Source organism: Sorghum bicolor, chromosome 1 (assembly GCF_000003195.3).
Source record: "Sorghum bicolor cultivar BTx623 chromosome 1, Sorghum_bicolor_NCBIv3, whole genome shotgun sequence".
In the NCBI taxonomy this organism is placed as follows: domain Eukaryota; kingdom Viridiplantae; phylum Streptophyta; class Magnoliopsida; order Poales; family Poaceae; genus Sorghum; species Sorghum bicolor.
The window spans coordinates 29,317,706-29,389,630 of record NC_012870.2 but is presented as its reverse complement, the minus strand read 5'-3'; the positions used below and the strand labels follow the sequence as shown (position 1 = coordinate 29,389,630).

General features: G+C 44.3%; 4 protein-coding genes, 1 long non-coding RNA gene and 1 other non-coding gene across 8 annotated transcripts; 4 read left to right on the top strand and 2 right to left on the bottom strand.

The window, feature by feature from the left end:
* Nucleotides 34,605–34,676, bottom strand: TRNAW-CCA. Its single transcript has one exon. It is a non-coding gene; the product is annotated as a tRNA-Trp (tRNA).
* Nucleotides 38,373–41,426, bottom strand: LOC110431786. Its single transcript, XM_021451367.1, has 2 exons — nt 38,967–41,426; nt 38,373–38,867 (listed from the first exon to the last, which is right to left on the bottom strand). The coding sequence occupies exons 1-2, from the start codon at nt 41,424–41,426 to the stop codon at nt 38,373–38,375; spliced, it is 2,955 nt and encodes a 984-aa protein (XP_021307042.1).
* LOC110432037 (proline-rich protein 36-like) lies at nt 52,141–53,297 on the top strand. Its single transcript, XM_021451986.1, has 2 exons — nt 52,141–52,954; nt 53,054–53,297. The coding sequence occupies exons 1-2, from the start codon at nt 52,412–52,414 to the stop codon at nt 53,072–53,074; spliced, it is 564 nt and encodes a 187-aa protein (XP_021307661.1). The 5' UTR covers nt 52,141–52,411; the 3' UTR covers nt 53,075–53,297.
* LOC8076608 lies at nt 55,379–56,703 on the top strand. The gene is made up of 4 exons (XM_021451363.1): nt 55,379–55,707; nt 55,798–55,876; nt 55,952–56,177; nt 56,261–56,703. The coding sequence occupies exons 1-4, from the start codon at nt 55,379–55,381 to the stop codon at nt 56,701–56,703; spliced, it is 1,077 nt and encodes a 358-aa protein (XP_021307038.1).
* On the top strand, nt 64,993–66,805 carry LOC8067546 (tyrosine decarboxylase 1). The gene has a single exon (XM_002467238.2). It carries the CDS (start codon nt 65,158–65,160, stop codon nt 66,652–66,654), a length of 1,497 nt encoding a protein of 498 aa, XP_002467283.1. The 5' UTR covers nt 64,993–65,157; the 3' UTR covers nt 66,655–66,805.
* LOC110435031 lies at nt 67,846–69,961 on the top strand. 3 transcript variants are annotated; one of them, XR_002452692.1, is made up of 5 exons: nt 67,846–68,120; nt 68,224–68,345; nt 68,436–68,635; nt 68,901–68,966; nt 69,668–69,961. It is a non-coding gene; the product is annotated as an uncharacterized LOC110435031 (long non-coding RNA). The 3 variants fall into 3 exon arrangements; XR_002452689.1 differs by having other exon boundaries at nt 68,217–68,345; XR_002452687.1 differs by lacking the exon at nt 67,846–68,120 and having other exon boundaries at nt 68,128–68,345.

Here is a 71,925-nt window from a genome sequence, read left to right as displayed (position 1 = left end):
TAGTACACTCACGTTCTCTGTGGAAAATCGATACTCTGGAATACTCCCGGGTGAAAGCTACATCGGTATCCGTGCGCTTGCGGATTTTTCTGTTTGCGTTTAAAATACCCAACAAGCTTTCTGGCGCCGTTGCCGAGGAACGGTAGCTTTGCTAGTTTCGAACCAAGTCGTCCGTGTATCCTTTTTCTTTTCCTTTTTTACCACACTCACCTTATCATTTTCACCATACCACATGGATTTCTTTCTAAGCATTAATGAGCATGGAATTTATTTTATAGCCACTTCATTTACTCCATGCTCATATGCAACATCTTCACAATCCATTGGTCTCTCCAACATCACCACATTCGAGATCTCCAACCCCCTCTTCCTTTCTATTTATAAAAACTTTAAAAGGGCGGTTGTCGATGCATATGTCTATAATAAATTTTGCAGATCTCGTTGAGTTGATCTTGATATAGGTCAGCGTTGGAGGGGAAACCACTTCACTGACATAAATTGATGGTTTCCCAAGGACAAGCTTAGTGTCCTAAAACAAGCACTGATCATATCGTAACATGAGCTTTTAATTATTTGCAACATTACCTTGTGTGTTGAGCATATAAGGATAATTGTAAAAATATTCCTTCGGGTATTCTTGTCACTAACCTTTCTAGGATTGGAGCAAGAAGATCGGATGAATGACAAGCACAAGGTATGCCCAACCAATCATCATGCAACATTGAATTAAATTCATCCAATCTTGAATTTTGCAAAATTCAAGCTTGGGGGAGTACTTCGCATAAAAACATCCTTTGCCATGTTGCTATGTTGGTTGTCCCTACCTTTGAGACATGCTCAATTTGTTAAACACTAATCATTCTACTTCATCTCCACTTGAGTAGATCTCTATAAATGCTCTCATACTACCTTTATTTGCTTTAGTATATGTCTAGGCTTGGAGTAGTTTCATTTATCTCTTAATTAAGCATGGTGCTTAGTTTAGGAATGATGATCTTACTTCCAAGGGATTTTAAATTAAGCATGGTGCTTAGGTTAAAATTCCCTCCTAAATCAAATTAGACATGGTGTCTAGGTTGATCTTTGAGCCGATAGTATGCTATAGTAGATATTGGATATTTTGTTGGACTAACCCCTGTAGGAAAACTTTCACTATCGACCTGGGAAGTCCCGAGATAAACTCACATTGGAGACAAAGAGAGAGACACATTTAGATTAACAATTTACACAAGGAAGGCATAGCTCACAAGAGATGATCCATGGAGGGTGCCACAAACACGATGCACAACCACTAAGAAAGGAAAGCTTCCACAAGGTGATACTGTACCATCACTCTTCAAGTAAGGTAACATCTTAAGGTACTTCACTATCACTTTTATAAAGCTTCTCCTTGGTTCTGGTGTTCACATGAATAAAAGAGACAAACATGTATGATTTACAACTCTAGATTAACCAACCCATTCGATTCAATATGTTTTGTCCTTCCACCTTTGTGATCCCACAATCCTAATCATATGAGCTAAAATGTTGCACACGCAATCTTTGGAAGATATATAAAAAAACATAAATATAGATAGATTATCTTTCCATTAGGTTCAGCGATCTGATCTGACAAATGTTTTAAATGCTACACTCATGATCTTATTATCCATCAACTTTGTCTTGCTCACTATGCTTAAGGTTAGAGAGAACAAATATACTTTTGGTTCTGTTGGTGTTTTCCACCAACAGGGCCCATGCACTTGATCTCTGCCTTGTCTCTATGAGCAGGTACACTTTGAGCAAAATATGGAGTTTTACAACTCCTAGACTCTACTAAGTGAAGAACCTAGATCTACGAGCACAAACACACTGGAGATACTGGACACTCAGGCAATCACTGCCCTGAGATGCTTAAGGACATAACTACTAGAGTAACCCTGTTGTAGAAGTAATTACTGACCTTCTGTCGGTCAAGAGAGGCGATCCAGGACGCCCTATCATCCCGATCTCCATCGGCATGGTGGACTTCCCAGAAGCACTCTACGACTTGGCTCCAGCGTCAACATTATGCCCAGGGTACTCTATGAAAAATTCTTTACACATCCTTTACTAGAAACAACCATGTGTTTGCAGCTTGCAGATCGGACACTAAGTTTCCCAAAGGGAATATTAAAGAACCTCTACGTCCGAGTTGGTACCTTGTACGCCCCAGCAGACTTCGTGGTGATAGAGACTGGTACTGATGAGAGGGCACCCATCATCCTAGGGAGGCCATTCCTGAACACCTCAAGAGCTATCATCTACGCTAGTGCTGCCAAGATCAGATTCTACATCAAGGGGAGGAAGGAGACGTTTTCCTTCAAGAACAAGACTACACAAATCAAAGAGCAATCCCAACATGAACCAAGGAAGAGGACCAACAGGAGGAACAAGAACAAGCAAATGTGCACCGAGTCAGCTAAGATGGTCACTGCAGCTCAAAGAGGTCAAGATCGTCAACTCAAGTCACCTTTCTTGATCAAGAAGGACGACCCTGGTGTTCCAAGCATCGAGTGCACAATCAATGGATACAACTTCCAGAAGACGCTTTGCGACATCGGATCAGGCGTCAACATAATGGCCGCAGTCACCTATCAACTCCTGTTCAGAACCATGCCCCTAAAACCGACATACATTCAGCTCCAGATGATTTTAAGGTTATTGACATGGGAGAAGACGAGTACAATACACCCATCACCATTGGGAGACTGTTCCTGAGCACTGTTAAAGCAATGATCTACATTAGAACCAGCGGAGTCCACATGCACTTCCCCTCTGAGAAGGTACATTGCTATTTTACTGACCCTAACTATATAGTGGAAGACTCTAAGTAGGTCAGGACAAGAAGAAGATGACGCAACCGCAACCAGAGGAGGAAAATCATCAAGGACGGATGGGCAGAGTACGAAGGAGAAGTGCACCGAGGCAGGTGTGGATAAAGAAGATAGTTATACATGAAGAGTACGCGCCGCCGGAACCACCGACTATGCCATCCCGCGAATTCCAGGATGATTGAGAAAATGGAGAGTCCCGTTCGGAGGACTTAAAAACACCGAACGCCTTGCCAAGAGGTAAACTTGGTAGTTATCTTTTTCCTTTCAATTATTTAAAATAGTTTGCTTAGTTAATCAGGTTCATATCATCTTGAAAAGAAAATAAAAATGTTAAAAATAGTAAGCCCCATGTGAGTATGCTCATGGCATAAAACCCATAAGTACATTCACTGTGGTGGCATAAAAAATATATATATATTCCTGTCCTATAAAAATGAAAATATAAATAAGATTGTAATCCTACTAAAGAGAGTAACATTTATTGAGGAGGCTCAACATGATAAAGGCTAGATATTTATGCTAACACTTAACCAGTTCCACAAAGCTTTGTTGTCTATTTGAGCTCCACAGAATTCAAGGATCAAAGAAGACTAGCAGACGGAGGACATCCTAATCGCTGACAGAGTGCTACTGACATTCAAATACACCTCCGCCAGCTGCTAGCTACATTAGAAGAAATTGTGTCAAAATCCAGCTTGGGGGAGAGCACCCCCATTTATCCAGCTAAGTGCTCTACTCATGTTTATACTTTACTTAAATAATAAAAAAGATGCACAATCATAAAAACCCAAATAAAGATTTTGTGCTTATATATATATATATCTTTGCTTAGCTTGCTAAATAAATAAATAAATAAAGTTTGCTATGAACCCTCATGATAAGCTCTCACATGGAAATGATGAATAGTTGCTCTGCCATGATTAGTTCTAAAAATTGAAATCTCCCTTAAGTTTAGGCATGACTGTTATTAATTAAGATTTTCTCTAAACCAGAACTTGTGGGAGATATGATATGGAAAGGTTGAGCTGCTGTTTATCTGTTCCTAGAGATGCTAGAATTCTAGAGAATTTTATCTTTGAAAATCTTTAAAATAACACATGCTGAGTTCCTGTATAATGAGAGTTTAAATTCCTACCACAGCCATATATATACATGCTTGCTAGACTTTGAGCCACTCATTTACTTTTTACTGCTTATGAGCATTGAGTGTGGTCAAGCTGTGTAGACCCTTAGGAGCTTGTCATGTGGTTAAATCAAGATTCACTTGCACGTTCACTCACACATGCTACTTCTACTCCGGAAGTACCATCCACATATATCCATTTCCATCTCCAGAACCACCCAAAAATATTCTACTCCTAATCCGGGAGAGAATAGCTAAAAACATTTCTGTTTTCCCCTGTGAAATAAATGCTCAAGTTATCTTGTTACTACCACTTGCTATATTATTTCATGAGATGAGTGCTCTCTAAAAAAAGAAGAAAAAAAAAGAGATACGAGGAAATAAAAAGGGGCAAGTGCCCGGAACCTCGAAAGAAAAGAAAAAGTGAGACGAGAGGTAAAAATGGACAAGTGTCCGATAGTAGAATTAGGGGTACAAGTTACCCACCTGAGAGAAAAGAAAAAGAAAATATAGAGCATCTCATTCTCCTCAAAAAGTTTCAAAAGAGCAAGAAAGGTATGTACCCCCTCAAAAGAGCACAAGTAGAATTAGACTTTCACCATTGTTATCACCATCATCACCATACACCATTCATTCGCCACACATGCACATCTTGATTTGACTTTTTGACTTGTTCTTCTGGATCCATGGTTTGACTATGCAATAAATGTCTTGTAAGTATGTATTAGCTGTCTCCCACCTATGAGCTCCAGATATCAAAACCTTATTAGAGTAGGGTGAGAGAGAAGGCAATGTCACTATGCCTCATACCAAAAATACCACATACTTTGAGAGAAGGCATACACCATTACTGCCTTGGTAAGGATCCAGAAATACCACAAAAGAGAGACTAGAGAGAGTCATACAAGGAATCTCTGAGTTTTATTTGAAAATCTGCAAAAACTCCAGAGCTATAGTTAATCGAAGAACAAGAGACATGGCGCTTGACTAGACTGTTCTATCTTTTAACTACTCAAGACAGAAGTGACGGTTACAAGTCCCATGGTGAAAGGTAAATGAGTAAGTTTTAAGTCTTAACAGTTTACTCTAACCAGAGATGAGATCTTGTTTAAACGCATGTGTATCTTTAAGTTATGAAACCACTGCAGAAACTCTTGAGTTCATCTTTGCTCAGGGACGAGCAAAGGTTAAGTTTGGGGGAGCTTGTTGACGGTCTTTAATTCTCACATTTAACCATCAACTAATCATAGAAAAGGATCCAAATGCAACCAACACCTAGACTTAGGGTTTTATCTGACAGAATTCCACGAGTTTTGGTGTTTGTCTATTTCTGCAGGGGGTTATCAGGAAATATAAAAGAAAGGCCCACACGTCGGGTTTACATAGAGATATTAACGTGCCGCGCAATTTTCTATCATCTAGAAGACTCCAGAAGCCACGGGACCGAAGCGGAGGCCGAGAGGACACAGGGACAGGGCGCCCGCCCTCCTTTCCTGGGCGCCCGCCCTCAGCCAAAGTCCAATCAGGACTCTCTTTCGGGATATTGCTCCACCGACCTAAAGGATCAACAATAACCGTTCAATCAATGTCGGTTTGATCCGACGGCCCAGATTCACTTGAAGGGACTATAAAACCAGACCCCTGGCCCCTGGAGATCATACCTCTTCTACAGAATCAAAGTTAGGGTTTCAATTCTTCATCCAAGTAGAGAGGATCCCTCTAGTTCTTCTAGTTCTACCTCTAGTTCATCTAGATCTAGTTCTAGTTCTAGTTCTTCTAGTTCTAGTTCTAGTTAGTTCTAGTTGTAATCTAGAAAATAGGGAGAGAGAAGAGGAGAGCGGAAGAGGACCCGGATCTGTCGGATCTTCCTCAACATTATACTTTTGCAGCATCTGGTTCGTTCTTCATCGTTCTCCAGGTTCTTCAATTCATAACTCATGAGTTCTCTAATTACTTTTATTTACATTCAAGTTATTTATTGGATTCCCGCTTGCATCAAGTGCTCTAGTCTTTATAACGCTAGAGTAGTAATTAATAGATTAGACGTGGTGTTTAGTCTTGCGATTACCTGGAATTGCACCCAATCCTGCGGATTGTTGTGGTAGCCTTAGGGTAGTGACAGCCCTAACGGTCGACGTATTCCACCTCATTCGGATCGGTGTTTGTAGGACCGTAGTCAGACCTTCCTAGCCCCCTTCTCATCTCTTTCTGTGGTTAGTGCTCTGATGTCCCGATATAGATAATCTTGAAGTAATCCTTGATTCTTAGATCAACTAGAGAACTCTCAGGAAACTTCCTCTCTTCCCACCAAAAATAATTATATAGTTATCCTTGGGCGATCTTGGATCTTAATTAGTACACTCACATTCTCTGTGGAAAATCGATACTCTGGAATACTCCCGGGTGAAAGCTACATCGGTATCCGTGCGCTTGCGGATTTTTCTGTTTGCGTTTAAAATACCCAACAGGTGTCAAAATCTTTTAAGGCTTCTGTTAAATCTAAAAGTGCATTTGAAGGAAAGCCTAAAAGGTCGCTAAGAACTCTCCATGTTAAATAGAACTCTTGGGTAAACAACCTAAAATAAACTCCTGTCTGGGTGAGTTGAAGGGTGTATAGAAATTCTATGGTTAAAAGCTTTGACCCTAACTCAGTGATAGATGCAAAAGAACTCCAACCAACAAACTGGAAAATAGTGTCAAGTTCAGTTGCCATACCTATTTCACAGAGAAACACATCATCCAAGACTGATGTGTGGACGAAGTTCCTGCTCTTTAATTTATTGTAGGTGTTCTTTTCTCTTGCATCCTTCAAGGCAAGGTGAGTTGCCATGAGGAGAATCCTTTGTGCAGTAGAGGAAGATGGTGGCTGAGAGTCGGCGGGAGGATCGGTGCTCATGTTGGAGCCAGCCCTTGACGATGCATAGCAGGATGAGCTCCTCATGGTCCTTCTCAAGACCTTGTTGGCGATTCCCTTTGCCCAGCTCTTCATCGTGCAACAAATTCTCACAGACAAAAACAACACTAGTGCAAGGGGGTTAGTCAAAGGTTAGCGGTTAGCCATCTAGAGGTCAGTCGTTCTTTCAAGATTAAGTCTAGTTGCTAATTTGAATTTTGACAGAACCTCCCCTTGATTTTAGATTTCTTAATCCCTAGTTGGACATCACTTCCACTAAGTTCTCTCTATGAATTCTCGCAGCACTACCCCTCTTTCACTAGCTCTTGAGCTCTTGCTCACTCTCCCAAATTTCTCTCCTCTTCTCTACTCTTTCTAAGCTCTCCTTCTCTCCCAAACTCTCTCTAGACTGCTGGAGGTTGAGAGCTCGAAGTTTTTCTACTAAATGGCTTGTGTGTGGTGTGAACAAGTGAAGGGAGAAAGCCCTTTTATAGAGGAGGAGGTGGCCGGGCGGGCGCCCATAGGAGGTGGGGCGGTCGCCCATGTGGGTGCTCCTCCTCCACTCAAATTTTGTGGTTGGAAACTTTGCTTCAATCCTAAGCAAAGTGAGTGGAAATTTAGTGGACTTGGCCGGTGGAAAAGAGGAGGGTGAGTGAAAGAGAATAGGTAGTGATGTGATGTATGTTAGGTGAGGTCTATGACATGTGGGACCCATGGTGGTGGACCCCCATGTAAGAAAGATAAAAAATATATAAATATAATGCAAGAATTAAAAATGAGAATAAGCTAAGAATAAATATATAAACTAAATCAATCTTTTTATGCCACCACAATAAAATTTTTTAACGGGTTGTTACATACTAGAAAAATTATTTATATGGGTCATAGAATTTTATAATGTAGTGTCGTAAAGTAAATATATATAAAAACTGAAAAGGTAAGTAGGGGTAAATACCGAGTTACCTTCCGGCGAGGGTTCGAAGTTTAGCGTCCTCCGAACTGGACCTTCCAAATTATTTATTCTGCTAATGATCCCAGAGTGGGTGACTCTGGTGATTCTTCTAGCTTGTCTTGATCTATTATCTTCGCAGAAGAGTTGAGCTCTTGTTTTGGCTTGACTGTGAATTGCTCTTCTTGATCGTTGATGGTGAATTTGATAGATCCTTTCCCGACATCAATATGTGCATTGGCAGTGCTCAAGAATGGTCTCCCGAGAATGAGTGACATTCTTGAGTCTAGATGCATATCTAGTACCACAAAGTCTACTGACATGAAGAAGTCTCTTATCTTGACTGGAATATTTCCAGCGATGCCCAATGGATATTGGACTGATTGATCGACCAGCTGAAGACACATTGATGTTGGCTCAAGTGTAGTGTGATTAAGCTTGTAGTAGATAGAAGCAAGCATCACACTAACACTTGCTCCAAGGTCGCAAAGTGCATGGTTGAAATGTTGATCGCCAATTATACATTCAATGGTCAGACATCCTGGATCCTTCTTCTTTTCTGGTAACTTGTTGAGGATGGCCGCACTATACTCTTCTGTGAGCTTGATTACTTCAGTGGATGGTAGTGGTCTCTTCCAAACTGCTCATCTACTTGTTGTGGTCTTCTATTTTGATGAGGAAACGGTAGGTAATTGGTGTCTTGAAAATCTTGTCTCATCTAGTGGTCTTGGACCGGTTCTGGTAGTATGTCTTCAGGAATGTTGTTCTCGTTCTCCACCATTGTTGGTAATGTTGATGGTATTGCCACTGGCCTTTTGGTACCTTTTGGGTAGGGAGGATCTTTGGTGGAACTCCCTCTCCTTGTAGTGATATTCTTTACCTGCTCAGGGTTGGTGGCAACAGGCAATGCAACAGCCAATTGTGCTATTTTTGCTTCTATCTTTTCATTATACTCAAGTTGGTCATTAATGGCAGATGAGAAACTATCCATTTTAACATTTATATCTTCCAAGGTTTTATCATTATTAGCAAGCCTAGCTTTAATTCTAGGTTGATTTTAGATTGTTGCATAATTATCTCTCTTAAAGAAGGTTGCTTTGTAAAATTTCTTGAATTCATACCTTGGCTATCGTGATGCTGTCTCCAATTTGGTGGAACTTTCCTAACGGTGGGATTTGAATTTGATTTCGGTATTGCTTCAATCACCCTCTGGTCCTCCTTGTACTTGGCCCTCTGGTCTAGCCAGTGGAGCAAGTTATCCATCTTGATGGATAGTGCATTTACTTCTTCAATTGCTTCTTCACCTTTGTCTTGGGACCAACTTTGATTATCTAATATCTTCTCCATAAGCTCCTTAGCTTTCCCAAGAGTGAGTGATAAGAATGATCCTTTAGTAGTGGCATCTAGGTGCTCACACGTCTTTTGGTTTAATCCATGATAAAAGCCTTGCATGAGTAACCATTCTTCCATCCCATGATGGGGTCAATCTTGAATGTATCCTTGCAAACGCTCTCATGCTTCTGAAATGGTTTCTGTCTTCTGTTGTTGGAAATTGGTAATATTTCCTCTTAAGGCATTTGTCTTGCCTATTGGGAAGAATTTTGCTAGAAAGGCCTTGGAACACTTTGCCCATGTGTTGATGTCTTCTTTGTTAGCATAGAACCATTGCTTCGCTCTTCCGACTAATGAGAATGGAAAGAGGCGAAGTAGTATGATATCTTGATTAACTCTTTCTATGGCGACAGTGTTTCCAATCTCCATGAAGTCCTGTAGATGTGTACTTGTGTCTTCATTCGCCTTTCCACTATATTGGATAGCTTGCACCATGCTAATGAGGCTTGGCTTGAGCTCAAACTCAAGATTTTCTGTTCTCAGTACTGGACCAGTGCGGATGTTCTCCACTGTTGGAGCAGAGAACTCCCACAAGGTCTTTTCAGCCATCGCTTCAAATACTGGTGACGAGCTTCCTTCTTGATTGATCCGATTCAGATAAAGAATTGAGTGAATCAGATTCAATCCTGCTATTACCCTATATAAAACTATAAACATAGAAAAACAAACAGGGGTAAACCTACCAAGTAGAGGTGACTAGCAAGCTACCTACTCATTTATTAAGTATCTGCTTAGGAAATTTTTCTCTAAAAGTTTATTTCTTCCCCGGCAACTACGCCAGAAATGCTTGTTGACACTTCTAACACCACTTAAGCTAAGTTGCCATCCCTAGTATGGCGCTAGAAGTGTGGTATAAAAAATGTCCACTAATAAATATAAGATCCACAAGCGTACATATTAAATACCATTGTAGCACTTCATCGGAAAGTATTCCTGGTATCGTTATTTATATTTAGCTCAAGGGAAAGAACTAAGGAATTAAACAATGAGATCAACTTGCAAAACATAACTACTTATGAGTGATTGGGTTGCATAGTCACATACTTGGCAGGAGGGTAAACCATAGATATATGATATATAAAATATAGAAGCCTAGGAAATATAGAGACTACTCAGCTTAATATTAGGCAGCCGTTCAATTAGTTCAAGAGATAGAAAATCCTATGTAGTTCTAATTTATCAAGTCATTCATCTACTCTAATGCTACACTATCATATATAGCACAAAAGACTCTTTATTTATGTATAAGGAACATTGCTATAAAAAGCCAAGACAGAGCTGGACTTCCTACGCAATTGTGGTTCTACCTGTCTTACCAACGGGGGATGGAATACAAAGGACTCAACAGAACTGTCACTTCCGCGATCTACCACGCAACCCGGCCAATTTTGTGTAATTGCAGATAAACGACATCTAAGCACCATGCTTACATGACATCTATCACCTAAGTCTCCTGCGAATTGGGTTAAGCGCTTTGCAAACATATACATAAACTCATTATCAATCATAACCATATCAAATGTAGAACTAGAATAAACTAGGAACATAATAAATAGAAACATAATGATATTTAGAATAAAGTCAAAAGAGAGATAAAAGATAATACCAATCTCTGATGACGAAGATCTAGAAATTCCTAGCACAGGCGCCTCACTCTTCCTCTATCTAATCTAATCCTATGTAGAAGATGAAGATTAGGAGTAGCTAATCTATCTCTAATCCCTAGCTCTAATGGCTCCCTCTAATTCTTAGATGAGAATAAAAATATAATTTTGTTTTTCTCTCACAATTCTAAGCTTTATTATAGGGGGTAGGCTTATATTTATAGCCCCCTAGGAAGCACCACAACCCTTAGATCAAACCGACTTAAACATGCACTTAAGATTAATCCTCAAACTCGGTGGAGGCAGGATCCGCGTGGTTGGCTTTGATTGGCCAACCTCCCCGGGCGGCCGCCCCACCCCTCCCTGGGCGCCTGCCTCTGCCCTATGGTAGGTGGGCCCCATGTTTCAGGGCATGCCTTCCTGAGTCTTCTGGAGTCTTCTAGAGTTGACGTTCGAGTCTTCTCTCTATGTAAATATGACATGTGGACCTCCTTTTGTTCTTATTCCGATAACCCCCCGCGGAAACAAACATTGACCAAAACTTATGGAAATTGTCAGTGAAAGCCCTAAGTCTGTGGTGATGTTCAGTTTTATCCCCTTTCTTTTCCTTAGTTGACATATAATTTTGATGGTTAATAACCGTCTACAGTGACCGAAATAGAAAATATTTTTATGCTTTTGCATCAGAAAGGAGGAGAAAAAATGGGGTCAAGTGGCTAGTGGATGAGGGTGGAGGGTGATAGACTAAAACCATATATCGCCAAGCAGTACCAGGCCTTGTTTTTCACTTAGACACAAGGAGATGTTGAAGAAGTGACTAGCTGTGTGTAGCAAAGTGTAACGAGGGAGATGAATGAGATTTTGCAGCCCCCCTACTCAGGGGAGGGGTGTGGAAAGCACTGGGGAGTATCGGTGACCTGAAAGCACCTGGCATTGATGGCATCCCAACCATTTTATACAGGCATTTCTAGGGACTGATCGGGGATCAGGTAAAAATGGTAGTACTGAAGGTTCTGAATGGGGGAAGAAATGCCTACTGGTTGGAATGACACAATAATGGTCCTCATCCCGAAGACCGATAAGCCGGAAAAGCTCAAAGACTTGAGACCAATCAGTCTGTGTATAGTTTTGTACAAGATTATTTCCAAAGTTATTACCAACAGGCTAAAAGTGGTGCTTCCATAGGCGATCTCTCAGACTCGGAGCGCCTTCATGCCAGGTCATCTGATAACTGATAATGTCCTCTTGGTGTATGAGTTAACGCATTATCTCAAAAGCAAGGGGAATGGGACAGAGGGGGCAGTAGCAATTAATCTTGATATGAGCAAGGTTTACGACCGGGATGAATGGGGTTTTTTGCATAGCATGATGATCAAGATGAGCTTTAAAAGGCAGTGGGGTGACCTAGTAATGAGATGTGTATCAACTATGAATTATCGTATCAAAGTTAATGGTGACCACACCGAGGAGATCACACCACAAAGGAGGCTCCATCAGGGAGATCCCCTATCTCCCTACCTTTTCATTATTTGTGCAGAGGGGCTATCAGCCATGCTACAATGGGCAGAGAGGGACCGGAAGATTGTTGGCATAAAGGTTTGCCATGTTGCACCAAGCGTCAACCATCTTTTCTTCGCGGATGATTCTCTCATTTTGTTGCGGGCAAGAAATGGGGAAGCAAAGGAGCTGAAGAGAGTGTTGGAGGTGTATGAAAGGGTGTTGGGGCAAATGATTAATAAGTTCAAGTCTTCAGTCCTGTTCAGTCCTAATACAGTAAGCACAGCGAGGGATCAAATGAAAGCTATTCTTTCAGTCGCACAAGAGAAGTGGGGACAAAGGTACCTAGGTTTGCCGGTATCCATCGAGAAATCAAAGAAGAAAACTTTCACATATATAAAGCAAAAAATCTGGAGCAGGGTGCAGGGCTGGCAGGAAAAGATGCTTTCGAAGGCTGGCAAAGAAATTCTGGTCAAGGCAGTGGCCAAAGCCATCCCCACTTATGCAATGTCCTGTTTTGACAAAACAAAATGCCTATGTGCTGAGATAAGTGTGATGGTGAGCAGGAATTGGTGGAGCCAACAAGACAAAAAACATAAGATTCATTGGTTCAGTTGGGAGAAATTGACACGCTCAAAGAAGAAGGGGGGATTGGGTTTTAGAGATCTCCATCTTTTCAATTTGGCGATGCTCGTTAGACAAGCGTGGAGGCTGCTAACTAATCCGAACAGCCTATGTGGTAGGGTACTCAAAGCAAAATACTTCCCAAACAACAACATTTTGGAGTGCCAAGTTAAAGGTGGCATTTCTTACTCCTGGAGAAGCATCTTACAAGGGGTGGAGTTGATGAAGAAGGGAATCATTTGGAGGGTTGGTGATGGAAGCAATATAAAAATCTGGACTGACCCATGGATACCCTGAGGAGTGACACGTCGTCTCACTACTCCAAGGGGGAATTCCCTGCTAACAAGGGTGGAGGAGCTGATGGACCCGATAGACGAAGGCTGGGACAAACAGTTGGTATGGGACACTTTTTGGGCTGAGGATGCAGAGTTGATTTTGATGATCCCAATTGGGGTGGAATCACTAGATTGGCCAGCATGGCATTTTGACTCAAAGGGCCTGTTTTCTATTAAATCAGCATACAAGATTGCAGTGTAGGACAGGGACAATGAGGCGGGAGTAGCTGTTGAGGCATCAATAGGGGGTGGAACAGCAGATGCCTAATTCCCCTAGTATAAAATCTGACAATTGAAGGTGCCCAATAAGGTGCAAATGTTTCTATGGCGGCTGGTTCATAATAGCGTTCTGGTGAGAAATAATCTGAAGAGGAGGAAAGTTAAGACCGAAACTGTTTGCCTAATGTAAAAGATTAGATGAAGATTGTGGACATTTATTCTTCAAATGTAAAAAGGCCCCTGAATGTTGGGGGAAACTGCAAATGGAAGAGGCACACTGCTACTTGGCACGCTGCAAATCAGGAAAGGAAGTAGCTGAAAAGATATGGACAATGTCGGCTGATCAACAATTGAAAGTAGTTGTATGGATGTGGAGATGGTGGACAGCAAGAAATAAGGCAAATGTGGGTGAAAGAGTGCAAAGTGTTGGGGAGGTATGCAGCTCAGTTCATTACCACCTCAACAAATTTGCAAAACTGATATAAGTTGAATGTCGATGCAGCCTTCTCTGCTCTGACAATGAAGGAGGGATGGGGATGCGTGGTGAGGAACAACATAGGGGAGGTGCTGGACATTAGGGCAGACAACATCCAAAGAGCAGGAAGTGCTCTGCATGCTGAAGCACTAGCAGCCCTGCATGGGTTAGACAGAGCTGAACAACTGGGCATGACAATAATTATCTTGGAGACACATGCCTCAAACCCTGGGAGAGCTTTGATGACAGGTCAGATGGACTGTGGTCTAGAAGGAGCTCTTTTTAGGCAGATTCGATTAGCAATGCTGAGAAACTTTGTTTCATATAGGGCGTGTTTGTGAGGGTGGCCGAGGAGGGTGGCTGCGCCCCCCGCATGCAAGTAACATGTTTGCGAGCTAGGGCCCACTAGCGAGCCAGGTTACCGTGGTGCAAATTTCCTTCTCTCTCATGGCTCCACAGATACACTTAGAAAGTTCGTTTCCTAGGGGCACGACTCACCCGAGCGCAAGAGCGGCTCGCTGGAGCTCAGAGGCACGCTCATCTGACCTCCAGTCACCTCCTCCTACCTCCTCTCCTCCGTCGCAGCGCCGCTGACACTGCGCTCGCAGGCGCCACCGACGCTGCGCTCGCAGGCGCCCTTCCCGCCGTGCCATCCTTGCTCGTGCAGCTGTGGCGTGAGCTCGGGGCACTCGCGGCCATGGCCATGCCGGCGGCACGCGGCCACGGCCACAACCACGACGGCGGCGTGCGAGGCCCTCATCGCCCATGACTAGGACGGCGTTTCGTGAGGCACTCGCTGCCCATGGCCGGAATACCAAACTCACCTCTCGCCATGGCTCGGGGGCCGAGCTCGTCCCGTGTCACCACGGCCGGGGGACTGAGCTTGCTCCACGCCGCCATAACCGGAAGGCCGAGCTTGCCTTGCGCCATGGCTAGGGATGGTAAGGAGGCAGTGGCTACGCGGGGAGGAGGAGACAACCATGGCTGCTAGCGCCTGCGCAGGGAGAGGAGATGGAGCTAGTCATGGTTGCTCGCCAGGTGCTCGATGATATGCCGGTGAGGCTTCTCTAGTGGTAACGCTACCACATCGCAGTGCAAGGTTACCACACTTCTTTGGTACAAGCACACAAACACGTTCTCGTTGTGGCCTGGTGTTGGGTATTCTTAACATCATTACCAAAAGTAGACTAAGTTCTCTAAATCTAGTAACGGTGCCAAAAATGCCAAACCTATCCCTCACACCACTTAAGCCAAGTTGTCATTCCCAGCATGATATAAGAGACGCGGTATTGAAATATGCAATTGCTCTTCTAAATAAATAATGAATGGGATCTGCAAGCGCACAGATTAATACCGATGCAGCATTTTAACCGGGAAGTATTCCAGGTATCGTTATTTATATTTTTACCACTGGGAAGGGATTAGCAATCATCAATATTGATTACAGAATAGAATATGAGATTGAGCATCTATCATTGCATGTATAATTGAGAACATTATATCTAACTCTTCATACAGGGATAAGTGTCACATAAAAGATATATGAAATGATAATAGTGACAAGGATAACTAGTCTGATCTAGCCACATATTAAATATGATAAGCACCTCAATTAGATACTCTAGAAAGTCATTAGCATGGTATTAGAACGAACTACAAGAATATTCCCTAAGTTATTCTTAACTATATAGTCTAGCATTATCATAGTTAGTGCAAGCATACTTAGCAATCATTGTGAGACAAGACTACGCCCATGCATAGTGATATTAGCAAGGAATATGAGAAACATAGCAATCACTCCCCTGTAATAATGTTGCTCTGCCAGCCCAATACACGAGAGGGGGACTATATAAGAATCAATGAAGCTGTCACTATCACGAACCACCCCACGATCTGGCATATTGGGTACAATCGCAGATAAATACGGTATAAGCACCACGCCTACACAATATCTATCATTTACCCATGGATCCGATGGATAAACGCTATACGATCCTAAGCATGTATATAGATCGAATCTAACTAAGCTAAGTACATAACTATGATAAACTAAGAACAATATAATCTTGAATATAAGCAAGTAGAGCAAAGTCATAAGCAATATATTGAAGTAGAACAAAGTCATATTCATAATATTGAAGAACAAAGATAATTAGAAAGCAATTAGAAGCACAATTAGAGAATTACCAAAAATCCTCCGGACAGATCCGAAAACCAATCGAAGATTGACTCCTTCTAGTTCTAATCCTATGTAGCTATGCTAATCTAGATATCTAATTGATGTGGTGGCTCTAATCTTGATCAGAGGCTTCTTCTCCCTTGATGGAACAATGAATTAGGGTTGAGAGGCTCTCTCCTCCAGGGGCCAGGGGATCTGGTTTTATAGTCCCTTCAAGTGAATATGGGCCATTGGATCAAACCGACATAGATTGTATGGTTTAGATTCATCCTTTAGGTCGGTGGAGATCTCCCGCAAAGCAGAGTCCTGATTGGACTCAGGGGCAGGGCGGGCGCCCTGACCAACTGGGCGGGCGCCCAGGGTCAGGCCCCGTTTCGCCTCCGCTTCGGTCTCGTGGCTTCTGGAGTCTTCTAGATGTAAGATAATTGCGCGGCACGTTAATATCTTTACGTAATCCCGACGTGTGGGTCTTTCTTCCATATTTCCTGATAACTCCCTGCAGAAATAGACAAACACCAAAACTCATGGAATTCTGTCAGATAAAACCCTAAGTCTGGATCTTGATTTCATTTGGATCCTTTTCTTTATTTATTTGATAATTAAATTTGATACTTAAGGACCATCAACAAACTCCCCCAAGCTTACCTCTTGCTCGTCCCTGAGCAAGGATAGACTCAGCTATGGATCATAAATTGTTGCAATATTTAAAAATTGACGGTACACATGCTTTTTAAATAAGATCTCATCTCTGAGTTAGAGTAAACTGTCAAGACTTAAAACTTACTTTCTTTACCTACACCATGGGACTTGTAACCGTCACTTCCATCTTGAGTAGTTAAAAGATAGAACAGTCTAGTCAAGTGCCATGTCTCTTATTCTTGATCAGCTATAGCTCTAGAGTTTTTGCAGATTTTTAAATAAAACTCAGAGATTCCTTGTATGACTCTCTCAGATCTCTCTTTTTGTGGTATTTCTGGATCCTTACCAAGGCAGTGATGGTATATGGTGATGATGGTGATAACAATGGTGAAAACAATGGTGGTGGAAGTCTAATTCTACTTTTGCTCTTTGAGGGGATACATACCATCCTTGCTTTTCGAAACTTTATGAGGAGAATGAGATGCTCTTCTTTTTTTTTCTTTTCTCTCAGGTGGGTATTTTGCACCCCTAATTCTACTGTCGGATACTTGTCCATTTTTACCTCTCGTTTCACTCTTTCTTTTCTTTCAAGGTTCCGAGCACTTGCTCCTTTTTATTTCCTCGTATTTTTTTTCTTTTTCTCTTTTTTTTAGAGCACTCATCTCTTGAGATAATATAGCAAGTGATAGTAACAAGATAACTTGAGCATTTATTTCACAAGGGAAAACAGAAATATTTTTGGTTATTCTCTCCCGGATTAGGAGTAGAATATTTTTAGATGGTTCTGGAGATGGAAATGGATGGATATATGTGGATGGTACTTTCAGAGTAGAAGTAGCATATATGAGTGAACGTGTAAGTGAAATCTTGATTTAACCACATGACAAGCTCCTAAGGGTCTACACAGCTTGACCACACTCAATGCTCATAAGCAGTAAATATTAAATGTGTGGCTCAAGGTCTAGCAAGCATGTATATATGGCTGTGGTAGGAATTTAAACTCTCATCATACAAGAACTCATCATGCAACATTTTAAAGATTTTCAAAGATAAAATTCTCCAGAATTCTAGCATCTCTAGGAACAGATAAACAGCAGCTCAACCTTCCCATATCATATCCGTTAACAACTTAGACTTCAGATCAAGTTTTCATCCCACAAGTTTAGGTCTAGAGCAAGCTTTAAATTATAATAGTTATATCTAAACTTGAGAGAGAACTTAAAATGTGCAAATTAGGCAGAGCAACTATTCATCATATCCATGCTTAAGTTTTATTTAGATACAGATTAGCATAGCCACTTTATTTATTTATTAAACACACTAAGCAAAAGACATATATATATATAAAATCTTTATTTGGTTTTTCATAGTTTATGTATTTAATAATATAAGTATAGATAGATAGAAATACTCATCGGGATAAATGGGGGTGCTCTCCCCCAAGCTGAATTTTGACGTAATTTCTCTTGACGTAGCTAACAGGCGGCAGAGGTGTATTTGGAAGTCAGCAGCATTCTGACAGCGATTAGAATGTCCTCCGTCTGCTAGTCTTCTTGATTCTTAAATTCTGTGGAGCTCAAATAGACAACAAAGCTTGTGGAACTGATTAAGTGTTAGCATAAATATCTAGCCTTTATCATCTTGAGACTCCTTAATAATTATTACTCCCTGTTTTTATATTTTCATTTTATAAAGCAGAAAAATATTTATTTTATTTTTATGCCACCACAGTGAATGTACTTATGGGTTTTATGCCACTCGTCTACTCACATGGGGCTTACTGTTTTTCATATATATTTATTTTCTTTTTAGAATAGCACGAACATGATTAACTTAGTAAACTATTTTAAATAATTGAAATAATTGAAAGGGAAAAGATAACTACCAAGTTTACCTCTTGGCAAGGCGTTCGGTGTTTTTAAGTCCTCCGAACGGGACTCTCCATTTTCTTAATCGTCCTGAGGTTCGTTGGGTGGCGTAGTCGGTACTTCCGGCAGCGCCTCCTCTTCATGTATAGTTATCTTCATTTTCCATACCTGACTCGGTGCTTCAATCTCCTCTAGATAATTCTGTTTAAACTCAACGTCTTCTGATCTTACAACTTCTCCTTCATAGTCTACCCATCCGTCCTTGATGATCTGCCTCCTCTGGTTGCGGTTCGTCGTTTCCTCACCTGCTTAGATTCTTCAACGATATAGTTAGGGTCAGTAAAATAACGGCGTACCTTCTCTGAGGGAAAGTGCATATGGACTTCTCCGGTTCCAATGTAGATAATTGCTTTAACGGTGCTGAGGAACGGTCTTCCAAGGATGATGGGTGGATCATACTCGTCTTCTCCCATGTCAATAACTTGAAAATCTGTGTAGACAAAGTGATCGTCTATTTTGACTGGGACATCAGATACTATTCCTTTAACCTCTCAGAATGTCTGATCTGCCATCTGGAGTTGAATGTATGTTGGTCTTAGTGGCATGGTCCCGAACAAGAGTCGATAGGTGACTGCGGCCATTATGTTGACGCCCGATCCGGTGTCGCAAATCGTCTTGTAGAAGTTGTATCCATTTATGGAGCAGTAAATGCTTGGCATTCCTGGGTCGTCCTTCTTGGTCAAAAGTGGTGACTTAAGTTGGTGATCTTGGCCTCCATGAACTACAGTGACCATCTTAGCTGACTCGGTCCACACTTGCTTGTTCTTGTTCCTCCTGTTGGTCCTCTTCCTTGATTTACGTCTGGATTGATCTTGAATTTGTGTAGTCTTGTTCTTGAAGAAAAATGTCTCCTTCTTCCCTTTGACGTAGAAACTGATCTTGGCAGCACTGGCGTAGATGATAGCTCCCGTGGTGTTCAAGAATGGCCTCCCTAGGATGATGGGTGCTCTCTCATCATTTCCGGTCTCTACCACTACGAAGTCTGCGGGGGCATATAAGGTACCAACTCGGACACAAAGGTTCTTCACTATTCCTTTTGAAAAAGTTATCGTCTGATCTGCAAACTGCAAACACATGGTTGTTTCTAATAAAGGATATGTAAAGAATTTTTTATAGAGTACCCCGGGTATAATGTTGACACTGGAGCCAAAGTCGCAGAGTGCTTCTGGAACGTCCACCATGCCGATGGAGATCGGGATGACGGGGCGTCCTGGATCGCCTCTCTTGACCGGCAGAAGGTCAGTAGAGAATTCATTGACGGGGTTACTCCAATTACCTGCATCAAACATGTCTACAAGATTTGCAGATTCTAATCCTTCCGGTTGTGATGGTATACCGGGGTTAGTAGTAGGAACAGCAGCAGCTATTTGATTTAACTGAGATTCAATCATTTTATTAAAGCTAATTTGATTCTTGATGGCAGTAGAGAAATTATCCATTCTATTATTTATATTTTCTAGCATTTTATCATTAGATGCCAATTTCTTAGATAGGTTATCCATTAGCTTTCCTTGATTAGACACTAACTCTCTCAAAGGTGGAAAATTATTAGCATTATTGTTGTAAGAATTGTTACCTTGATAATTACCTGAGTAGTTAGGCCTCTGTTGATTCCAACCTTGATTTTGTTGAGGACGGTTGTAGTAGTAGTAGTTGTTGTTGTTGATGTAGTTCACATCCTCAAGTATCTTGGGGCAGTGGTTGCCTGAGTGTCCAGTGTCTCCACACTCCTCACAAGTCATGTGAGAGTCGTAGATGTTCATAACTTCCTTCTTATCTCCAGCTCTATCATCGAGCTTCTTCATGAGCAGGTCTAGCTTTGCAGACAGCATGTCTACCTCCTTCAGCTGATGCATACCTCCACCTCTCTTGCGTGTCTGGGTCCTCTCTTCATTCCAGCTTTGGTTGGACGCCATCTTCTCCACAAGAGCTGTGGCTTGTGGTATTGTAAGTGATAAGAATGCTCCTCCAGCTGCAGCATCCATGGTCTCTCGGGCATTATTACCGAGCCCGTGATAAAATGTCTACATCAATAGCCAACTCTCCATTCCATGATGGGGGCATTCTAGGATGTAGTCTTGAAAGCGCTCCCATGCTTCTGGAACAGATTCATCATTTTGTTGCTGAAAACTTGTAATCTTCCCACGAAGAGCATTGGTCTTGCCCATGGGAAAGAACTTAGCCAGGAAGCTCGTTGAGCAGAGTGCCCACGTAGTATTCTTCTCCTTTGTAGCGTAGAACCACTGCTTCGCTCTTCCTAACAGTGAGAATGGGAAGAGGCGAAGTAGTATAGCGTCTTTGGAAACTCCTGCTATGGTGAATGTGTTGCAAATCTCCAGGAAGTGTTGTAAATTAGCACTAACATCTTCATGTGCCTTCCCACAGAACTGGTTGGATTGCACCATGTTGATAAGTCCAGGCTTGAGCTCAAAGTTGCCATCGATCTCTGCAGCAGGTCCAGTGCGGATGTTGTCCGTAGTGGGAGCTGAGAACTCGCGAATTGATTTGTTCGCCATGGCTTCGAACTCTGAAGACAAGTTCCGGTGATCTTCTTGATTGGATGAAGCTTCTTCGTGAAGTGTTGATGATCTCTTCTTGAGCTTGGCTCTCGTCTTCTTGAATAATGCTTCGGGGTTGTCAACAAAATTTCCTGGAAGATGTCTTCGATTCATACATTCCCGTGCATAAGATAAAATAGAAAAATATCAGGGTAAAACTGTATGAGAGAATAGATAAGCTCAATCATATTAGTGATGCGAATGATAACTCAAAATCTTTTATTCCATTCCTGATTAGTAATCAACCTTCCCCGGCAACGGCGCCAAAAATGCTTGTTGGGTATTCTTAACATCATTACCAAAAGTAGACTAAGTTCTCTAAATCTAGTAATGGTGCCAAAAATACCAAACCTATCCCTCACACCACTTAAGCCAAGTTGTCATCCCCAGCATGATATAAGAGACGCGGTATTGAAATATGCAATTGCTCTTCTAAATAAATAATGAATGGGATCTGCAAGCGCACAGATTAATACCGATACAGTATTTTAACCGGGAAGTATTCTAGGTATCGTTATTTATATTTTTACCACTGGGAAGGGATTAGCAATCATCAATATTGATTACAGAATAGAATATGAGATTGAGCATCTATCATTGCATGTATAATTGAGAACATTATATCTAACTCTTCATACAGGGATAAGTGTCACATAAAAGATATATGAAATGATAATAGTGACAAGGATAACTAGTCTGATCTAGCCACATATTAAATATGATAAGCACCTCAATTAGATACTCTAGAAAGTCATTAGCATGGTATTAGAACGAACTACAAGAATATTCCCTAAGTTATTCTTAACTATATAGTCTAGCATTATCATAGTTAGTGCAAGCATACTTAGCAATCATTGTGAGACAAGACTACGCCCATGCATAGTGATATTAGCAAGGAATATGAGAAACATAGCAATCACTCCCCTGTAATAATGTTGCTCTGCCAGCCCAATACACGAGAGGGGGACTATATAAGAATCAATGAAGCTGTCACTATCACGAACCACCCCACGATCTGGCATATTGGGTACAATCGCAGATAAATACGGTATAAGCACCACGCCTACACAATATCTATCATTTACCCATGGATCCGATGGATAAACGCTATACGATCCTAAGCATGTATATAGATCGAATCTAACTAAGCTAAGTACATAACTATGATAAACTAAGAACAATATAATCTTGAATATAAGCAAGTAGAGCAAAGTCATAAACAATATATTGAAGTAGAACAAAGTCATATTCATAATATTGAAGAACAAAGATAATTAGAAAGCAATTAGAAGCACAATTAGAGAATTACCAAGAATCCTCCTCACAGATCTGGAAACCAATCGAAGATTGACTCCTTCTAGTTCTAATCCTATGTAGCTATGCTAATCTAGATATCTAATTGATGTGGTGGCTCTAATCTTGATCAGAGGCTTCTTCTCCCTTGATGGAACAATGAATTAGGGTTGAGAGGCTCTCTCCTCCAGGGGCCAGGGGATCTGGTTTTATAGTCCCTTCAAGTGAATATGGGCCATTGGATCAAACCGACATAGATTGTATGGTTTAGATTCATCCTTTAGGTCGGTGGAGATCTCCCGCAAAGCAGAGTCATGATTGGACTCAGGGGCAGGGCGGGCGCCCTGACCAACTGGGCGGGCGCCCAGAGTCAGGCCCCGTTTCACCTCCGCTTCGGTCTCGTGGCTTATGGAGTCTTCTAGATGTAAGATAATTGCGCGGCACGTTAATATCTTTACGTAATCCCGACGTGTGGGTCTTTCTTCCATATTTCCTGATAACTCCCTGCAGAAATAGACAAACACCAAAACTCGTGGAATTCTGTCAGATAAAACCCTAAGTCTGGATCTTGATTTCATTTGGATCTTTTTCTTTATTTATTTGATAATTAAATTTGATACTTAAGGACCATCAACACCTGGCTCGTTTCATACAAGGACGCAAACAAGAGGCCTTGCACCAACTAGGATTGGTCTAGAAAGGCGTGGCCCTATCAGGCTGGCCAGGCTGGTCATGACCAGGGTCACAAACGCGCCCATAGTGTCTCAATTTGTCCTAGAGAATATAATAGGGTTGCTGATTCTATGGCCAACCATGGTGTCGCTGCTTTTCCTAATGGAGGGCAAGCGTTCTGGTGCCAGGCACCAAGCTTTGTAAACGATATGGTCTTCGACGATTTCTCTGGAGCTCTTGGTTTATAAAGTGTTGTGAACTAAAAAAACAGGCTCCTAAAGCAACCGCCAACTCCATTTTTCACTGACAATTCAGCTGCTGACAGCTTGGCCAGGTGACATCCACAGGACATGAGATGCTCCGCTAGGTCCTGAAATGTTGTAATAACTCTGCATGCAGCCATTCAGTAGTGTTTTTCTCTTACAATAAATCAACTAACAGTATTTTCTGCGATGGCTTATCAGCCAAACGAACAAAGCAGCCCATGAATAATGTAGTTGTTCACATTGCCGACTTGGGACACATTTGACATAGAGCACTCACTGGTGAGAACAAATGCCGTTGGTATCCTTCTGCAGATCACATCGATTAGGAGAGGGTATGGCTGCTAGACTTCAGTGTGGCAAGGCTTAGCGATGGCGCCGACCACAGAAAATGATTCCTGCACCCACTGCAGCAAGTCGAACAGCTCCAGGTTGATGCCCCTGAGGACCTCCTGGTGTCAATCCATAGAAAACAATTTAATTCATCAGAATATAGAACCAATGAGAGGCGAGACGAGCATACATCGATGGTGGACTGGATCTTGGACCAGGTACGATGGAATGCCTCGAGGCGCAGCTGCTCATAAAGCTCCGAATCTTCCTCATCCTCATCAGCAACATCATGGGACCTCTTCACCAACTTGAGGGTTTGGGAAGATGCCTGTGAGGCATCGATCCACCGTCGAGTCTGGGAGGATGGCGCCGATGAAGCGGCGGTCACCACCGCCTTGTGGAGGATGAAGAATGGCTGCGAGAAGAAAGAAAGAAAGAAATGACTAGACTAAGCATCAAATTTAGCTGCCAGCCATGAAGGGGAGTAGCAGCGCAAACCGAGAGCAACCGTGGACCTAGATATTGCTAGCTGTGGTGAGCAAAGTGTCGCCGGGGGGGCACAGCCATGGCTGGTGCCTCGTGGTGGTGCTGGGAGGATAGCTTGGGGTTGCGGGACTTGGGGGAGTGAGCAACCCTATTAGGCCTCCTTTGGCAGCCCACTTTCTCGGGGGATCCCGGCCTTTTTCCTGGGCCAACCTCCCTCGTGCCAGCCTTTCCTGAGCCAAAATTGTGCACCCTTTGTCACCCCACCAAGACGAGAATTGTAGCCCACTTCCCAACAATTTCCAAGAGGAAGAAATACGCGACCCATTCGGCTAGGAGGGTTTGCCGAGCGCTCATCTCCGCTCGCGAGGCTTCTTCCTCCGCTCACGCCGCCGCCGCCACAGCATCCGACCGCCCTCGCCCCGGCATCCGTGCATTGCCGCGATAACCCTCCACCTCACTGGTCTCTCTTATGCTTGCGACGTCGACGCAGGGGTCACGCTCGGGCGCTCCTCCACCGCCGCCGTCTTGGTCGCCATCTCGTTCCTCGTTCATCGTCGCCATCTTCACCTCTACCGCTATTGTCATCCGTCTCGAAGGTTAGGGCACCTCATCTCCTTCGTTGCAGTAGTTTTTGGATTCGCTAGGGTTTTCGTAGATCTACGAGCCAGCTGGTTCTTGCTGCAGGTGACTAGCTGGCGTGAGAACTTGGAGTAGCTGAGGCCGCTGCCCGTGAGAATAACTTTTAATCTGATGCAGTCTCAAAAGAGCAAAGTTTTGGGAGCAATGTCATCCTCTTTGCCTATTCTGCCAAATCCTTTGACCACTGTATATTCCCAAAGCCTATTCTCCCAAATCCTTTGACTCTATACCCTTGTGTAATGACATACATCAGTCTGCTAGTTTGCACCCAAGAGCTGGTGTTATCGAGGCACCATATTCAGGCTACTCTGCTAGTCCACTTGATTCTGTGTCTAACCATGATAGCCAGTCAATGGTTGCACCCTATATTTCTCAGTCATCCAGTTTTGAATCTTTCCAGTCTCTATCTGATACTACCCCACGAGCACACACTGAGGCAGCCTGGTTCAGATCTTCTATGGATGTTTCACCACTCTGTTAGAGCATGACCTATTGTAATCGTGTCAATGCATGTATCCATGTTTTAGTTGCATTAGCTTGTTGCTTAGGTGCATGAATATGTTTATGTTAGCGTAGAATCGCGGGCAAAGGTGGAGACTTGCACACCGTTGCGTCATGACCGCACCAGGAGAGCTCAGTCCGCCACGGTTTGTTCGCCGTGCTTGTCGCGAGGACCTTCCAAATATAAGGACGTATCTCGCAGCAACAAATCATGGCGGGATCTTGTACGAGCCATATATATATCAAAGATATGCATCAGGCAAGGCTGCGCGTTGGCAGCTAAACAAACTCTCGTGTTTTTTCGCATCTATCTTAGTCTTCACGTTCTAGAGCGCGGTCACCGCGCCGCCGGGCGTCGCCGGCGCTGAGTTCCAAGGACGGCGAGCCGCCGATCCTTACATTCTGGTATCAGAGCCGTAAGGTGAGAGATCAAGTTGATCCAGTGGTCCACCGAGAGAAACAGCGAAGAGGAAGAACACCAGCTGCGCCGTAATTCATCTACGGACACCATGGGCGAGCCATCGACCAAGTCCACCGTGAAGGAGAGCTCCTTGATGTGGCCGATGCTCACCAGCGACAACTACACGGAGTGGTCTATGCTGATGCAGTGTAATTATGAGGCGCTTGAGATCTGGGAGGTGATCGAACCCGGTGACAAACCGAAGCGCGCACAAGATCGGCAGGCCATGAGCGCGCTCCTGCGCTCAGTTCCGAAGGAGATGTGGCAGACGCTGGGGGGCAAGAAAACTGTGAAGGACGCATGGGAGGCGGTGAAGTTGATGCGTGTTGGGGCGGATCGTGTGAAGGAGGTGAATGCTCAGAGGATCTTGAAGGAGTTTGAAAACATCCAGTTCAAGGAAGGGGAATCCGTTGACGATTTCGGTATGAGAATAATCAATCTCGTCGGAAACCTAAAAACCCTGGGAGAGACGATCAGTGATGAACGCGTCGTCAAGAAGTTCCTTCGCGTGGTGCCATCTCGGTTCACGCAAATCGTGGTGTCTTTAGAGATGTTTGTGGACCTCAAGAAGTTAACAGTGGAAGAACTGGTCGGCTGGCTCCGGGCGGCGGAGGAGCGTCTTGACGACAACTCCGAGCAAGTCACTAACAAGATGGGGCGGTTAATGCTGGCCGAGGACGTTTGGCTGGAGAAGCACAAGCACCGGTTTCACTCCGGCAACAAGGCTGGAGGGAGCGGCGGTGGCGGTGGTTCCTCAAAGGGCAAGGCAGCGGCGCGTCAGGATGGTGGTGCACCGGGCCAAGTCAAGCTGACGTCTATGGGGACGCCAAGGAGGAAAGGCAGGTGTCGCAACTGCGGCATCTATGGGCATTGGGCAGAGGATTGTAAACGCCCAAAGAAGGAGAAGAAAGAACCTGCACAGCCGGAGGCGAATGTCGCTGTTAGTGATCAGTCCGGGGCACTCCTGCTGGCCACGTGCGAATTGTTGCACGAGCCAGGGCAGGTGGTGCATATGACTGAGAAGACGGTGCCGGTGGATGTCCCTGCGGGTGTTTGGGTGCTTGATACTGGTGCTAGCAACCATATGACAGGTACCAGATCAGCCCTGACAAACCTGAATGAAGGAGTCATTGGAACGGTGCGTTTTGGAGATGGATCTCGTGTCGAGATTGAAGGCATTTGCTCGGTGGTGATGCAAGGTCGTCAGAATCAGCATAAGGTACTGACTAATGTTTACTATATTCCTAAGCTAAAGAGTAATATAGTCAGTTTGGGTCAATTAGAAGAAAATGGTTTGAAGTGCACATTGGGAGATGGGAAACTGTGTGTTTATGATCAAGACAAGTCACTGTTGATAGCTGCTCCAAGGACTGCAAATAGATTGTATACAGTAAAGCTTGGTCTTACTTTACCAATTTGTCTACTAGCAAACACCTTTGACAAAGATTGGCAGTGGCATGCTAGATATGGTCACTTAAACTTTAAAAGTCTCAGTGAGCTGGGGGGGAGACAGATGGTTGAAGGAATGCCAGTGGTAAAAAGCTGGAGCAAGTTTGTGATAGTTGTGCTTTAGGCAAACAACACAGAAAACCTTTCCCAAAAGTGTCAAGCTTTAGAGCAGGAAATTTGCTAGAACTGGTCCATGCAGATTTATGTGGGCAAATCACACCTAAAACACTTGGTGGTGCCTCCTACTTCCTGTTGGTGGTAGATGACCATAGCAGGTATATGTGGTTGGAGTTGCTCAAGACCAAAGATCAAGCTCTCGAATGCTTCAAAAGGATAAAGTTGAGAGCTGAATCTGAATCTGGTGGGAAGTTGAAGGCTTTGAGAACAGATAGAGGGGGGGAATTTACTTCTCATCTGTTCTCCATTTTCTGCACAGAGGGAGGAATCAAGCATTATACCACTACTCCTTACACTCCACAGCAAAATGGCGTGGTGGAGAGGAGGAATCAGTCAGTGGTGGAGATGGCTAGGTGTCTGTTGAAAACAATGCAGGTACCACCTGAGTTCTGGGGTGAGGCAGTTGCAACTGCAGTCTATCTGTTAAACAGATCACCTACCAAGGCTCTGGACAATATGACTCCCTTTGAAGTTTGGCATGGCAAGAAACCGAAAGTGAGCCACTTGAAGATTTTTGGCTGTGTGGCTTATGTGAACATGTTGGTCCTGGTCTGAAGAAATTGGCAGACAGATCATCCAAAATGGTGTTTATTGGCTATGAGTCAGGCACAAAGGGCTACAGGTTCTTCGATCCTGCTACTCATCGTTTGGTGATTAGTAGAGATGTTATTTTTGATGAAGGGCAGCCCTGGAATTGGACCAGGACAGGAGATGTTTCAGGAAAGCATTCACCTGACAGCTTTGTGGTGCATTATGAGTCTGACGATTTTCCGACAACAGACGTTGCAGGCACAGCAGGTGAACAGAATGCAGCAGATTCAGGTGGTGAAGTTTCTACTGACCAGCAGGGTGTTGTGGCTCCTCTTGACGCAACACCACCACACACTCCAGGCTCAGTGCAAGGTCCACATCACAATTTTGCAACGCCACCTAGTCAAGATCCAGATAGCTCAGGACAGAGAGTACCAAGGTACAGGACTCTGGACGATCTGTTTGATCACACTGAGGTTCTACATGACTATGAGTATAGTGGCTTGTGTCTGCTGGCTGCAGATGAACCTATGGGTGTGGATGATGCTTTAGAGGAAGATTGCTGGGTTGATGTAATGAAGTCTGAACTCAAGTCAATTCAGGAGAATGATACATGGTGCTATGCTGATCTCCCAAAGGGGCAGAGAGCAATTGGGCTGAAATGGGTGTACAAAGTAAAGAGGGATCCTGAGGGAACTATTCTAAAACACAAAGCAAGATTGGTGGCAAAGGGGTATGCTCAGAAACAGGGGGTGGACTATGAAGAGGTTTTTGCTCCAGTTGCAAGACTGGAGACAGTAAGACTGATCTTGGCTCTGGCAACACAAGGCAGTTGGGAAGTGCATCATATGGATGTGAAATCTGCATTTTTGAATGGTGTGCTGTCAGAGGAAGTGTATGTCCACCAGCCTCCAGGTTTTCTGAACCCAAAGTATCCAGGAAAGGTGCTAAGGTTGAAAAAGGCTCTTTATGGGCTAAAACAGGCACCCAGAGCCTGGAATGCCAAGTTGGACTCTGAATTGCAGAAGTTGGGTTTTGTCAGGAGTGAGGAAGAACATGCAGTATACAAGAAGGGTTGTGGCAGTTCTCTGTTGCTGCTTGGAGTATATGTGGATGACCTCATTATATGTGGGCCTGACAGGAACAATATTGCTGAATTCAAGTCTCAGATGAGCAAGACATTTAGTATGAGTGATCTCGGCATGTTAAGTTACTACTTGGGGATGGAAGTAAAACAAAGTCCTGGGCAGATTTCGATCTGTCAGAGAGCCTATGCCATCAAGATTATTGAACAGTGTGGAATGACAGGCTGCAACTCTGTTGATACTCCAATGGAGCAGAATTGCAAGCTACTTCCTGGGAAGCCTGATCTAGCAAGGGATGTGACCAAGTACAGGAGTATAGTTGGAAGTTTGAGATATCTGGTAAATACCAGACCTGACATAGCATTTGCTGTTGGGATGGTGAGTAGATTCATGGAGTCTCCTACCTCTGAACATTGGGCAGCAGTTAAGAGAATTGTGAGATATGTTGCTGGCACTCCTGACTATGGCTGCAAGTTTGAGAAAAAATCTGTTTCAGAAATAAAGCTCTTAGGTTACTCTGATAGTGACCACGCAGGAGATATGGAGAAGAGGAAAAGCACCACAGGGATTTTGTTCTTCCTGAATGATAATGTGGTGACGTGGTCATCACAGAAGCAAAGGGTTGTTTCACTGTCAAGTTGTGAAGCCGAATACATAGCAGCAGCACCAGCAGCCTGCCAAGGTGTTTGGCTGTCAAGACTCATAGCTGACCTGACAGGTGAACAAGTTTAGAAGTTTAAGCTCTTGATGGACAGCAAGTCTGCAATTGAGTTAAGCAAGAACCCGGTTTATCATGAAAGAAGCAAACATATCGACACACGTTATCATTATATCAGAGAGTGTGTCAGTGAAGGCATTGCAGAGGTTCAACATGTCAGCACAGATAGACAGTTGGCAGATGTTCTGACGAAGCCGCTGGGCAGGGTCAAGTTCATCGAAATGCGTCAGAAGCTGGGTGTTATCAGCATTGGTCACGATTAGGGGGTGGATTGTTAGAGCATGACCTATTGTAATCGTGTCAATGCATGTATCCATGTTTTAGTTGCATTAGCTTGTTGCTTAGGTGCATGAACATGTTTATGTTAGCGTAGAATCGCGGGCAATGGTGGAGACTTGCACACCGTTGCGTCGTGACCGCACCAGGAGAGCTCAGTCCACCACAGTTTGTTCGCCGTGCTTGTCGCGAGGACGTTCCAAATATAAGGACGTATCTCGCAGCAACAAATCGTGGCGGGATCTTGTACGAGCCATATATATATCAAAGATATGCATCAGGCAAGGCTGCGCGTTGGCAGCTAAACAAACTCTCGTGTTTTTTCGCATCTATCTTAGTCTTCACGTTCTAGAGCGCGGTCACCGCGCGGCCGGGCGTCGCCGGCGCTGAGTTCCAAGGACGGCGAGCCGCCGATCCTTACACACTCTACACAGATAATATTGCTGCACGCCTGCACCTGATGATAATCAAATCCAGAGTATACGTCCTGCTATGACATCTGATGAGACTGCTAAACAAAATGATTGGTGGGCAGATATAATGAATGATGATTGGAAAGTTATTAAAACGTGACTATAACCATGATGAGTAGTAAACTTGTAGCTCCATCTTCTGTTTTGGTAGTTTAGAAATACTCTCTTCTTTATTATTATGACATTTATTTTGATACTAAACCTACTGGTATGTTTGTGCAAATATTTTATGTATTTTAGTCATTCAAACTGGAGAATTTTTTTGCTTTGCACATACTGCTGTGACATACATCTGCAAATGAAGGTTCCCTTACTCCTTATGAGAAGTTGAGAACCCTGTGCAAGTAATTTGGTCTAGCTCCAGTTTTTAGTTGTTTAAGATGTCTTATTGAATTGGTGGTGAAGATAGCAGAAATGATTCCCAACATATTTTACTTTAATAATGTTATTCTACATATTAGATTGACCACTGGAGGTACCATGTTAGAATCTTTTAAGAACTTATCATGTTATTAACGCTAAATGGTTACCGCTGGAAATTAAAGTGTTGTTGCCGCTTCTCCTCTTCGCTACAACATAGGCATCAGTTGCATGTTTTTATTTTTCATATGTGCCTATGATTGTTGAGTGACGGTCGTCCTCCACTGAACATTGCAATTACAGTAGTGTACTACTAGTATCTTAGCAATGAAGGTTTGGAAGCTGATCTGGCAATTATTGGCAATTATTGGGTGGTTGGATGTCTGTAATTTTTTTAAGAAATATTGGATGTCTGTAATTGCCACTTGGGATCTCAGAAAAATCTTCATTTTGATTTCTCAGGGACACATTTTTGTATTCTTTATTTTTATTTCTCCAATTGTATTGGCAGGAAGGTCCACCCCACGCCCAGCTCCATGTGCTACTCCAGTGAGGAACCCACCATAGCCAGGTACTTAACTGCATGCTTATTGCCTGCTGCATCTGTTAATGAGATGGATAGTGTTTTCCATGGCAAACTGGGCATGACTTGTTGATAGTATATGCTAACTGAACGTGTGCAAGAGTGAAATTTAGTTGTCTGGATCTTAGCAACTTGACTGAACACTCAGTTATTGTACAAGACATTTTGCATATGTGGTGTCGTAGTTCAGTTTGTTACTTTTAATATATTAAGTTGATTAAAATGGAACTGTTTTTGCATATGCATTGATTTAAGGTTTCAGTTTCAGTTTCAATTTCAGGTTCAGATTTAGTTAAATTTAGTTGCAGTAATCAGGATCAACTGATCAAGTTCTGGTTAATTCAGTTTAGTAGTCTTAGTTTAGTCTATTGGGTAAAGATTCCGTACATGTTCGGTTATCTTATTTAAGTCTATTTAGTTTCAGCGACCAAAATCAAGTTCAGCTTCAGTTTTAATGCTTAGGCCTTGTTTAGTTCACCATAAAAACCAAAAACTTTTCAAGATTCTCTGTCACATCGAATCTTGTGGCATATACATGGAGCATTAAATATAGATGAAAACAAAAACTAATTGCATAGTTTTCCTGTAAATCGCGAGACGAATCTTTTAAGCCTAGTTATTGAACAATGTTTATCAAATAAAAAAGAAAGTGCTATAGTGTCAAAATCCAAAAACTTTTTGGATCTAAACAAGACCTTAATTAATGTGTACTATACATTTGTTAAGTACGGTTTGTCTCCGAGAACACATGATTGTCCTACTTGCCAGAATCTCCTTGTTTAAGTCTAAATATTGATTAAATTGGAACTTGGTTGACAGGTGTAGCCACTAGGTAATTTTCCATTAGATTCCATGCTTGTGTATGTAAAAGAAAAGAAAAGCCTCCATTTGCATGTGTTAGCTTGTTGCAACTTTATCCTTTAACCTTCTTTTTTTATATGATGCATTCATATACAAACTTGTTGGAAAAAAAACTGTTACAATTGCTCACTGTTTTTGTTATGTTATTTGCAGAGGTTTTGGTGGAACAAATGCATGTTTGAGACAAGTGAACTGTGGTCAAATTTTGTAATGATCGTTGACATTTCTGGCTTCTATGTAGTTGTGCAAAGACTTGATTTCAGTTTGAAACACCTATATATTTTTATGTAAACATACTTATTCCTGACATTTTTCTATCACTGTGAGATGCTAGCATTGATATGTAATGACTTTGTTATATTCTTTTTTTTGAATTTTCTTATTTTTTTAAGACGCTTCTATACTACTATATCTATAGTGAAGTTATCAAATAAGCCAAGACTTGTTCATGGAATCCTAGACATTGTAGATGTGCAGCAGAGATCACAAGTCATCACGAAGGACTGATCTGTGCATGCATGCTTGCTGGAGCTGCTCGAGCTGACCGTGCATGCATGCATCCATCTCCCCCCTACAACTACTTCCAAACAGCATCAAGGAAATAACCCCCCACGTGGAATCCGGACAGAGGGATCTACATGTAAAAAAAAATCCATCCCCCTCTGTTTTTGTTCCCTGGACTAATAGCCCCGAGTTGCCAAATAGGCCTTAAGTGTTGTTTAGTTCATCCAAAAAATTAAAAACTTTTCAAGATTCCCTGTCACATCGAATCTTGCGGTACATGCATACAATATTAAATGTAGATTAAAATAAAAACTAATTATACAGTTTACCTACAAATCGTGAGATGAATTTTTTAACCTAATTAGTCCATGATTGGACAATAATTATCAAATAAAAATGAAAGTGCTACAAAACTCCATTTGCCTGACGCAGCTGCCTGTTACTCCATTTCCGCCACTGAGCGTGCCAAGGGAAGAGACGGCGAGAAAAAGTCTATTTTTTCTCCCCAACTTTAATGAAAATTCGTTTTTCCTCTGGGCAAACCATCTCTCTTAATTTTTAAACCGTGCATTTTACTTCCCTGGAGTGATTTTGAAGGCGGTTTTGCTACAATAGTTTTGTCTTTTTCTTTTTAAATTATTTCGGCTGAATCTTTGAAAAATCATAGTAAATCCCACAAAGATCATAAAATAGAAAATCCATCTTTGTTGGACTCCACATAAGCAGATCTACACCGTAAATATATAATATAGTATGGTTTAGTACAAAATTTTTGCTATAAAGGTTTTGTCTCTTTCTTTTTTTTATTTGGCTGAATCTTTGAAAATTTATAATAAATCATAGAAAAATCATAAAATAGAAAATCTAATTTTGTTGGACTCCACATGAGTATATATACACAATGAACATATAATATGGGTATGATTTAGTCTGATAAAATAGTTATAGAAGCTGTAGCTATGAATTATTTTAATTAATTACAGAAAAGCATAGATCTAAAGCTACAAAAAAAAATTTATATTAAAGCATACTATAATATATATTCACTGTGTAGATGTGCTCATATAGAGTCTAAAAAATTTTATTTTATATTTTATGGTTTTTTTTAAATTACTATAGTTTTTCAAATATTTAGCCAAAATAAATAAAAAAGAAAAAAAGAAAACTTTTATAGCAAAAATCTTGTACTAAAGCATACTATATTATATGTTCATTGTGTAGATCTAGTTATGTGGAGTCCAACAAAGTTAAATTTTCTATTTTATGATTTTTCTTCGATTTAGTGTGATTTTTCAAATTTCAGTCGAAATAATTAAAAAGTAAAAAGAAACCATCATCACTGTAGCAAACCACTATTCACTATAATGCAATAGTTTTCGAAACCGTTCTAATGAGATAAAATGCGTTTGAAAAGTTGAGAAAAATAATTTGATCAGTTTTTGAGTTGAGAAAAAACAAACTTCGTGAAAGATGAGAATGAAAAGTAGACTTTTTTTAAGATGGCGCGGTTCCCGTGGCACAAAGCGCGCGCGTAATTGTTGTTGTTGGGCTGCTGGCGCCTCATCACCTGCGAGCCCACGAGACAAGGCCCAGTAGCTCGCGCTTCTAAAGCCTTGCCAGTTTGCCAAAGGAAAAAAGAACAAAAAGAATCCGTTATGAAACCGGGGGTTTGAACCCGACGTGAATCGAACACGCAACCTTCTGATCTGGAGTCAGACGCGCTACCATTGCGCCACGGATCCGGTGGTGCTTGACGTACTTCTTTAAGATTAATATATCAGAACTGATGGCTGCCCGTATTTAGTCTTCTTGACAGCTTTGACTAATAAATACATTTTTGCATGTCGAGGTCAGATGACTGAAACTGATACAAGTAGATTTAACTCGAAAGTCAATCTCATACAAGTATACTCTCTCCGTCAAAAAAAAAAAAATCAATTTCTAGGGATGTCTTCAGTCAAAATTTTTAAACTTTGATCAAATTTTTAGAAAAAAATGCTAAAACTTATAGTATCAAATTAGTATCATTAGATTCATCATAAAATATATTTTCATGTGATACGCATTTTATGTCATAGATATTGTTACTCTTTTCTATAAAGTTAGTACATTTGTTACTATAATTATAGATATATTATATAGTGTATTTATTATGCTTATAGTGCTCACAGTCACAAATTGAAATAGTTGACTCTAAAACATTGCTTATTATATATCTACTAGGATCATGTCCGTGCATTGCAATGGATACAAAATAATATCACAATAATTTCAAGTTTGAACGTGTATACTTACCATAAAAAAATAATACTTTAAGGATGACGTTTGCAACAATAATTACCACTGTTACATGAGTTTTCTCAAAGCATAAGTAGAATAAAATTAAGTTTTTGATGTAAAATCAAAACAATCTACTTCGGTAACGTAACAACCTTGCTCATTAGGACTATCTACTACCAGCCATTGTGACTTTACATGAGTTGAAGTTCTCCTAGAATTCCTGTCATAAGCCATGGATTACTACAAAGTCCATTCGGAGCGTTTGTTCGACCATCTGTGCAAAGTTAAATATAGCATTATAAATTGATGACCAACATATTAGGTTTCAAACTAAACTGTGGTAGGCAGAAACATGCAAGACTCAGAGGAATATCTTCAAATAAAAAAAGCAAAACTAATTTTGTCGGATAGTGAACAGTGATAGAGAGGCCTAAAACTAAAGTTACTTTGAAACACAAGACTAAACCGATCCTATATAGTTACAAGAATTAGTAATTACAACTATCAACATGACAGGTCCATGTTCTCAACCTGTTATTCGATTTTTATTAAGATAAACAAGCAGTACATACCTAACCTTGTTTTCTAAATTAATCGTGGAGGAAAACCATCGTGATAAAATCTGTTGCAAGATGAACTGAAAGAGTTGAACCTTGAAACTAAAAAATTCAATCACAAAGCAAAGATCATGTCAAAAGCTTCAAAAAAAATCCACATAATTAAGTTGAGGCGATTGCTGGGATATGTGACAACTCGAGATGAATGATATGCATAACCTGGTTGATGGATTGTCCTATAATCAATTGTTGTACATATTATCACAAACACACGTGCTACATGTAGTGGTTCATGCATGGATCTGGGTCACTATTACTCTCGCCTATAGTGTATCAGTCATTTGTAGGTACATTTATTAGTAATTACAGGGATACAATCAGTCAAAAGATGGTCTGTGATGACACCTATTTTGAATGGTAGGAACATAATTTTGAAATGCTTAGTAATAAATGCATAATAGTGAATAGGGTGTGCTAACCTTATTATGTGCTCAATACCTTCAGGATTATCATCACAGAAAAAAACTTACAGCTGAACCAAATAAAATGTGAAATTGTTACATCGCTCTAGAACAGGACATTAGTTTTTAGTGGCATAATCTTAGATAATGGTATTGAAAAATCTAACAAGATGTTCAAGTAAATTGTTGAGCAGAGATGACATTGCCACTGGCATCCCCGAGAACTGAAATCTCATTCTTGGAGCCAGCATTGCCTTCGGCTCATGCCATGTCAGCCCTGCACATATGCATTGTCTACATGACCATGCAAATGAAGATACAGTCATAGGCCTTGTTTAGTTCCGAAAAGTAAAAAGTTTTCGGTACTGTAGCACTTTCGTTTGTTTGTGATAAATATTATCCAATCATGGACTAACTAGAATCAAAAGATTCGTCTCGTGATTTACAGCTAAACTGTGTAATTAGTTTTTGTTTTCGTCTATATTTAATGTTTCATGCATGTGCCACAAGATTCGATGTGACGGGGAATCTTGAAAAACTTTTTGGTTTTCAGGGTCAACTAAACAAGGCCATACATAAACTTGCTAATATTACTTATCATAATAGAAAATGTCAAGGGCCTCGAACCCCTGGCTGGCCGGACCTCGGCTAGGCAGTTCGTAGCCGCCGTCCGTCACGCCGGCGAGGTTATGCCCCTCAGCCGTCGGCTTGTAGAGAGATAGGGAGATTAGGGATAACTTTCTGCTTAATCCAAAATGGTTCACCCGTACAACATATATGGCCCTTGGCCTAACCGATTGGAGAAGGATCTCCTTAATTCTAGGATCAGCCTAACAAGGAAAACAATCATATCTAACTTTCCTCCTAGCCACTCGCCTACCCCTCCTGGCTCCTGGCCGCGCGCTCAGCGTCCCTACGGACGTCGCGGGCTCTCCTGCGCCGGCTGTATGTGCGCCCGCACATGACATCTCTCCCGCCGTCGAAGACCAGCTCGTCCTCGAGCTGAAAATCAGGAAACTGGAGACGGAAATCGTCGAAGTCCTCCCAGCTTGCGGACGCCGCGGGTTCATCCTTCCACTGGACCAGCACCTGACGCACACCCCGCGCCAGCCGAGCATCAGTGATCTTGTCGGGCACCGGTATCACAACGCCGTTGTAGGTGGCCGGCAGTGCCGGTGGCGAAGAAGGTGGTGTGCTGACGAACTTCTTGAGCACCCCGACGTGAAACACATCATGAAGACGTGCCCCCGGAGGCAGCTCGAGCCGAACAGCCGCTGCGTTGATGATTTCCACCACGCGGTACGGCCCGACGAACCGAGGCTTGAGCTTGCCGGAAGTGGTACGAGGCAGGGACGCTGCTTGACGCTGCCTGAGCCGGAGGAGAGCCCAATCACCGACTTGGTATTCCACCGGCCGGTGATGCTGGTCGTAGGCACGCTTCTGAGCTGCCTGGGCTTGCTCGAGACGGTAGCGGACGTCGTCGAGGAAGGCCGCACGTTCCTCCATCTCCTGGGCCACCGCAGCCACGCACGTCTCGCCTGGCTCATACGAGCGGATGGTCGGCGGGTCGCGGCCGTAGACCACGCGGAACAGCGTTTCCTGGAGCGACGACTGGAAGGCCGTGTTGTAGGTGTACTCCGCCCACGGGAGCCAACGGAGCCACTGGCGGGGACGGTCACCGGCGAAGCAGCGGAGGTACATGACGATCACCCGGTTGGCTGCCTCCGTCTGCCCGTCCGTCTGCGGGTGGAACGCGGACGACATGAAGAGCTTGGTCCCAGTGAGCCGCATGAGCTCAGTCCAAAACGCGGATGTGAACACCGGGTCGCGGTCCGAGACGATGGACTGCGGTACGCCATGAAGGCAGACGATGTCGCCGAAGAAGGCGTGGGCGACGGACTTGACGGTGTACGGGTGGGCCAGCGGTAGAAAGTGGCAGTATTTGCTGAAGCGGTCGACGTCGGAGAGGATGACCGTCTTGCCTGCACCCTGGGCAGCGCCTCGATGAAATCAATGCCGACATCCGCCCACACGCTGGAAGGAATAGGCAGCGGCTGTAGCAGACCAGCAGGGCGTAGATGGTCTGACTTGTACTTCTGGCAGGTGGCGCACGCCTTCACAAACTCCTGCACCAAACGTTTCATGTTGGGAAAATGGAAATCACGCCGGAGGCGGTGCAGTGGATGCCCTCGTGGCCGTCCTCGTGGACCGCGGCCAGAATCTCCTGAAGGAGCGGCGACGCCGAGGGAATGTAGAGGCGGCCCACGAGGGCTACCATGCCGTCGGTGATGGTCCACGGCGCCGCGCGGGAGCCTGCTCGGAGCTCGTCGTGGATGGCGACTAGCGCGGGGTCCGTCGCCTGGGCATGGCGAAGGCGTTCGATGAAGTCGAACCGTGGCGCGGAGATGGCCAGCAGCTCGCCATCCTCGACGTCGCGGCGGGAGAGTGCGTCGGCCACCGTGTTCGTGGCGCCGGAGCGGTATTCCACTGAGAAGTCGAAGCCCAAGAGCTTGCCGACCCAGTGGTGCTGCGGGATCGTAGCGAGGCGCTGGTCGAGGAGATACTTCAAACTGTAGTGGTCCGTCTTGACGAGGAAGCGACGCCCCCAGAGGTAGGGCCGCCAGTGTCGGACGGCCTGAACCAGGCCAATAAGCTCGCGTTCATACGCGGCTAGGGCGCGGTGGCGAGGCGCCACTGGCCGGCTGAAGTAGGCCAGCGGGTGTCCCTCCTAGACCAGAACGGCGCCGAAGCCCGCCGTGGACGCGTCGCACTCGACGATGAACATCTTGGCGAAGTCGGGCATGGCGAGGACGGGGGCCGACGTGACCGCTGCCTTGAGCGCCGAGAACGCTGTGGCGGCGGTGTTATCCCAAGCGAAGCCATCCTTCTTGAGGAGCGCCGTGAGGGGCGCGGCCACCGTGCCGTAGTTATGCACGAACTTGCGGTAGTAACCCGCGAGTCCGAGAAACCCGCGGACAGCACGGGCGGAGCGCGGGGTCGGGCAGTCGTGGATGGCCTGCACCTTGGCCGGATCCATGGCAACACCCGCCGCGGAGATGACGTGGCCGAGATACGCGACGGCGGTGGCACCGAAGGAACATTTGGTGCGCTTGACGAAGAGCTGGTGGCGGCGAAGCTCGTCGAGGACCGCACGCAGGTGCCTCAGGTGATTTGCCCATGTGCTACTATAAACCAAGATATCATCAAAAAATACCAGGACGAAACGGCGGAGAAACGGCCGGAGAGTGTCATTCATCAATGCTTGGAAGGTGGCCGGCGCGTTGCACAAGCCAAACGCCATGACCAGGAACTCGTACAAGCCCTCATGCGTGCGGAAGGCGGTCTTGTGGATGTCTTCGGGCCGCATGCGGACCTGGTGGTAACCCGACCTCAAGTCGAGCTTGGTGAAGAACTTGGCGCCGTTGAGCTCATCTAGCAGCTCGTCGACCACCGGGATCGGGAAGGCATCCTTGACGGTCATGGCGTTCAGTGCCCGGTAGTCGACGCAGAAGCGCCAGGAGCCGTCGGGCTTCTTCACGAGGAGGACGGGCGACGAGAACGGCGAGTCGCTGCGGCGGACGATCCCCTGCTCCATCATGGCCGCGCATTGCCGCTCCAGCTCGTCCTTATGGGCGGCCGAGTACCGATAGGGACGTACGGCCACCGGCTGCGCGTCGGGCTTCAGCAAGATGCAGTGGTCGTGGGCTCGCTTGGGCGGGAGGCCGGCTGGAGTAGCGAACACGTCGGCGAACGAGTCGAGGAGGGCCTCCAGGAACGTCTCGCCGGCCACCAGGGCGCGGACAGCCGGGCCAGCCCCGGTGGCCAAGCCCGTCCAGGAGACGGTGCAGTCCCCGCGCCGGAAGGACATGCGCCGGTTGGCCAGGTCCCATACGATGGGTCCTAGCGCACCCAGCCACTTGGTGCCCAGGACGATGTCGTACCCGGCCAAGGGCATGACGAAGAGCTCCGCCGGGAAGCTGGCGCCGGCGATGAGCAGAGGCGCGTCGCGGATGACGCCCGCGCAGGTAATCTTCTCGCCATTGGCCACCATGGCCGTGAGACGTGGTCGGTGGCGGAGTGGCAGGCCCGAGCGCCGCGCAGCCTCCTCGGAGATGAAGCTGTGGGTGCTGCCCGAATCCAGGAGCGCGACGAGCGAGGCGGCTCCCAGCTGCACTGCCAGCTGCATGGTGTCCGCCACGGGTACGCCCGCCACGGCCTGCAGCGAAAAACAGGGCGCCTCCGTGTCCCCTTGAGCAGCAGGGTCGTCGGCTGCCTCGATCTCAACGCCGTCGATGAAGAAGATCCGCTTGCAAAACCTGTTATGACCACGGGTATATTTCTCGTCACAGTTAAAACATAAACCAAGGCGACGACGTTCCGCCTGTTCCGCCGTGGAGAGACGCCGCGGATTGCCCTCGCGACGACCCGGGTCGGCACCTGCCGGGGGCGCGGGCAGCGCGAGCGGCTGTGGCGGCGCAGGAAGTGCCGGACGAGGCGGCGGTTGCGGCAGCAGACCACGGGCGCCTGACCGGGCCGGGGCCGGGGGAGCCCGGTCGAGCTCCATGAGCTCCACCTGACGCGCCAGACTCATCGCGGCGGCGAGCGTGTCGGGGTTATGGATGCGCACCGCATGACTGAGGGGTGGAAGGAGGCCACCGGTGAAGAGTTGGACCCGCTGGGCCTCATCCAGCCGTCCGGCGCGTGGAAGGAGGGCTTGGAAGCGACTGGCGTACTCCTCGACGGTCCCGGTGCGGCGGCACTCAGAGAGCTCGAACATCGGGGCGGAACGAAGGGGCGGCCCGAAGCGTTCGTTGAGGTCCTTGAACCGACCCCAAGATGGCGCGCCGTCGTCCTCTTCGAGCTGGTTGTACCACAACTGGGCGACGTCGTCCAGATGGTACGATGCCGTCCGAACGCGTTCCTCCCCCATGGTGCGATGATGGCGGAAGTATGCCTCGCATTTGTTGATGAAGAGCAGTGGATCGACCGTGCCATCAAAGCGGGAAAAGTCCCACTTCTTGTGCTTGAAGAACAGATCCTGATCGCGCATCCCATCCGTGCGACGGCCGCCGTCATTCTCCGAGGACGACGCGGACTTGTCCTTCATGGCCGCCATGTCGGACTTTAGGGAGGTCACCTCGGTGTGGAGGGACTTCAGTTCAGCGAGCAGGTCGGCAAGGGTGGGCTCGGCCATGGCGGCGGTGGAGCTTTGCGATGGTGGCGAGGGCAGGGCTGCGGTGGGCGAGGGTTCGGCGGGAGTGGGTGAGGATCGACGAGACCGTGATACCATGTTGTCAAGGGCCTCGAACCCCTGGCTGGCCGGACCTCGGCTACGCAGTTCGTAGCCACCGTCCGTCACGCCGACGAGGTTATGCCCCTCAGCCGTCGGCTTGTAGAGAGATAGGGAGATTAGGAATAACTTTCTGCTTAATCCAAAATGGTTCACCCGTACAGCATATATGGCCCTTGGCCTAACCGAATGGAGAAGGATCTCCTTAATTCTAGGATCAGCCTAACAAGGAAAACAATCATATCTAACTTTCCTCCTAGCCACTCGCCTGCCCCTCCTGGCTCCTGGCCGCGCGCTCAGCGTCCCTACGGACGTCGCGGGCTCTCCTGCGCCGGCTGTATGTGCGCCCGCACATGACAGAAAATATATCCCTTCTTCTAATCAATGGGTTATCATCATGTGGACTTTCTAAATTTGGCCATACACAGCATCGCTGCTTTCATTTCCTCAATCACAAAGACCATTTCATTTTTTCAGTCATTACTGCACTGTTGCGTTTAGCTTTTCAACACCTTGAGTTCAGTTGTATGAGTGTTGCCATTCTATGAAAAAAGAGGAGGATGTTGAGTATGTTACCTTTTGGTATGCGCACTGGATGACATAAGCACAGACTGTGCTAATCCTTCTTTCATTTGGTTCTCCCATCCTAGAACGCCAAAACTTCAATTGCCATCCAATTCCCCCATGGTTTAACCATACATCTAATTTAGAAAATACATCTAATATTGAGAAAAATGACTGATGAATGCTAAAAGCACAAAATTTGACAGAGGCAGACGGCAGGAAAGCAAGGAAACTCACTGAATTTATCTTCCAGGAGGTAATTCATGGTGTGACCATCGGTGTCCACCACCAAGGGAGTGCTGCCGCCACCAGGGAAGCGCTGCTGCCCGCACCGCTCTACTCCAAGCGCCGCCGCCACCCAAACGTCTGCCTTTGAGACATATACAAGAGAAAATATGTAAAAAAACGAAAAGATCATATATTCTAACAAAGTGAACATTGAACAATCATTTTTGTTCAGCTTCAGCAGTCACAATCTCCTACAACACAGGGACATTTTTTTGGTGCGGTTTTTGTTTCGTCAGTCTGCCTCGGCCCCTGCGATCTCCATCGTCTCATCCGCGTCTCATATTAGAAAACACATATTTTCTTCCCTGCTTTCCTTCCTGCTCGCCATTCCTTCCATCATGCTCGTGTTTCTCTATGTCCTGCGGCCTCCTGCTAGCGTTGGTCTCCCTCCTCTCGATCTCCGGTGGCCGAGCGACCGCGTCGGTAGCCGCGCCCCGCTACGTGCCCGCTCCCTCTGCCCGTGCCGAACAAGACGCCGGTGGGCACGCCCCACTGCCGGTAGCGGACTCTGGTGGACTCCGCGCTCCCGCTCCCGCTGCCCGCGCCGAAGAAGACACCGGGTCAACAATGGAGCGCTGGACATCGTTGTTCTTCCACAGATTGATAAGCTCCAAACAATCAGTTTCCAGCCATACCTGGTGTATGCCTTGTTGCTTCGCCAGTAGTAACCCATCTCGGCACGCTAATGCTTCCATCAGACAAACATCAAAACCACGCTCATACCAGCGTGCCTGTGCAGCATGGAAAGAACCTCTATGATCTCGGATTACACTAGCTGTCGCCCCACTATGCTTGTTCTCATAGAAAGCGGCATCAGAATTGATTTTGAACCATCCTTGACTTGGGGCCATCCATCTTGGGGAAGCCTTGTCCGGCACTTGCAGCTGCACCGGATGACTGATTTGCCATAGATCATAAGCTGTGTCCCGTGCCCAGGTGACAGCTTGTTGGATGCTCATCGACAACTCCCCATGTCTCCTCTTGTTTCGCATCATCCACAAGGTCCACATTCCGCAAAGTATCACCGTTGTGTCCTGGCGAGAGCAAATGCCTGAAATTAGATCAGAAGCCCAACTTGCAGTATTCAGACTTGGGATCTTAACACCAATTCCCACTCGCACTTGATGCCAGAATTCTCTAGCCACCGTGCAGTATAATAAGACATGAGCAATGGATTCCTCTGGCGCACCACACACTGCACAAAAAGCTATCGGCTCAATGTGTCTTTTCCAGAGGATATGTCTTGCTGGCAGGAATTCATGAACTACACGCCACCAAAACACTTTCACTTTCGGTGGTATTTCCAGTTTCCAGAGGATCTTCCAAAGGCCGTCAGCTGAGGCACCAGGTTCATGGTTCTGGTATTCTTCCCGCTTCTTCCTAATAGTCCTCATTTATCTTGCACCCAAGTGTATTCGGCATTCCGGCTTCTAGTCCACGTTTTCCTCTAAAATCTTCAGTTCTTTTTTCATTTATATATTTGTGTTTTTGGAATATACTAATTTTTTTTGCCACTTTTACTTGTAGCACAGCGTCCTTGACAACGTAAACACTGAGCACATTGTCTTATAAATTTAGGTTTTGTTTGGTTTCCCTTGCTAAATTTTAACTAACTAAAACTATTTTAGCTACTCTTAGAAAAATAGTGTGACTAAACTATTTTAGCTTTTTTTAGAGTTTGTACGCTAGTCTAAAAAAGTCATGGTTGAAAATACTGTTTGTTGATTTATTGTGAGAGAAAAATATTGTTGACTGGCAGAAAAGGTACGGCTTAGTCAATGTGTTTAGAAGTTTAGTTACTAAAAAGAGTTTAGCTGGCTAAAATTTAGCAAAGAGAACCAATCAGGCCCTTACTTTCTCTTTTGGTTTCTAAGATTCAACTTGTTGAAATGGTAATTCCAGTTTTTAGACAGTGAGAATTTTCTGGACTGCAACTGAAAGATTCTGGGCATCTAGGTGATTTATTATTATTAGCGTAAACTGTACCTGTTTTTTAACCCGCCAGATTATTATATACTGTACTGAACAGTCAACCAACTTATATTCCAAAAAAAGCCAAAGAGTATCAGTATCAACAGACCGCTAGAGCAAGGGCAAAGTTGGTCCCTGGACTGTGCCCTGAATAGTTTCAGCGTGGGTTATTATTAAACTTTCACGACGACCACCAACCCTGGCAGGAAAGATTCTTCACATCGAACCAGACATGGTTGGGCCTGCAGGAACGGAGGGCCTACCCTGGAGCTGTGATTTGGTAAAGTGGCACCAATCGAAGTTGAAGGCTCGACGCCGTGATCTACGGCGTCGACCTCTCTGCCACGTCGGACGCCACGCTGGGCTCGGCCAGGGAGCTCGACGCCGTGATCCATGGCGTCGAGACGTGTAACCTCGACGCCATGAAGCATGGCGTCGACCCCCTAGGTCCAAAACTGAGTTTAAGTTTTTTAGGGGCCCAAAAGAGAGTTTTCTTCAAAAAAAAGGCCAAATTATAAAAAAGGAGGGGTTGGGGAGCAGGTGTCAAAGGGAGCTCAGGGTTTGGGGCTCAGCAAGCGGTTGGAGGCCGGCGAGTGGCGACGTCGGCGTGGGTAGGACGTAGGAGTCGTGCGCGGTGGCAGTTTCTGGCCAGGATCATCAGTTCATCATGCATAGGAGAGTCTGTGCGAGACTAGACCCACCAGAGCGAGGGAGTGCCGGGCGGGCCATCGAGCGGGCAAGCGAGCGATAGTATGAGTGGAAGATTGGCCTTGTTTGGATGTAGTCGGATTCACATCAATTCACATATGTTGAGGTGGATTAGAGTAGAACTTGAACTAAATTTCACCTCAATCCACACCAACACACATAGATTGAAGTGAATTCGACAACATTCAAACAAGGCCTAGATGTATGTTAGTTGAGGAAAAATTTTGGCTTTGGCACTGTAGCATTTTTGTTTGTATTTGATAATTATTGTCTAATCATAAACTAATTAGATTTAAAAATTCGTCTTGTAATTTATAGGTAACATGTATAATTAGTTATTTCTTTTATTTATATTTAATACTTCATGCATGCCTCTAAATATTCGATGTGACAAAAAATCTTAAAATTTTTTGGAAACTGAACAAGGCTCATTTGGTTCTTCAGCCAAAGCTCATCTAGCCGGCTAACCTTTCCGAATGAGGATGCTAGGCCAGTGAATGAGTTGGGTTTGTTGTTGTTCGATGTTTTCCTATGCTGAGCCATGCTAGTCGATTTGGTTCGCCGACTCTGGCAAGCTTCTTAGGGCTTAGTGGAGAGGAAAAAATAAAATTAAGGTATGACAAAGTTGATAATATAGCACATAAATAATATCTTTTAAAGAAAGCAGTGTATATGCATATGCCATATAAAATGTTTCTAATTGTAATATGCACCTTTCTTCAGTTTGGCATTGGCCATCCCTACCATCTCCCATCCATCTTTACTTGACGCGTTTTTTTTTACATGCTCGTGTGGTTACTCTTATCTATATATCTCTAGATTTAAGGTGTATATGACCGGACGAAATGTATATAGACAAAGTATATGATCATACTAGACCATCTAGAGTGATATGTATGTTAAGTATGCATATATACATAGGTATATGGTTATACTTATTGTATATAATATAGTAGTGGCATTTTAGTAATATATTTAAAATATAATTTTTTTTGAAAATTTTTTGCGTGGTAAGATCTAGAGTATCTTAATATGAGTATATAAGCATACTCAAACCGATAAACAAGTATAAATACATACACAATGTAGTTTATTGAAGATGAGAGTAACTACACATACGTGTAGAAATGAATTGACGCGTTTTTTTTACACGTACGTGTAGTTACTCTTATCTATATATCTCTAGATTTAAGGTGTATATGACCAGACGAAATATATATAGACAAAGTATATGATCATACTAGACCATCTAGAGTGATATGTATGTTAATATATTTAAAATATATATTTTTTTAAAAAAAATTGCATTATAGTAAAGAAGTCGTCAATGGTAATGGGATATATAGTACCTTATACTCGAAAAACCGGGTGTGTAAGCATTTGACATCTCCAGCCCTTGACGATTCGTTGGGATATGACAACAGTGTAAGCTTTGCTTCAAATTGGGGTTAGTTGTGCAGACTAAGGCAAGCCATGGGCTAAATCCAATATCTATCCTCTGCCTTCTCTAACTGTCGTTCGATTTCTCAGCAAGTTTTTTCATTTGTGTAGATACCGAGCAGAGTAGGAACGATCGACTGGCCACTGTTGTATTTGAAGGGGCTATCTACGCCAAAATCAAGGTATGGCGAGTGCCATATCTTACCATATCGGAAGTTCCACCCAGGACATGTTGTTTTGCTGGATAAGGCAAAACTTGACACAGTAGATAATAGACCGCCACGGTTAGCATTTCTTACGTGAATTATTTAAGCACATGTGCATCACATGCTCCATCTCCGCTAGCTACTCAAATAGAGGGGTTGCCACTTCGCTATCTTCTTTATCATGCTGATAGTAGAGTACTGAAGATGATTTCGAAAAATACTTTGACAAAAACATTAGGAGTGTTGTATTGTAATTTGGACATTACTGCATAAATGTTTTTTTAGAAACTTTTCTATTTTTGGCAAAGTTGGCTCTATCAAGAAGCTTTGAAAAAAATGGTTTTTGACTAGGTATCACGCTTGGATACTTTTTTAGGATGTATTGAGCGTGCTTGCCAAATAAGTTTACGTGTATTCTTATACTTTGGGAATATGTTTTTATACTAGCAGAGTAGGAACGAGATACTGGCCACCATTGTATTTCAAGGGGCTATCTACGCCAAAATGAAGGTATGACGAGGGCCATATATCTTACCATATTGGAAGCTCCACCCTGATTAGGGCATGTTGTTTTGTTGAATAAGACAAAACTTGTCACAATAGAGAATAGACCGCGGCAGTTGGCATTTCTTATTTGAATTATTTAAGCACATGTGCATCACATGCTCCATCCCCGCTAGCTACTCAAATAGAGGGGTTGCCACTTCGCTATCTTCTTTATCATGCTGATACTGAAGATGATTTCGAAAAATACTTTGAGAGAAACATTTGGAGTGTTGTATTTGTCATTTGGACATAGAAACTTTTCTATTTTTGGCAGAGTTGGCTCTATCAAGAAAGCTTTGAAAAAATGGTATTTGAGATGTCTCATTTATAGAAATTGATTTTTAGAGGCGGTTAAAAAGCCAACCACTAAACCATCCTTAAAAAAGATATTTATAGAGGCGGCTAGCCACCTCTTCAAGGGTTATTTCTAAAGGCAGTTAGAAATTGGATCTATTTCTAAAAATGGATTTCTAGAGGTGGTTGGTAATTTTGTCCACCTCAAAAAATAGATACAACATGGCAAAATTCATAGTCATTTCAATTCAAGTCGGATGAATGCTTCATGAAAGGATCCTGATCTCCCGACCACCATGACAGATGCAGCAAGCCAGCCACATGCCGGGAAGATCAAATTCACCAACTACGTACCACGCTTGGATACTTTTTTTAGAATATATTGAGCATGATAGGTATGCATGCCAAATATACGTGTATTCTTATACTTTTGGGAATATATTTTTATAGGAGCAGAGTAGGAACGAGCGACTGACCAATGTTGTATTTCAAGGGGCTATCTACGCCAAAATCAAGGTATTGGGAGGGCGATATCTTACCATATCGGAAGCTCCACCCTGATTAGAAGTGTCCGTCGCGGTTAATTAAAAATGCCCGCTGCGGTAAATCGTATAATTTATCGCAGCGGGCAAAAAACACGCCCGCCACGGAGTGAACAGTTACAACGTCACGGAAGTTCATTTCTGTAGTAGTGTGTTGTTTTGCTGGATAAGGCAAAACTTGTCACAATAGAGAATAGACTGCCGAGGTTGGCATTTCTTACGTGAATTATTTATGCACATGTACATCACATGCTCCATCTCCGCTAGCTACTCAAATAGAGGGGTTGCCACTTCACTATCTTTTTATCATGCTAATAGTAGAAGTACTGAAAATGATTTCAAAAAAATACTTTGAGAGAAACATTATGAGTGTTGTATTTGTAATTTGGACATTACTGCATAAATGTTTTTTTAGAAACTTTTCTATTTTTGGGAGAGTTGGCTCTATCAAGAAGCTTTGGGAAAATGGTTTTTGAGACGTCTCATTTATAGAATTTGTTTTTTAGAGACGGTTAAAAAGCCAACCACTAAATCGTCCTTGAAAATGATATCTTATACTCTTATAAAGTTAAACCCCACTAGAGATTTCTCTCAACATGCAAGCTATCCACATCAACAATCCACTAAAACTTGCAATTATAGCCAACTAGGACATGTAATTAAGATAGTTATCTCTTCATCTACTAACATGCATTTAGCTGTCTATATTGATGTGTCAAATCATTCAACAAAATTAATTTAAGATAATTTCATTCATATAACTATAAATATAAATAGTCTAATTTCTTTTTAAATTATCTGAAATTCCCGCAGCAACGCACGGGGGGTATTCTCCTAGTTTATATAGATGGCTAGCCACATCTAGAAATAGGGTTATTTCTAAAGGCAGTTGGAAATTGGATCCATTTCTAAAAATGGATTTCTAGAGATGGTTGGTAATTTGTCCATCTCAAAAAATAGATACAACATGGTAAAATTCACAGTCATTTCAATTCAAGTCGGATGAATGCTTGATGAAAGGATCATGATCTCCTGACCACCACGACAGATGCAGCAAGCCAGCCACAGGCCGGGAAGATCAAGTTCACCGACTACGTACCACGATTGGATACTTTTTTTTAGAATATATTGAGCATGGTACGTATGCATGCCAAATAAGTATACGTGTATTCTTATACTTTGGGAATATGTTTTTATATTCAGCAGGAAAGTATCAAATGGTACAATAATATAGAAAGCATCAAATGATACTATAACTCTAATTGTAAAAAGTATCAAGTGATACTATAATTAATTGGCAACTGCTCCAGTACTCATTTTTTTACAAATTTGCACAAATCTCAAAGCAATTAGTTAAATAATTAATTGTTTTATGTAATATCCGATTTTAAGGATAAAACAAGATATACACCATATGTGAGTCTTAGAAGTCAAATCTCATATATCGCTACAAATAAGGGGTAATATCAAAAGACAATGCATAAATTATATAACATACTTAGTATAAAAGAGATAACCTTTGATAGCAAACAGCGGATAGACAACTCTAAACTTCGGGTATTAACTTCTCTCTACAGGATCCAACTGACTGGTTGATCACAAGTCTAAAACATCTCCTGAAGTGTGGGGGAAATAGCAAGAGTGAGTCCATGTCGAACTCCACAAGTATAGCAACTAGATTGTATAGCTCCCACAATCTCATGATCAATGTGACATAAATAACGTAAAGCATTAAACAATAAATAATGAGAATTTAACACAACCAGAATCATCACCCTTAATGCAAGAATCCCCAAGGCCACTCGTGACCGTGAGCACGGCTAGTATACCAGTTTTAAACACTCTGCAAAGGTTGTATATCATGATTTACCCTTTCGCCCGAGGTAGCTAATCTCTTAACCCCCTTCCTAGGGAGATCGGCAGGAATCACTATGAAGTCTTTCAAAGGTTCGTCTAACAAGTTAGGGTCGCTTGGTTTCATCAGTCAGTCCGTGTGATCCACCTGCAGGAATCCACGGTCTGCTATTCCCCAATTGCGCCACACAGGTAACCGCTAACGAGCTAAAAAAATACTCATACTTAACTAAAGCCAGAGCAATTATAGCCCTCATGGTTGCACTGTTGTCCCGGTTATCACTTACAGATAAATCATCAAGTTGCTAAAAAGTCATTTTTATCATTTATTACTTAACATTAATTTAGTCACAGGATCATGGTCACAGAAATAAAAATCAAATGCTATACTTGCCTTAATCCAATTGCTCTTGCTGATCTTTTTGGTTCTGCTAGTCTTACTTGTTCTCAAGGCTCTAATCTTGATCACCAAAATACTGCTCACCATCTAATCCAGATCATCGATCAACAACACACATACAATCGAAACCAACATACACGAAGCAAACAAAGCTACAATTAGAACAGTACACCAACAGTAGAAAACAGTAAGAAAAGTTTATAAAATGATTCTATGCATCGCTACGGTCACAGAGACGTAAAGATCACGAAAATCGGAGCTAAAACGAAGAAGATATGAATTTTCTAAGATTTTATTTAGAAAAATAATTAATTAAATAGGGTCACGAAATTAAAAAGTTTCAAACTGGAAAATAAAGTCACTTACATGTAGAGCTCATGATTACGAATCTAACGCAACTTGAATGGGTTAAAACAGAGTTAAAGCGAAGAAAATATGTCCTAAACAAGCAAGTATATTTTCTTTGTATTTCTAGATTTGTTTTCGTAAAGAAAAACGGACACAAAACTCAAATGACATCATCATAATGTCATCACGACGTCATTAAGCTAATAACTACAGAGTAAGAAAATCAAACAGCAAGGAACGGTGGCAATTTAAGATAACCTGCAGCACGAACTCGATGGATGGCAACTTCTGCAGATACATCGTAGTCGCGCGATAGCCGGTACATCGAAAAGCACGCAGCAGCAACCAGCAACCAAATTTCCACCTCCACACAGCAGCACGGCCTGAGAATGGAGCAGCTTTTGTAGATGGAACCCGTGCGCATCGACAATGCCTTGAAAAACAATCTCGCGATGGAAATCGACTCCGCCTCAGTCTTGAACACTTGGACGCGTGTGCAGTAACTTTAACCAACGGAGCAGAACCCGTAATCAACTCGGCCTTGGACAGACTCGGCAACAGGATATCAGAGTTGCGATGGCACGGAAGAAATCGAACAGTGGATTGACTTTAGCGGCGGCAAAGGACAGGAAGTTCCGAACTTGCTGGTGTACGGAGTGGCGGCGACAGCACGACCCTATGGGTTGCGTGAGGACGGGTGTAGGGCAGCCGGCGGCTGTAGCTGCTGCTAGCTAAGGCAGATGTAATTGATAGAGTATGACGGTGGCTTCACATATAATTTCTAGATGCGTCAAAAAGGATGCATATATATACACGAGGGTTTGGACTGAGTTGGAATCAGTTTATTATTTTCGAAATTAATTAATTTTGTGCATAAAATAATTTCAGAAAAGTTTAGAATTATTATTTAAGCCGCGAAAAATACTTCAAAAACTTCGAAAATTCGGAGCAAATTCTCGGATACATTATGAAACATAAAGAACCCAAATAAAATATTTGGAGCTCATGATAAGATAATTTGGAGCATCTAAAAATTAGATTATGCTCCACGGAAAAGACCAAAAAAAATTCCGAGAAGTTTATAGAGATTGCTTGATGGACTAGGAACTAAAAGAAGTAATTTGGGTTCCAACAAAAAGATTTTGAGAAGCTCTGAACGAAAGCCTAAGCTGAGAAATAAAGAATTTGATTGTAGATAAAGATAAAGACGTGTCGTGGAAGGAAGACCGACCTACTAAACGCATTTTAAAGATTTTGCTCACTCTCAACACACAAAGAAGCAACAAGCAAACATTACATCAAATCAAATGCACCAATATGTATGCGCAACAATGTTGCTAAACCTTATGATAAATTTTAATTTAATAAAATAATATTTTTCCTATATTTTTATGATCACAAGAATATAAAATTACTTAAATTTACATCTACTTCGAAAGAAGAAAATTTTAGGGTGTTACATTTTATTAACTTGCATTTGGGTACCGCCTAGGCTCAGCCCGTCCAAGCACACACCCGGGTCCAACCCCGCCTAGGCTCAGCCCGTCCAAGCACACACCCGGGTCCAACCCCGCCTAGGCTCAGCCCGTCGGGTCCAGCCCTTATCCAAATAGGAAGGGACGTCTCTGTGTCTCCATGAGACCGCGAGTCCTTCTGCCGTAGTCGATCGCTACTCCTCTCCCCTGTTTCTCTCTGTGCTTTGAGGAAGACGTTGAGGATGAAGACGCCATGCCACCGGCCAGGGGAGGCACTGGCCCTCACCCCGCCGCGCCACCGGCGGCAGGAGGCACCTGCCTGTGCCCCGCCGCAACACCGCCTGCGGGAGGTACATGTCCGTGCCCCGCCGTGCCCCCATCGGTCGATGTCATGCCACTAGCCGAGGGAGGCGCCAGCCCTCGCCCTATCGCGCCACCGGCCATGGGAGGTATGTGTCGGTGGCCCGCTGGCGACACTGCCTACGACACTAGGCGTCCTTTGCCCCCCTCATGCCTACAAGCTGCCAACAAATCTCGAGTAGCAGCGGCCATGGCACCGCCCACTGCACCCCCATCGCCTCCATCGTGCCTCCTTTCCCCTCTCTCCGCACCTGCACCGAACCACACACCACCGGCCGTCGCAACGCAAGGTACACCGTACAGAGGAGGCGGTCGTCTATGCTACCATGACCCTGACGTGCCACCGGCCGAGGGAGTTGCCCGCTCGCGCCCCGTACGATGTCAAGTTGTCCATCGAAAGGCAACCATTTTGGGTGGCAAGGCCAACTATGGAAAGGTAAAATCAATAACAATATCAGTTTTTTGCAACTGATGTCCAATTTAGTAATGTATGATGTCAAGTATTGAGCAAAATATTTTCCATTTTCATTTGCAGCAAGCTGACATGACACAGTGATATTGAATAATCCAAACAGTGCGTTCAAAGCATCATGCAAAAATTGAAGCGTTAGAGAATTGATAAGATTAGTTTGAATGGATTGTTAGGCTTTGGATGGAACTCAAATGCTACTATTTGGCGGCAACAAACAAATTCTTGACTTATGATCATGATTAGCCTTAAACTTGTGCGTTTCAGGCTCCAAATTTATGCTATCATTGACAAACTTTAAATTGTTTTATCTGGTAATGTTTGTACACTTATTGATTATGCTTTGACATCGACTTGCACATTTGGGAAAAAATCTGCCATGACGACAAAAAAATATCTACATCAAGGCAGCAATTGCAGACACTGACGGTGGTCATGCTAGAGGCAGCAAGCCTTGGCGCTTGCCGCTGCTGTCAACAACATAGATAGGTTTAGGCCAACTGACGCGAGGATCAAGCATCTGACATAGAACTTTGTCAACTCAACAATGCAGAGAAACACGAGTGTCTTCAAGATAAGAAGCCAAAACCAAACTGCTCATACATTAGCAAACACTGACTTCTGTAGTTAGACTCTGGAACCATTCTATCAGCTTCATGCTCTTGAAATAAAAGTGAGCTTGTTGTAAAAAACAAAGGTTTACATATCGATTATGACCATGAACATGCACATTGTAGAAACTTCACAATGATAGAAGAAACGGGGAACGGTAATATTGAGAGTATCTTCTGCTAATCTGACGATCGTAGAAACTTCACAATGATCTTGAAACGCTCCGCCTACAGCTGCTATGCTTTTGTTTTTCTTCAGTATACTTCTCTGCTCTTATGCAGAGTGGCAGGGGCTCGTCGTTCCACTCCTTGAGACACTCGAGCAGTAGGTCGATGTGCTTGCGCTGGTTGATGGCCACGAGCATCTTGTTCAACACGATAGCGTTCCCGAAGTACCCTGCGGGGAGTGGCGGCAAGAACTGCGGCCGCCTGTCCACCGCGAACAGCAGCTTGCTCCCCCGCGACGGGTGCATTCCCTCCACACGAACCCGGCCAGCGCCTCGACATGCTGCACGCGCGGCCCTCCAGCGCCCCCGCCACCGCCGCCTTGTCGCGCGCGATGCACGCAGGCATGAACCGGAACGAGCGGTGCAGGAGCTAGGAGTTCGAGTCACTCGTCGTCCTCGTCCTCATCGGTGATCTGTGAACTCGTGGTGCGGGAAGTCGACGTGCGGCGGCTCACGCGCGTGGAGGATGTTGTGGTCGAGGACCCGTGGGATCGACAGCGGGAGGTCGCATGTCGTCTCGCCCCACCAGTTGTGGAACTCCATGGCGCCAAAGCGGATGCCGGAGTAGGCCCACTGGAGCTCCGTGACCAAGACTGAGGGCGTGTTTGTGTGGGCTTTGCGCCCGTGGGCTGCAAGTGCGCGTGTTTGCGCACTAGGCCCAGGTTGCAGCCCGGCTCTGGGTGGCCAAAACCACCCTCTCCGCCCGGCTCCCGAGCGACGCCGCTAGGGTTCGCTTCTCTCGAGCTCGGCTGCGCGCGGCGCTCGGTTGGCGATTTTGGGCGCTTATGGCGGGGCTCGGGGTGGCTGCGGCGGGCTCGTGCGGGAAGATGAAACATCATAGCGCCATTTCACACCCTCCCCAACCCTCCTCTATAAGTAGACCCACAGCGGTCTCACTCCGTTCCTTCTCCTCTCTGAGCTAAATCCACTTCTTTCTCGTGAGAGAATGGTGGCGGCGGCTCACTGCGCGGTGGTGGTGGTGTTCTCCTGTGGCCGGCGGTGAACTCCTTCGCCGTTCCGGGTGCTTGTTCGTGTGCTGCTGCCGGGACTCCGAGGAGGCGGTCTTCTACCTCTACTTCGCCTTCTTCTTCCTCTCCGTCGGATCTGCAACCTCTTCTTCCTCTACTGTCGGATCTGCAACCTCTAGTTCCAGTTCTCCTTCCTCTGTCATCAGACGACCCCGAGGCTAAGGTGAAATCCTGATTTTTTATGTGTTGTGCTTTATGGTGTTCAATCTGCTAGGGTTTGCTTTCAAGATTGTTATTTTACTTTCGTATCTGCTCTGTTTAGGGTAGATCTATGAGTTGTTATTTGCTTGAGGTGTGTGAGATGGTTTCTGTGAGTTGTGATCTGTTTCGTTCATTTCTGAGTTGCATTGAATGGTCGATGATGTAGTTCACAGTGTGCACTGGGAGGCATTTTATTTTGCAGCCGTGCACAGAACAATGTTTTCTTGATTCATGTTGCAAACAAGTTGATGCATAGCAGGGTATGATTAGCTGAACTATTCTTAATTGACATGCATGTAGATGGATCTCTCTTTGCGCCGGGAAATGATGCGTAGGCAGGCTGCTGCTATGACTATTGTGATGGTGTCTTTTGTAAGCACTAGGCTAAAAAGGAAAAGTCCTCAACCTGATACTGAGCCTGACCCCTTAACCCCTTGGATTAGAGAGGAAAATGAGCTGCACAGGCAGAGAACACTGGCACTTATTTACAACTCCACTGATGTAGAGTGCATATCCATGCTTTGGATGAGAAGAGCACCTTTTTTTGCTCTCTGTGATTTGCTTAGGCACAGGCAGTTGGTGACAGATAGGGAGGGGGTGTCTGTTGAGGAGCAAGTAGCCATGTTCCTTCATGTGGTTGGTCACAACCAAAGGTTTAGGGTTGTAAGACATTCTTTTAGGAGATCCATTGAGACAGTGCACAAGCATTTTCATGTGGTCTTGAATGCTGTTGGTGAGCTTAGGACTGAGGTCATTAGGCCACCTAACACAGCCACTCCTGCCAAGATCCTTAGGAGTCCTAGATGGAATCCATATCTTAAGGTAATTGTTTAGCTTGAGTTTATTTTTTGTTCATAATTGCTGGATGCACTTGTATCTCACTGGTATGGTTTATAGGACTGCATTGGTGCCATTGATGGCACCCATGTACTTGCTAGAGTTCCTAGGAACATGCATCAAGCTTTCAGGGGTAGGAAAAAGGACCCCACACAGAATGTCATGGTTGTTGTGGACTTTGATCTCAAGTTCACTTATGTATTAGCTGGCTGGGAAGGGTCTGCTCATGATGCACTTATTCTTTCTGATGCCACTGAGACACAGGATGGGTTCACTATGCCCCAAGGTAATTTGCACAAACTACAACTAATTGTTGACCTGATAGGTAATAACATAGAGTCACTTAGAGGCATTTGTATCCCATTGTAGGTAAATATTACTTGTTGGATGCTGGGTATGCATGCAAAAATGGTTTCCTACCTCCATACAGGGGTGTCAGGTACCATTTGAGTGAGTTTGGGTCTAATAGGCCTACCAATGCCCAGGAGCTGTTCAATCTACGACACTCATCACTTAGAGTCACAGTGGAGAGGGCTATAGGTGCACTGAAGAATAGGTTCAAGATTCTGGATAACAAACCATTTCACAAGTATAAGACCCAAGTAAAGCTTGTCATTGACTGCTGCATCATACACAACTGGATCTTGGGGTTTGGTACTGATGAGCATGTCCCTTCTGAGGTAGGCTTTACTGGTACTCTGCCTGACTCAAATGATTCTGATAGCCAAGAACAAGACTCTGCACTCATGGCTGCAAAGAGGGATGCAATCTGCAATGCTATGTGGGAGGGGAGGGGCACTCATAGAATTTGACACTTCATTTATGTCAGTTTTGTTTAGTCTACCCTGCTATGAACTCTTGTTTGCACTGTGAACATGTAATAATCCATGCTGAGACCTATTTTTTAATTAATTTGTATATTCTTTGGATTGTCTTTATATTTGCAATGTTGTTTGGCTTTGTTGTGTATATTTTGGGTGCTTTGTTACACTTGGGCCACCCTGACTTGTTAATGGCAAACACAACTATGTCTCCTGTTGAGATTACTGGGTTTGTGGGTGCTGCTGATGTGCTGGAAGAGATGATCAGGAATGGTTCAGATGCTGCTGTTGTAGGTGGTGCTGATGCTGCAGCACCTGCACATGGAGTAGTAATGAAGCACCATGTGGTTGCGGCATGGAAGAACTTCCATTTGGTTCAAACCAAACTGAAGTTCTTCAATGCCGCAGTCATAGTTGTTTCAATGTAGTTCTTTATGACTGAGGCTTGGTCAGTTCCATTTCAAAGACTGGCAGAATTGAAATCTAAATTGATGTTTGGGTTTTTCTGAAGGAACATGACTTGGTATGTTGTGTACAAGGGCTACAAGCCTGGAGTGTATGCACACTGGGCTGACTGCAATGCACAGGTTGCTGGTTTTTAAGAAGAACAGCTACCAGGAAGGAAGAGGCAGTAGCCTCTTTCTTAGAGTACATGGGCTGTGATGAAGATGCCATGGAAACCAAACTCTTTCCCAAACAATAAGGCATCACTGAGCCCAAGCAAGTTGTTGGTACAATGAACATCTTCCTTCCTATAGCTATATCTCTGATTGTGCTTTTGCTGGCCATGCTTATGTATGTATCTAAATCTTGTTGCACTTGTCCTGCAAATAAGTAGGTCCTGCAGCTGTTCCATGGTGACCTGGTATGTTCTGTACCAAGGTAGGCACCCTGGTGTCTACTCTAACTGGACAGAACTATGTTTGGCACTTGCTGGAGGTGACAATAACTTGTATCAGGCTTTCAAAACAAGAGAGGAAGCTGATGCAGCTTTTCTAGCTTTCAGATTAAGTATTGTCTGCTGAACTACATTAATTGAAATGGACAATGATGTTAAAACTGAGGCCCAATTTAGATGTTGTAACAAGGAACATTTGTGTGTGTTTTATGTTTATTTTGCTGCATCTTTGCATGCTTCAGTTCAAAACATGTGAATTGTTGTATTTTGATCATGGGCCTGGCCGAGTTTCATATGTGCCAAACACAATCTCAAAAGGTAGTTGAGGTAGTTGGCCTGTTAGCTTGGCTCCCAACTGCTCCACAAACACCAGCTACCTTGGGCCAGGCTAGTTTCATACAATGACACAAACAACAACACTTGCTCCAAACAAGCCTGGCTTGGCTGGGCCTGGGTCTGATGGGCTAGCCAGGCTGGGCTGGTACACCCTCACAAACGCGCCCTGAGTGACTGACTCGGTGACTCCTGCACCTCCTCCTCCTCCCCCTTCCCTCCCTCCCCGTCACCACCAACACGGTACTTCAGGATGCGGAGGCGCAGCCGCGCGGGCGGCCCTAGCAAAGGAGACGCGGCACGATGGCGAAGTCCGATGTTGTCCAGGTGGCACCGATCTCCTTACGGTCTGCGACGCTGAACCTGGCAGCTCCTCGTTTATCTCTGTGCTCTAAGGCAAGGAAGAGGGCTCGTCGGCCCGAGGGTAGAGTGAGAGAGATGGGATCAGATCGGCTGGTAGCATGGTGTGGTGGGAGCGCGACAGAGGGAGAAGGAGTCATGGTGGCAGGAGGCATGGTTCTTCTTTCGATTCGGCGGCGCGGCCCCAAAATGGGATCCAAGGGAGGTCGGGAGGAGTAGGGAGACTGCTTTTTTCTGGCGACGCCGTATCGGAGCACTATTGGAGCGACACGGATGGGCTGGACCTGTGTTCTGTGCTTGGACGGGCTGAGCCCAGGCGGGACCTACATGCAAATTATTAAAACAATTAATTTCTTTAATTAGCTGCTTTATGATTGGTGCAAATTAAAAAAAAGAGAGTACCAGAGCAGTTGCCTAATTAATATGGAAAGTATCACAACCCAACGTCAGCCTGATTCGTTTTCCACGTGGATCACTTTACATGCTAATTATCTATCCACCTGCTCCTATGCTGATTTTTAATCTATACTAATCACATGGGATGTTTGGATTCATATACTAAAGTTTGGTCTCTGTCACACTGAATGTCTGGATGCTAGTTAGGAGCACTAAACATGAGGTGGTTGTTATACTTGGCCATGCAGCCCGAGGCCCGCTAGCCCGGCCCGCGGCACGTGGTTTTGGCCCGGCCCGAGGCACGGCCCGGCCCGGTGTTGTCGTGCCCGTGCCGGCCCGGCCCGAGGCACCACGCCGTGCCTGGGCCGTCACCCCAGCCCGTGGCACGGCCCGGGCACGGCACGGCAAACAGGCCGGCCCGGTGCGCGGCCCGGTCCCCTCCCCTCCGCTCCTAAGGCCAGGCAGGCCGCGACCGCGAGGGGGCAACGGCCCACGCCCCACCCCCACGCCCCAGCGCCCCACGCCATATATAAGCGCCCCCCGCGCCGCGCGGGCGCCCCCAAAACCCTAACCCTCCTCATTCCATTCCGCATTTCCGCCTCCGCCGCGCCTCAGCTCTCTTCCTCCTCTCGCTCGCGACTGCCGACTGGGCGACTGAAGCTCTCTCAGTCTCTCTCTCCGCTCTCCGATCTAGATCTGCCTGGACCGCCACCGTCTGCCACTCCACCTCGACGTCGAGTCGCCGTCGGCCGTCGCCGACGCCTGAGTTCGCTAATCCCCTATCCCTTTCCTTCCTCCTTTTCCCTCCTCCCCTCTCCTTCTCCAGTGAACCATGTGAGTCCGTCCGTGTTCATGTAACTCGCTCCACCGTCGCTCGCCGTCCTTTCTAATTACTTCTCTGTTTTTCTCACCTCTTCTTCTCCGGCACCGGGCTCCGGAGCAGGTATGTACTCCGTAACCCTAACCCTAACCCTAGATTCGCATCTTTCTTCACCGGCGTTTTTCTCACCTCTTCTTCTTTCTTGCCTTTGTAGGTTGGTGCCTGACGCTGCGTCTTCCTCCTCTGGGGTAGACATGGCCAGGCCGCCCGCCAAGCGTCCGTTGAGGGGCGGTGCCGGGGCTGGTGCTCGTGGCCGGGGCCGTGGTGGCCTGGCTAGTCCGGCCGCATCAACACCATCCAGTGCTGGTGCTGGGCTCGCAACGCGGGTGGCGCAACCCCCCAGCGATGGCGAGGACCTAGCGCCGCACTCGGACGACTTGCTGGAGGCTGAGGACGACGACGACATCCGTGAAGACGCTGCTGCGTTGTTTGGGATCGACCTTGGTGACGGTGACGGCAGCCAGCCGGATCCCATCAACCTCGATGCCGACGACGGTGGAGTGGAGGCCTCCACTGAGACTCATGGCACCTCAACCACTGGGACTGGTAAGAACAAATCTGCTGTTTGGGAGTATTTTCATGAGATCAAGGAGAATAAGGTTCGTGTAGCTGCTATCTGTAAGCATTGCCGCACGCGTTACACTGCTAGATCTGCTGCTGGGACTGGCCATTTGAGACGACACATGAAATCATGTATGGCTAAACGTAATCATGCTACTATGACACAGTCTAAGCTTGCATTGAACCCTGATGGCTTGAAAAATTGGGTTTATGATCCTATGGTTGCTCGGTTAGAACTATGTCGTTTGATTGCTAGGCTTGATCTTCCTTTAGGCATAGGTGAGACTCAGGCATGGGAAGAATACATTAAGCATGCTCATAATCCTCTGTTTGAAAAGGTATCTAGGCAGACCACCACTAGAGATATGACTAAATTGTTTGGTGAACAACGTGATATGCTTATGAAAACTGTCTTGCCTGCTACATCTTCTGTTTCCTTGACATCTGATATCTGGTCTGGTAATGCTAAGGAGGATTACATATCCGTTGTTGCTCATTATGTTAGTGCAGATTGGGAGTTACAGAAAAAAGTAGTTGGTTTAAGATTGATTGAAGTGTCCCATTCTGGTGAAAACATTGCTGATAGGATTGCTAGTGTTGTTGAAGAGTTTGGTCTGATTGACAAAGTGTTTTCTGTATCTCTAGACAATGCTTCTGCAAATTCTAGGGCTCATGAGATATTGCAACCTATGTTATTTGGTTATTTGGGCTCTTATCCTGCACCTACAAAAGATGACCCTGCAAAGGTCAAATATTTGCTTGTGCATCAGCGTTGTGCATGCCATATCATTAATCTAATTGTTAAATCTGGCTTAAAAAGGTTGAAACCCTATACTGAAGACTTTAGAACTGCAATAAATTTTTTAAACTCTTCTAATCAGAGAATTGCTTTGTTTAAAAACTATTGCATTGCTCAAGGTCTTAGGCCTAGGAAGTTTGGGTTGGATATGGATGTTAGATGGAATTCTACTTATTTGATGCTCAAACACATGCTGCCATACAAGGAAGTATTTCATGTGTGGCTTAACTCTAACTATGGTTGTGAGTTGTTGACTCTGCAGCATTGGCATGTAGCTGAACAAATAATGATATTTCTAGAAATCTTTTATGATTGCACTGTTGTTCTATCTGGTGTGTATTATCCTACTGCTCCACTTGTTTTGCATCATATTCTTGAAATTGCTGAACATTTGCAAACAGCTAAAAAGATCAGAATTTTAGAGCTATTGCTTATCCTATGAAGCATAAATTCCTTAAATACTGGGAGAAAATTCCACTCATTTATTCTTATGCATTCATACTTGATCCTAGAGCTAAGATGAAAGGATTTTTTAATGTGCTTGAACTACTTGGTAAGGCATTGGGCACCAGTTACAATCTGTACTATGGAGAGGTGAAAAATGAATTATATAGACTGTTTGCCAAGTATGAAGAGAAATTTGGAGGTGCCAGGTCTCAGAGGGTTGCAATGCCTTCAGCTCATACTGGTAAGAGAAAGCAGGCATGGGGAAGGATCTTTGGAGGTCCTGGTGCATCCCCTACCTGTTCCCAATCATCATCAGCTGCTCCATCTGTTGAGAGTGAGCTCAAGTCTTACTTGGACGCTGACCCTGTCACATGTTATGAGGAAACTTTTGACATTCTACTCTGGTGGCGTGACCACAAGCTAACCTATCCAGTCCTGTCTATTATGGTTCGAGATATCATGTCTGTCCCTGTATCTACTGTCTCTTCCGAGTCTTGTTTCAGCTGTACATCCAGGATTCTCGAAGACCGGCGACGACGCTTGTTACCTGAGCATGTGGAGATGCTTACCTGCATCAAGGACTGGGAACTGGGAGCTAGAAGGGAACAACATACACCTGAGGACACTGATCTGGAGGAGGCATTCAAGAACCTATTCTTGGATGATCAAGGCTCCTCCTAAGGCGATGGCAGCGGCACCGGCAGTGGTGGCACTGCTGCTGGTGGCTAGAAGGGAAACTGGTGACTAGAGAGAGGTATGGCTTTACATTCTGTCAATATATTTACATGTTACACTTATATAGTTATGGCAAAAGAGTGAAAGACTAACAAAACAATATTGTTTATGGAATTGTAGGTGCTTTTGGATTTTTTGGCAGAGGCAGACAGTGGCAATGTGTCATACCAGTGAGAGTGAAGTGAGGCAATCTGGCAATGTAGTGATGTTGATCAGTTTATGTTGATCAGATCAGTAGATGAGAACTTTTGCTGTTGTGAACTCACTAAGTCATTGAATTTGGCAATTTGCCACTGATGTGATGTAATAGGATAGAATTATGACATTGACAATTTCGAGCTGGCTGCACTCTTTTTTCCTTTCTAGGGTTTCTCACAAGGGTGAGTTTTACCTAGAAAGGATTTTAATGAGGCAGCATTGCACATAAACAGCTCATTTTGATAGTAGTTATTCCTATATCTTGTCTCTTATGTGTTGTCTGTGCCTCTGGTGTGTGATTGTGTGTTGTCTTAGACTCTTAGTGACTTAGTCTTATTGTCTGTCCACTGGTAACGTAACGGGCCAAGGGCCGGCACGGCCCGGTGAAAACGGCCGTGCTCACCGGGCGGCACGGCACGGAAAAACGGCCCGTGGGCCGTGCCTTGGGCCGTAGGCCAGGCACGAGGCACGTCCATGGCACGGCCCGGCGGCACGATGGCCCGCCGCAGCACGATGGAGGCACGGCACGGCACAGCCCGCCGTGCTGCCGGGCCGGGCCGGCACGGCCCGATGGCCATCTATAGTGGTTGTAAAAATAATGGCATAAACCATGACTACTTCGCGAGACAAATTTATTAAGTCTAAATAATCCATAATTAGCATATGTTTAATGTAGCATCACATTCACTAATCATTGACTAATTAGGCTTAATAAATTCATTTCACAAATTAGCTAGTCATGGCTTATGCAATTAGTTTTGTAATTAGTTTATATTTAATACTCCTAATTAATATCAGCCATTCATAATTTTTGTTTCAACTGTCTGATCTTAGATCATCATTTTAATCTTGTCCGTTCGTTGAGCCCCAGCTGGACAACTTTTCCTATTCCTATTATGAGTAAATTTATCTGAAAGTTTCATATTTAGGCTAGTCTCAATGAAAATTTTTATGATGCTCTTTCCAAGACTGCCATGTCATATAACATGAAATGTAACTTGGATAAAATATCCACTCTTAGTGGAGAGCTTCATTCTACAATTTTATAGAAATTTAATTTTAAGACTCATAGAAAGTTGGTAATCCTGTCAAGAGAGTGAAACTCATTTACTTTCTCTTTTTTTAAATACATTGCTATATCATTAAAAATGTCAATGTGATAGTCTATTTAATGCAAATGAAATCCACATACACTTGTTCGTTTGGCAGTGAGCAAGGAGGCCAAGTAGTGGTTAATCAATGCAAGAAATCAAATCATATCCTCCTCTACTGCTCCTCAAATACTATATATACGTTGCACCCAAGTCCTATATATAACCCACCTTATTTATTCCAGGGATTAACCAGCCTAGACAGATGAGGTGGTGAGTTTTTCATCTCTATCGTTAGCACCGTTCACTTTGTCGACCTACACTGTGGAGAATTCAGGCATCGTTATTTTTCTTCATATCCCTTCTGTGTTTTTGGTCATAATCGTGTGATGGCCCTTTTCCTCCCGATTTGCCCATGAAAATTCACCATCGACGATTACATCTGTGGATTCTTCGAAGAGCAACCATGCAAAAGGCCTTTCATTACCCCAAAGTCAGCACCGAGAACTTGCCTCGTATATCATAATCCATTTCATAACTTTTTTATATAAATTTGGATGAAGACAAGATTTATGTTAAAATTGTAGCTCTCGACGCAACCTACAACATTGTAGTGGACAAGTTTTTTATTCTTAGCTGTTTAGAGTCCCAAAATATTGTTTTAAGTTCACAGATTTTGAAATTTTCAAACAACCTTAGATGTTGACAAGGTCTATACCAAAGTTGAAGTTCTCAAAATAATCTATAACTTTATAGTTGAAAAGTTGTTGATTTGAAGTTGTTTCGAGTTCTGATCTACATGTTTCCTATTTATAAGTTTTCGATTTGAAGTCTTTTAGTGTCTCAAATATTTGTTTTAAATTTTACATATTTTGAAATTCATTTTTTTAAACAATCTCGGATATAGACACATCCTATACCCAAAAATGCAGTGCTTGACAAGATTTTGAACTTTATATTTGAAACTTTTTTCATTTGAATTTATTTAGTAGACAAAATATTCAATACAAGTTTACAAATTGTTGATATAAGTTGAAACAAATAAGTGTGTGGTTTAGTGGTAGAGAGGTGCTATGCCTAAGTAGTAAGTTGGCGGTTTAATTTGAATCCTGAAAGAGATGATTTTTTTTGGTTTTCGGAAAACTATTTACAGAATCCTTTGTGTAATAGTGGAGAGTCCGATAGTTAGTTATATATTGTTAGATCTTGTTATAAGTCGTTTATTACAATTTACATGATGATGGAATAACGTGAATAATATTTTTTATGTCTGACGGTCGAAAATTAGACGTACTCGTACATGTTTAGGTTATATGAAGTGGCATACATACATTTACATGCAATTAAACTAGATTGTAGCTGCAAAACTAGGAGGCACATGCAATTTGAAATAGGTATGTTGCACCTTGGAGATGACCGCTATGGACATTTTCACCAAGCAAAGGGTGTTTATTAATAGACTTTAAACATTGGTGGCTTGCTTTTGCTTCATGTTTTTTTGAACATTTCTATTTGCTGGTGTCTTGCGATTCCTCCACATGCCAAGAATAAAATTTCTTTGAAAAAACATGTGTAATCGCTGTGCAATCGCCCTATATATAAACAACCCCAAACTGCATGCTGCAGCCATATTAAAACTGGAGCCCAAACAGGCAGCACACCCAATAATTAATAGCTTTTCATCTATAGTGCTCGTCCACCCATCTGTACAGTAGCTAGAAACTTAGTACAGGCCAGCTAGGCGGCGATGGGCAGCCTGCCATTGGACGCGGCGTCACTGCGGCCACTCGACCCCGTGGCCTTCGCCGGTGATTCAGGCGCCGTCCTGGACTTCCTCGCCGAGTACTACCGCGACGTGGATAAGTACCCTGTCCGGGCGGCCGACCTCGAGCCGGGCAGGCTACGGAAGCTGCTCCCCGAGGCGGCGCCAGAGCACGGCGAGCCGATGGAGGACGTACTGGAGGACGTGCGGCGGGACATCCTGCCGGGGCTCACCCACTGGCAGAGCCCCAGCTTCTTCGCCTACTTCCCCATGAACGCCAGCGCCGCCGGGTTCGCGGGGGAGATGCTGTCGGCCGGCCTCAACGTCGTGCCGTTCGTGTGGGCGGCGTCGCCCGCCGCAGCCGAGCTGGAGAGCGTGGTGGTGGACTGGATGGGTACGCTGCTCGGGCTGCCGCAGCGGCTACTCTTCTCGGGCGGCGGCGGCGGCGTGCTGCAGGGGAGCACGTGCGAGGCCGTGGTGTGCACGCTCGCCGCGGCGCGGGACCGCGCGCTGCACAGGCTCGGGCACGACAGCATCATCAAGCTGGTGGTCTACGCCTCCGACCAGACGCACGTCACCTTCCAGAAGGGCGCGCGGCTCGTGGGCATCCCGCCGTCCAACTTCCGCGTCATCCAGACGACGCCGGCCTCCGGGTACGGCCTGACCGCCGACGCCGTCCGCGCCGCGGTCGACAGCGACGTCGCCCGCGGCCTGGTGCCGCTGTACCTCTGCGCCACGGTGGGGACGACGGGGCTCGGCGCGGTCGACCACGTTCGCGAGCTCGGAGAGGAGGCGCGGCGCCACGGCATGTGGCTGCACGTGGACGCGGCGTACGCCGGCAGCGCGGCCATCTGCCCGGAGTTCCAGGGCTACCTCGATGGCGCCGAGCTCGCCGACTCGGTGAGCATGAACCCGCACAAGTGGTTCCTCACCAACGCGGACTGCTGCTGTCTGTGGGTGGCAAGCCCAGGTGCCCTGACCTCCGCGCTGTCCACCGACCCGGAGTACCTCAAGAACGTCGGCACGGGGGGGAAGAAGCCGGCCGCCATAGACTACAAGGACTGGCAGATCTCCCTGTCACGCAGGTTCCGCGCCATCAAGCTCTGGGTGGTGCTACGGCGCTACGGCGCCGTCGGCCTGCGCGCGCACGTCCGCCGGCACGTCGCCGCAGCCAAGTGGTTGGAGCGGACGGTGGCGGCGGACGAACGCTTCGAGGTTGTGGTGCCGAGGAAGTTCTCGCTGGTATGTTTCCGCCTCCGGGCGGGTTTCGTAGGGGACGACAGGGTGGACGAGCTGAACCGGGAGCTCCTCGCGGCGGTGAACGCCAGCGGCCGGGCGTTCATGACGCACTTCGTGGTGGACGGCAAGTTCGTGATCCGCCTCGCGGTTGGCGGTGCCATGACGGAGATGCGACACGTCATGGACGTGTGGGACCTGCTGCAGGCCAACGCCGACCAGGTTTTACGGCGGTATCAACTCTAAGGCGTTGTTTGGCACACCTGAACGTAAAGCTGTCTAGACAAAGCTGACCTGTGTTTTGGAAAAAATGTTTGACAAAATAGTTTCACCAACTACTTCATGCATAGTTGAGAGAGAAATGAGGAAGAAGCTGCAATAAACTATTTTTTTTCTAGCTTCATTCCAACTTATGTCTTTGTGAGAGGAAGAGAAAAACAGCTTCACCCATGAAGCGGTTTTGGAAATAAGTGTTTCGTAAAAAAAACAGCTCACAACAGCTCGGTCCTAAGTCTTACCGGAGCTAGTGGACAACTTTGCACGTATTTAGATGTCGTTTTGACAAGATTTGAATTAAATATTTATAATATAAATTATCAATAAATTTTAAAATTTTGAGTTTGTAAAGATGAAAATTATATAAATAGATTTATTTTAAAAAATAATTTCATAAAAATATACATATATCATTTTTTATTTTTTTTATAAAAATAAGAGATCAAACTTATATTTGGAGACCCTGTTATTGTCTTAAACGATGTTTAAATCCCATATATAGAGAGAGGGAGTACGTACACACAGTCCGGTTCACGCGCATATGTGCACACTATGTAATTTTGTCTCGCATGCTCAAGCTACCTTTGGTTATTGTTATGTGTATTTAGAGTTATGGTGTATAATAAGTATTCTTAGATTAACTACTGAACATATTTTTATAATAAATTTATTTATTAAATTTTTTATAAATCTAATTAAACTTAAAAAACGTTCTATACAAAATTTAAAACAATATTTATTTTAGAACCAAGGAAGTATACAAATGCCTTAATGCATGATCAATACTAAAAATCGATTTTCACATGCGAGATTCAACCAAATGATTTTTTTAAGGCACCGAGGTTGATTAAAAGCCACTTGCTTCGCTCGCGTCACGAAATTCGAAGCATTAGTGGGCTCATCTGCATGCTGACACATGTCGCTGCATCTTTTACAAAAAGACCCTCTACATTTTAGAAAATCAATCCATAGTCCAACACATCTGTCCAAAATAGTAAACGTGTTCTAATATGTTTCACATAGACCCCTAAATCCTAAAATCGAGTCGTGTTTCAAAAACACCCTTGAAACTTTGCAGAAACCCCCCCCCCGCCGCTTCCACCCTGCACGCAGCCTGCCCCGACCTCCCGATCCCTCTCCATTCTCTTCTCTCCTCGCTCCAACAACCTTGTTCCCGCATCGGCACTTGGGTGGCACCCAAAAACCTAGCCACCGCCGCATCTTCCATACGCTCCCCTTCGCCTCACCGTGTTCCTGTACCAACATTTTGGATGGCCCAAAATCCTAGCCTCTGCCACCTCTTTCCTCCTCTCCACTCTACCTCGCCATGTTGGTGGACCGCATCTGGACTGTTGGGGGAGGCGGTATGTTGCACAATGATGGCGTGAGTGCCCGCGTGCTGAGCAACCACCTAGAGGTGGCGATGCGAATCAACGGTATGGCAAAGCAACTTCTTTTTTTATTTCTCTTTCACTCATGTTCCCTTGGTTCGACATCAAAGGCGAGGTCTTCCATATGGATCTCGGTGCTAGCTATCAGATATTCAGATCCGCGATGGTCTCCACTAGATCCATGCCTGGAGATCAAAAGTGGTAGGAACCACCTCCTCCATGGCGTGCCGGCGCCGGCCAGCAGCACACTTGTTTAGAGATCACGGTCGTGTAGGGACATGTCTATGATGCCTTTGATTGATTAGTGTCATTTAGTCATGTCTATGCTTCTAATATTTCTTTCTCTTCACAATTTCACAGATCAAGCAAAGATGTTGAATCACGAAAATAGAGCACCCACCATTTGTCTCCACCAATTGCGGTTGCAGCCAACCCTTTTGTGTATGACCGTGTATTGGCCAATACTTGGCATTTGCCCTCTTGTTATCCTCAACTCTGCTACCTCCAGTTGTGAAGTCTGAAACTAAATTGTGTCCTTTGTGTTTTCTACTGAGAATTTGGTGAGTGGATCTGATGCATAGTTCTGTCAGTAAAAAATTAGTATCTAAATCTTGAAGGTTAAGCTTGTAGTTACTTTGCCTTATGTGAAGTGAGTGAGAGTAGTGGTTAGATCACAGAAAATAAACCCCTACTTAAACTGTTATGATTTGACATACATGCTGTGATTGATTTGAATTAATAGAGTAAAGAGAGAATTCTAAATTTGGCATAGGACATATGAGAAGGTAAGATCACTTCTAACCCCTTTTTCATTTTCTGAAACAGACAAACAGTGATATCCACTTGAAGACTTCTTATCTTACACATTGTTGCTAAGCTATTACACCCTAGGTATATCTGTTTTTTATCCTAATGTTTGGAGCGACTAAAAGGAGGAAATGATATTAAAAATAGTTCTACATTCTTCTGTTCCTACAGAAAAATTAGAAGATTGTGATTCCTCTATCTAGGTTCAACAAACTGCCATAGATGCCTACTATAATCTAATTTAACCGTTACCTCGAAATACCGCCTTTCATTAATGGAGTTCTAAGCTTTGCTGGGCAATAAATAAACCCCTATTTAGATTCACTGCCTTTCATTAATGGAGTTCTAAGCTTTGCTAGGCAATAAATAAACCCCTATTTAGATTGGAATAGGTGTAATTTCCTGTTAAGATATTTTTCTCTCTCTTAACATTAGTAATAATCCCACTATAACTTTTTGTGGGGTTTAATTACTTTTGCAATGCTGCTTCATGCCCTACTACTCTGTCATTGTCGCTATGACATATGATGCTTTTCTAATGCATTGGTATGTCTATAAATCGATTCACCCACTTAATTATATAATGTGTTTGCTCTCGCGAGCACAACAAAGGGTTCGTGTTTGCCTATTGGCATGCAATCCCAGTCTGCCACCCTACGGGTACAGGAAGCACACCTCCTATACTATGCCAAAAAGATCAATCTATGATATTCAATGTAGAGTTTCCAACTAGATAATCTCTCCATTGCTTGCAAGCAGAATAACTCCTCATGTTGCATTTGCAGTCAACTGAAGATAATGTTGACATCAACAGCTTATCTGACATTGCTCTCCAGGACTAACAACATTCTCTAACCCATAGATGTGTCCCTTCTAAGAGCATGTCTTCCTGTAATCCTATGGTTGCTTAATATTTTGAGCCATTGTAGCAAACAGCAGTAATAGGATGTACCACCTGATTCTTGTATGTTGTTGGCTAATGGATCATTTGTCTGAGTGCCTAAAGAGTAATGGAACTAGATATACAGATTTACATTTGTAAATTCAAAGACCATAATATTGTTGACAAATTATTCCTACCATTTGCAATGTCAACGGTTTGTTCCTGACAGTTTTTGTGGTGGTTCACTGGTACAACTGCAGCTAAAATAACTGGTACAGAATGGTTGCTTGGCTTGCTACTGCTGCTGCTGCAATTGAAGCTTGGCTGCTGCAGCTATAGGCAGCACTACCTAGCTTCGTTTTTTTTCTTGTCTTCTATCTTCAATTGTATGAAGTTTATATTATCTAGCTTTGATCTGTTATAGATCATGTAAGAATCTTAGAGCTTATATACACAAACATTTTAAAAAATAGTTTTGTCCTTTTATGAAGCAATAAAAATCCTTGTTATAATTTTGGCCATATGTAGTTTTATAGTTATAGGTTTTACTAAATGATTGGATGCGTCATGTTTTAGAGTAACAAGCTGTATTGGATTGACACAGTAGCAAAGTTGTATAGCTTGTTGCCAAGTCTGTTGAAATTCAAAACACTGGTAAAAAATTCATGGTAGGACGCCCAAAGGGTGCCTGATGTTCTAGTTCATTTAAACAGAAGTGCTCTAGCAGGTCCCATGCGCAGGCGTACATAACATACATGGTCACGCACACACGCAAGACATGGATGACCACACAACGGTGGAGAGCTTGGAAATGCAGACATGATGTGGGGCCTTAGTGAGTGTTAGTTTGGTGTGGCAACAACCGTAGGGTAGATAGCTGTGGCGAGAGGTGGCTCGGCATGCCGAGGCTAGCCATGGTGACTATACATGATCAAATGGGCCAACCCTGATGGGCCGGTACAAGCACGACCCATGCATGACATGGCACGAAGACTCTAGTGTCGCTTCTAGGCTATAACTCCGGCCCGTAGCACAGGCATGCCATAATTATTGGGCTGGTGTTGACACTTAACGCAACTACTAAAAATACTCTTAAACCTATCCCTAGCAACGGCGTCAAAATTACTTAACATCAGTTAAGCTAGGTTGTCATCCCTAACATGATGTAGAAGTGCTGGTATTAAATCTATATGCTTTTCTAGGAATAAATAAATAAGTAAAAGATCCGCAAGCGCATAGATGTTGACACTTACTAACACCACTTGGATACTAGGTTGTCATTCCCAGCATGGTGCTAGAGTGTACAAAGGTATTTATGAATATGGAGGCTCTCTAGAAAATAATCTATTCTATCCGCAAGCGCACAGATAAAATACGTCATTGTAGCATTTCACCAGGAAAGTATTCCTGGTATCGTTATTTATATTTTGCTTAAGAGAACGGCGAAAGTGAAAACAGGGGTAAAATCTATCAAGGCATAGACTAGAGATAAACTTGCAATAACATGATTACTAACTAGGAACTCGTCACACAGTCACTTGCTTTGGCAGGAAGTAAGCCATAATAATAAAGACAATGAAATATAAGCTCATGGGTAAATAACACAGCCATTAGAAATAGACTACTCCACATAAATGTAAGGTGACGCGGATTAGCTAGAGAATTTATTCTGAGTATCTACTATCTACTAAGTCACAATCTACTCTAGTTATCTACAAGATCATATATAGCATAAAAGACTCTTTATTAATGTATAAGGAACATTGCTAAAGTAAATCAGAACATAGCAAGACTTACTCCGCAATACAAATTCTGCCTGTCCTATCAATGGAGGGTGGACTATATAAGAATCAACGAAGCTGTCACCATCGCGAACTACCACACGACCCGACCAATAGGATACATTTGTAGGTAAATAATATCTAAGCACCACGCCCACATATGATCTACCACTTAGCTCCCTCGAGTCAAGAGCTAAGTGCTTTGCAAACTTTTACAAAAACTCATTATCAATCATAACTATATCAAATATAGAACTAGAGCAAACTAAGAACATAATAAATATAGACATAATGCAATTAGAATAAAGTAGTAGAGAAAGATATGAAATAATACCAATCTTTATTGATGAAGATCCGAAATCCAGAGCGCTAGGCTCTA

Excerpts from the sequence above, each read along its gene's own strand:
- LOC8076608 (XM_021451363.1), top strand. The coding sequence starts at position 55,379 with ATGATGCGTAGGCAGGCTGCTGCTATGACTATTGTGATGGTGTCTTTT. Across the intron at positions 55,877-55,951 it reads GATGGAATCCATATCTTAAG|GACTGCATTGGTGCCATTGA; the intron begins GTAATTGTTTAG and ends TATGGTTTATAG. Across the intron at positions 56,178-56,260 it reads TGGGTTCACTATGCCCCAAG|GTAAATATTACTTGTTGGAT; the intron begins GTAATTTGCACA and ends ATCCCATTGTAG.
- LOC8067546 (XM_002467238.2), top strand. The coding sequence starts at position 65,158 with ATGGGCAGCCTGCCATTGGACGCGGCGTCACTGCGGCCACTCGACCCC.
- LOC110432037 (XM_021451986.1), top strand. The coding sequence starts at position 52,412 with ATGCCACCGGCCAGGGGAGGCACTGGCCCTCACCCCGCCGCGCCACCG. Across the intron at positions 52,955-53,053 it reads GCAAGGCCAACTATGGAAAG|CAAGCTGACATGACACAGTG; the intron begins GTAAAATCAATA and ends TTTCATTTGCAG.
- LOC110431786 (XM_021451367.1), bottom strand. The coding sequence starts at position 41,426 with ATGGCCGAGCCCACCCTTGCCGACCTGCTCGCTGAACTGAAGTCCCTC. Across the intron at positions 38,868-38,966 it reads CGGGCTTCGGCGCCGTTCTG|GCCGTCCGACACTGGCGGCC; the intron begins GTCTAGGAGGGA and ends GGCCTGGTTCAG.